The 66,760-nt window shown below is 35.5% G+C and overlaps 11 protein-coding genes and 1 non-coding gene across 24 annotated transcripts in view; 2 read left to right on the plus strand and 10 right to left on the minus strand.

The window, feature by feature from the left end:
- Positions 1–1,616: 1,616 nt before the first annotated feature.
- On the minus strand, positions 1,617–8,648 carry LOC18101402 (delta-1-pyrroline-5-carboxylate synthase). Its single transcript, XM_024606295.2, has 20 exons — positions 8,356–8,648; positions 7,907–7,978; positions 7,732–7,835; positions 7,285–7,387; positions 6,906–7,067; positions 6,566–6,843; positions 5,946–6,096; positions 5,518–5,682; positions 5,259–5,336; positions 4,874–4,963; positions 4,347–4,433; positions 4,143–4,229; positions 3,950–4,046; positions 3,752–3,855; positions 3,509–3,584; positions 2,885–3,035; positions 2,695–2,763; positions 2,426–2,492; positions 2,275–2,345; positions 1,617–1,960 (listed from the first exon to the last, which is right to left on the minus strand). Exons 1-20 carry the CDS (start codon positions 8,413–8,415, stop codon positions 1,885–1,887), a joined length of 2,148 nt encoding a protein of 715 aa, XP_024462063.2. The 5' UTR covers positions 8,416–8,648; the 3' UTR covers positions 1,617–1,884.
- A 2,416-nt stretch (positions 8,649–11,064) lies between these two features.
- Positions 11,065–14,509, minus strand: LOC7487980 (uncharacterized). Of its 2 annotated transcripts, XR_002983094.2 has the most exons (7): positions 14,269–14,509; positions 14,012–14,057; positions 13,800–13,883; positions 12,435–12,600; positions 12,050–12,323; positions 11,235–11,952; positions 11,065–11,145 (listed from the first exon to the last, which is right to left on the minus strand). XR_002983094.2 is itself a non-coding variant. In XM_024606085.2 (6 exons), the coding sequence occupies exons 1-6, from the start codon at positions 14,320–14,322 to the stop codon at positions 11,761–11,763; spliced, it is 816 nt and encodes a 271-aa protein (XP_024461853.1). In that variant the 5' UTR covers positions 14,323–14,509; the 3' UTR covers positions 11,065–11,760. The 2 variants fall into 2 exon arrangements, 1 of the variants encoding a protein (XP_024461853.1); XM_024606085.2 differs by having other exon boundaries at positions 11,065–11,952.
- A 3,240-nt stretch (positions 14,510–17,749) lies between these two features.
- LOC7487981 (PRA1 family protein A3) lies at positions 17,750–21,235 on the minus strand. 3 transcript variants are annotated; one of them, XR_002983156.2, is made up of 8 exons: positions 20,831–21,235; positions 20,523–20,563; positions 20,354–20,432; positions 18,968–19,054; positions 18,791–18,879; positions 18,612–18,683; positions 18,349–18,522; positions 17,750–18,122 (listed from the first exon to the last, which is right to left on the minus strand). XR_002983156.2 is itself a non-coding variant. In XM_024606321.2 (7 exons), the coding sequence occupies exons 1-7, from the start codon at positions 20,986–20,988 to the stop codon at positions 18,419–18,421; spliced, it is 630 nt and encodes a 209-aa protein (XP_024462089.1). In that variant the 5' UTR covers positions 20,989–21,235; the 3' UTR covers positions 18,149–18,418. The 3 variants fall into 3 exon arrangements, 1 of the variants encoding a protein (XP_024462089.1); XR_008059768.1 differs by lacking the exon at positions 20,523–20,563 and having other exon boundaries at positions 20,354–20,471; positions 20,831–20,979; XM_024606321.2 differs by lacking the exon at positions 17,750–18,122 and having other exon boundaries at positions 18,149–18,522.
- A 615-nt stretch (positions 21,236–21,850) lies between these two features.
- On the minus strand, positions 21,851–21,924 carry TRNAV-CAC (transfer RNA valine (anticodon CAC)). Its single transcript has one exon. It is a non-coding gene; the product is annotated as a tRNA-Val (tRNA).
- Positions 21,925–22,510: 586 nt separating this feature from the next.
- Positions 22,511–23,230, plus strand: LOC112328371 (probable glycosyltransferase At5g11130). The gene has a single exon (XM_024606453.2). The coding sequence runs from the start codon at positions 22,511–22,513 to the stop codon at positions 23,228–23,230; it is 720 nt and encodes a 239-aa protein (XP_024462221.2).
- A 690-nt stretch (positions 23,231–23,920) lies between these two features.
- LOC7487982 (folylpolyglutamate synthase) lies at positions 23,921–31,088 on the plus strand. Of its 2 annotated transcripts, XM_002311156.4 has the most exons (16): positions 23,931–24,297; positions 24,379–24,521; positions 24,635–24,700; positions 24,934–25,043; positions 25,419–25,479; positions 25,802–25,885; positions 26,004–26,060; positions 26,229–26,289; positions 26,609–26,655; positions 26,779–26,856; positions 27,362–27,526; positions 27,610–27,903; positions 28,607–28,685; positions 28,969–29,121; positions 29,428–29,588; positions 30,204–31,088. In XM_002311156.4, the coding sequence occupies exons 1-16, from the start codon at positions 24,288–24,290 to the stop codon at positions 30,261–30,263; spliced, it is 1,629 nt and encodes a 542-aa protein (XP_002311192.4). In that variant the 5' UTR covers positions 23,931–24,287; the 3' UTR covers positions 30,264–31,088. The 2 variants fall into 2 exon arrangements, with proteins under 2 accessions (XP_052311042.1, XP_002311192.4); XM_052455082.1 differs by lacking the exons at positions 28,607–28,685; positions 30,204–31,088 and having other exon boundaries at positions 23,921–24,297; positions 29,428–29,587.
- Positions 31,089–32,807: 1,719 nt separating this feature from the next.
- On the minus strand, positions 32,808–39,149 carry LOC7494462 (protein NEDD1). 2 transcript variants are annotated; one of them, XM_052454993.1, is made up of 11 exons: positions 38,878–39,149; positions 38,588–38,749; positions 38,153–38,265; positions 37,200–37,460; positions 36,998–37,102; positions 36,602–36,667; positions 36,210–36,431; positions 34,908–35,480; positions 33,730–34,350; positions 33,273–33,449; positions 32,808–33,188 (listed from the first exon to the last, which is right to left on the minus strand). In XM_052454993.1, the coding sequence occupies exons 1-11, from the start codon at positions 38,993–38,995 to the stop codon at positions 33,081–33,083; spliced, it is 2,526 nt and encodes an 841-aa protein (XP_052310953.1). In that variant the 5' UTR covers positions 38,996–39,149; the 3' UTR covers positions 32,808–33,080. The 2 variants fall into 2 exon arrangements, with proteins under 2 accessions (XP_052310953.1, XP_002312120.4); XM_002312084.4 differs by having other exon boundaries at positions 38,588–39,149.
- Positions 39,150–40,381: 1,232 nt separating this feature from the next.
- LOC7487983 (serine/threonine-protein phosphatase PP1 isozyme 4) lies at positions 40,382–43,734 on the minus strand. Of its 2 annotated transcripts, none has more exons than XM_024606448.2 (4): positions 43,426–43,734; positions 42,329–42,888; positions 42,007–42,231; positions 40,382–40,674 (listed from the first exon to the last, which is right to left on the minus strand). In XM_024606448.2, exons 1-3 carry the CDS (start codon positions 43,625–43,627, stop codon positions 42,043–42,045), a joined length of 951 nt encoding a protein of 316 aa, XP_024462216.1. In that variant the 5' UTR covers positions 43,628–43,734; the 3' UTR covers positions 40,382–40,674; positions 42,007–42,042. The 2 variants fall into 2 exon arrangements, with proteins under 2 accessions (XP_024462216.1, XP_002312121.1); XM_002312085.4 differs by having other exon boundaries at positions 40,382–40,691; positions 43,426–43,732.
- A 3,221-nt stretch (positions 43,735–46,955) lies between these two features.
- On the minus strand, positions 46,956–51,148 carry LOC7487984 (uncharacterized). Of its 7 annotated transcripts, none has more exons than XR_008059954.1 (8): positions 50,656–51,134; positions 50,131–50,322; positions 49,878–50,027; positions 49,006–49,107; positions 48,842–48,912; positions 48,664–48,731; positions 48,134–48,237; positions 46,956–47,615 (listed from the first exon to the last, which is right to left on the minus strand). XR_008059954.1 is itself a non-coding variant. In XM_002312086.4 (7 exons), the coding sequence occupies exons 1-7, from the start codon at positions 50,857–50,859 to the stop codon at positions 47,202–47,204; spliced, it is 1,014 nt and encodes a 337-aa protein (XP_002312122.1). In that variant the 5' UTR covers positions 50,860–51,148; the 3' UTR covers positions 46,956–47,201. The 7 variants fall into 7 exon arrangements, 4 of the variants coding, with proteins under 4 accessions (XP_002312122.1, XP_024463392.1, XP_024463393.1 ...); XR_002983454.2 differs by having other exon boundaries at positions 47,304–47,443; positions 47,920–48,237; XR_002983455.2 differs by having other exon boundaries at positions 47,306–47,443.
- A 1,676-nt stretch (positions 51,149–52,824) lies between these two features.
- Positions 52,825–56,601, minus strand: LOC7487985 (BEL1-like homeodomain protein 9). The gene is made up of 4 exons (XM_024606577.2): positions 55,895–56,601; positions 53,886–54,253; positions 53,731–53,791; positions 52,825–53,482 (listed from the first exon to the last, which is right to left on the minus strand). Exons 1-4 carry the CDS (start codon positions 56,432–56,434, stop codon positions 53,018–53,020), a joined length of 1,434 nt encoding a protein of 477 aa, XP_024462345.1. The 5' UTR covers positions 56,435–56,601; the 3' UTR covers positions 52,825–53,017.
- Positions 56,602–58,597: 1,996 nt separating this feature from the next.
- Positions 58,598–61,684, minus strand: LOC7487987 (protein NRT1/ PTR FAMILY 5.6). Its single transcript, XM_002312089.3, has 4 exons — positions 61,276–61,684; positions 60,626–60,843; positions 59,943–60,484; positions 58,598–59,711 (listed from the first exon to the last, which is right to left on the minus strand). Exons 1-4 carry the CDS (start codon positions 61,424–61,426, stop codon positions 58,826–58,828), a joined length of 1,797 nt encoding a protein of 598 aa, XP_002312125.1. The 5' UTR covers positions 61,427–61,684; the 3' UTR covers positions 58,598–58,825.
- Positions 61,685–65,014: 3,330 nt separating this feature from the next.
- Positions 65,015–66,760, minus strand: part of LOC7487989 (ras-related protein Rab2BV) — a 1,978-nt gene continuing 232 nt past the window's right edge. The window contains exons 1-2 of the mRNA XM_002312091.4: positions 66,604–66,760; positions 65,015–65,603 (exon numbers count right to left, since the gene is read on the minus strand). The exon at positions 66,604–66,760 is cut by the window's right edge and continues 232 nt beyond it. Coding sequence (XP_002312127.3) covers positions 65,118–65,603; positions 66,604–66,760 — 643 coding nt within the window. The 3' untranslated portion in view covers positions 65,015–65,117. The remainder of the gene's footprint in view (positions 65,604–66,603) is intronic.

Genomic DNA, 66,760 nt, shown 5'->3' on the forward strand with positions numbered 1-66,760 from the left:
TCATGACCTTGGATTCAACTGTTAAAACCTCTAAATCTTAGATGCACATGTATGCATGTCAAGACGGAGTGTTGGTTTTTGACTGCATAAAATTCCAAGGCTAGCAAATGACAAACTTATTCTTAAACTCCCTCGTACTTTATTGATCATTAGAGGTTTTATTTAAGCAACCTTAGCAAGAAACAAGCAGCGGCTAAATCTGCTATTCGTTACATATAGAATTAAAAAAGAACATAAGAGAAACAAAGAAGATTTATGTCAATCCTAACAGACTTTAACAATTTCAAATCAGCATGTGTTTTATTAAATCTAAAACTCTTATCAGTTCCATATCGTCAGTAGTTTCCAAGACATCAATTCAGCACGGAGTAAGAATTACTACTACTCCATTAAAATAATTTTTATGTAGTGAAGCTCCTTAGTTTGTATTTTCAAACTTTTTTTTCCTTTTCCTTTTTTTTTTAATTTTACTTTCTTTTCTTTTGATTTTACTATTCAATATTTTATTAATTTTGAATTTATAATTGTAATATATTTTAGTTTGCTTTATATGAGGTTATAGAAATCTTAAATAAATATCTCAGTATTTGACGATACTCAATTTTCTGCAAGTGCATATTTTTTTTATTATATCATTAAATAAAAATATAGAGTTTAACAAAACAAATTTTTTAAACCCAGTGAAGTCCATGATCCGAGTTGTGTGTCTTATGAGTTAAGACGTGAAGTCCGAGTTGATCCAACATGTTATTGTCTCAATTTTAAAAAAAATATGTAAACTTGAAATGTTTTTAGAATCAAACCATGCTTTTATTGGTTCCTCAAGTTCATGTAAAATCAACTTTCATATGTGTTAATTTTAAACTGGATTAGGCAAGAAGTCAAGTTGAGTAAATATAAATATAAAAATAATTATTAATTAAGAGTCAAATTAGATCACAAATTGAGTTGATTATTAATTCAAGTGAATATAAAAATTAAAGAGTTAATATTATACTTTTAAAAATCAATTTAAAAGTCGAATCGAGACCGAATAATCAAATTGCCCTTTGTTGTGTAATGGAAAAGGCAGTAATTCCTTCTTTTTTTTTAGTTTAACGTAGGTGTCCGGGTCAGTTTGCGCGCACCTCGACTAATCCCACGAGCCCTGAAGTTAATGACCATGTAAACCTCCAGTGGCCATCATATGAGCAACCACATGGCTCGAACCTGAGACCATAGAGAGAGCAAACCTCTTGATCCCGAGTTCTTATCACTGGATCACCATCTATATGGTTAAAAAAAACAGTAATTCCTTAAATTGACCTTTCCAGGAGAGAGAAGGCGAGGGCAAAGATGCTTTCAATTCGGCAATAGTAACATGTCGCAACCAGTTAATTGAAATCGACCAAGGTATCCTCGAAGGAGCTCTCACCTCTCCATAGATGCGTTCGATAATTATTATTAGGCGGGAAACTTCTGGATTCCAAATTTGCTTAGAGTGTGACTAACACTGTTTCATCTAATTTTGTTTTTTTATTTTTTAAAAAAATTAGATTATTTTGATGTTCTATTTCAAAAATAATTTTTTTTTAAAATAAAAAATATTATTTTAATATATTTTCATACAAAAAAACTTGAAAAATCAATTAATATCATTCTCAAACACCATCTTAAATCTACAAAATTATAAACGGCATCATCAATCTTGAGACCAACTGGAATTGCTAATGGTCAACAGGCCAAGAAAAAAATTGAGATTTATCTGATAACTGCCTAAAAGACACGTCTGCATAATAATAATAATAATAATAATAATAAAAGCAATTAAAATAGAAAAAATGAGACTCAAATGCACAAGGCATGCTGTCCACTATCGCCATCAACTTCTAACTTGCAGACTGATTACATTGTTATATCCTTATGGGTGTAAATCACCCCTTGATCAGCATTCACCACTTGTCCACAACCTCTGAGAATCCTGCATGAGCACAATATGAAGGTCAATATTTCTAGCATAAAATTTTGATAAAATAGTTACGAGCAACAAGTTCCTTCCAATCCTGGTTTTGTCAATTTTTCTAGTTAATACTAAATTCCTCTGGCTCAAACATCATCAGAGAGCAAGCCAGGCAGACAGTCATGGCTACCGAATACTGGCAACCATTCTAAACAGCGTAAAACAACCCCGTGATGCTTATACAAATGGCAACTAATATATCAAGAGACAAGTTCGGGTATATTTTTTTTTATAAAAACCATTTCAAGTCGAACTACACACGAGCAGATTCTTACCATCTAGTAGTTAACAATCCCTCAACCCCTACAGGGCCTCGAGCATGAATCCTGCTTGTGCTTATTCCGACCTATTCAGCCAATAAGAATCAACTACGACAAGTATGAAACCTCAAATGATGCTCAAAATAATTGTGAGATGACATTTTACCTCTGCACCTAATCCAAATCGAGCCCCATCGCAGAATCTTGTGCTTGCATTATGAAAAACAGCAGCACTGCAAATGACAATAACAAGAAACATCACTTGGCTGTCTGTTGTCATTAATGTGCTTTGCATATATGTAAGGAAAGATTGAGTCATCTATAAAAAACTATGATGATAGTCTCATGTTGAATGTTGGAGTTCAGATGATCACAAAAACCCCAAGCAAGGTTAAGGAACGGGAGAAAAAAATACATTCTGTTAATAATTCTTGCCTGTCAACTTGACGTAGAAAGACTTCAGCAACATCATGGTCTTCTGCTACTATACAATCAGTATGTGCACTGTCAACAAGAAGAAAAAAAAACAGTAAATCCACAAACTATACATGTCTGTGTGTGCATGTTTATGTAGGGTAGGAAATGCCAACATCATTATAGTAGAAAAAAAAAGAAATCGACATGCCTTCCATGTTGATGGATATGATCAATGGCGGCATGCTCATCATCAACAATTTCAACAGTGCAGGCCATAGAATTGTACTCGTGATGGAAAGTATGGGCCTCTGGAATGTTCAATTCCTTGCATGCCCTTTGTCCACCAAATAAAGTAACGCCTGGAAAAGAAGCACCAATTATCAGATCCTTGATTAGTATGTCATGCCGAATAGTCTCAGGGGAGTGGAAGTCTTAAGTTGCATACAAGTTTTTGAAACCAAACACATTGTTGAAGATCAATATTTAAGTAAAATAGATGGAATACAAAGAGTGAACAATACTGATTGGAATATAGCTTAAAATCAGCTGTAATGCCCTCATTTTTGGGAAAACATTTAAAGCCCTGGTTGTGACATCATATCAAGAAAACTTAATGAAAATTGAACTTTAAATCCATACAAATAAGATCTAAGAACTGTTATATGGAACCAGGTAGATTTCCAAATTATCCAACTCCTATCAATTTAACTACCTTCCATGAATTTTTGCAATAAATCATTAATCTGCTATTGTAAAACAATATGCTATCGAATAGCTCATTATAAAATTATAACATAACCATGATAAGTGGCTGCTATCATGGAATTCCTACCTTCAGTGCGAAGATCAGCAATAAGCTCATTGAGCCCACCACTATGCACCAAATCCTGATGCACAAGAAGTGTTTCCTGGATATAGAAAAAGAAAAACGACCAAAAAACTTGCCAAGTCATGAACAAGCAAAGTAGATGTGCAAATGTTTATCCAGACTCAATAAAATAATCATGGAAAATGTCAGAAATAAAGTTGAAATGGACACTAATAATGAATAGAAAATATAGATGAATACACATACCATTGCGTTGCAAGCTGCTGGATAATCTACTTTGGCATCCAAGACAACACGCTTTGCCATTTCAATGTTAGCAGACTTATCGACATAGACATGACAAATGCCATCTGAGTAACAAAGGGAACCGCTTTACTAAGAAATCTAGATATAGTATGAGAACAGAGTAGGCACTGAACTGTATAATCCAATTATCTGTCTCACCAGCATGACCAAGAACAGGAATTTTAGTGGATGACTTTATTTTAGAAACAAGTTTACTGCTGCCTCTTGGGATCACAAGATCGATAACATCATCAAGCTGAAGCAAAAAAATAATAAGTTCTAACTTCTGTTTTTAAGACCATCATTCTTAAACACTGTTTTGCTGGTCAGGCATCCTTTAAGATCTACACACCTTAAGCAGATCAGGAATTTCATCAATTGAAGTCACTAGCCCAATAAGTTTTCCACCAACAGTGTCTGGGATGGCTGTAGTGATTACCTACATAATTAGCAAGGGACGAGAAAAATACAGACATAATTTTATTGACAATCTTACATCTGAAATACTATCACAATCAAGTAATATTCATAAATATCTGTATTTAAAGAACCAAACCTTGTGCAAAATTGCATTTGACCTCTTGGCCTCCTTTCCTCCTTTCAAGAGGAGTCCATTCCCACTTCGGATTGCCAATGAAGCTATCTACTCCGCCATGTAAAAAAAGGATGACAACAAACACTTAAACAGGATATGGGATTTACATACTAGACCAAAAAAATAAAGAGTCTGTTTCTAATTTGAAAGAACAAGGACCTTATGAATGTTAAAATCCAAGAAACACATTGAAAATTGAAACAAATTTTCACAATTAGTCCATGTCACTCAAATAATACCAAGGCAGATTCTCAGGTCCATGACCTACTGCCTTATGGGCTCAGGAAAAAAAAAGAGAGAGAGAAGAGAAAAGAGAAAAGACTTTGAAAGACAGCCAGTAACTTAATATTTCATATCCCAGTAAACCCATTCATTCATTAAAAAAAAAAAAAAGCAGATATTTAAACTAAGAGGCAACCATAACCTAGTGCTAGACTATGTTTTTATCCTGCCTTGACAACAATACTAAAATATCAGTCTTAAATTACCTGCACTAGAGCATCTGGTCGAGACTCGAAAATAATCAGGAGAACACCTAAAGGAGATGAGGTTTTCTCCAGGACGAGTCCATCTGCCAGCTGAAGACATGAAAGTAATTAGAAACGTCACAAATCATGCATTCCAGAGCCATAAGTCCAGCAATAAGTATATTTCTAGTAAAATACTTTAATTCATGATTCTGAATTGCACATCTCATTAATTCTTATTAAATGGTTGAGGTGGTCTCATTTTTAGCTGCATGCATTACATCTTAACATGTATAGCAAAAACATCAAATTATTTTATCTATACCACCGGTGTACCAGATGAATGGAAATCCTTAAAATCAGGTAGCAGAAAGGAACAAACACATGTAAAACACACTTTCCTTACCTCATTTCTCTTCAAAATACAACCAATTGGGTCGTCCATGTTAGCAAGCACACGAATAGTGTTCGCAAGACTCTTAATCTGTCAAGGTCAGTGTATTTTTATTTAGAAACAAGAAATATAAGAGGAGACCATTCAATAAAACAAGGACATAAAAACAATCAAATCATTATGCTAGATGGCAAATTAAACTGGAAAGAAACCAGAAGGTGGAAAATGGCAACAAGAAAAATTAAATGTATAAAAAATAGAGCTGTCTTGCCTTCCCAGGCTTTAAAGCCAGCCGAGATATCAAGGATTTCTCCAATCCAGCCTCTTGTGCAGCAACAACATCAGATTCATTTTCAATATTGATCAGTTTTTCATTGGCTTCTAGCGCATCAGCTACGTCCAGCAAAATCTTGTTCCTATCTTGTGAAGACAAGGCCTGCAGAACGAGTTTCTACCAAGTTATTGTGCTGTTAAGACAAAAAGGAGGACAAAAAGAAGGCACACCTGTGTGCTACTTCCATTTGTGAATAAAAAACGTGTATAATAGCATAAACATTTTAAACTGTTGTCAATGTCATCATACCAAGTTATTGCGCTGTTAAGACAAAAAGAAGGCACACCCGTGTGCTACTTCCATTTGTGAATAAAAAACGTGTATAATAGCATAAACATTTTAAACTGTTATCAATGTCATCATACCTGGAGCCTTCTGGAACTTTCCCTTGCTGCAACTGCCATCTCACGTCCACCAACTTCTTTATCTAGGGCCCACAAATGTGCATCTTGATGAAAGAGGGTGCCAACACGCTCTCCTTGAAGGACTTTAATTATGTTTTCAGGTGCATACCCACTTCAAAAGAGAACAAGAAATAATTTCACACTACGGGAAAAGAAAACTAGTTCAAACCAGTACCACATTGTAGGAAGCTCAAACTTTGGATTCAGAAAGATAACTCTACCAACTCCCCAAGTAAAACATTCATTATCATTCAATTTTTCAAGGAAGCTAAGAAACGAGGGTTGATTTTCTCTTGCCCCATCCATTCTCCTAGGGGCACCCACCCAATGTGATGGGGAGCAAAAATAAGCAGCAGTTTTGCAACAGCATAAACTTCTTAAGATAATGTCGGGCATGAACTGTACAAATGTAATCTTTATTTTATGCTAAGACTTTGTTTTATGCTTACAGGAGGACATATTTTTAATTGCGACAAAGTGGCCATGTACTTTTAATTAGTTATTTTGTCTAAGAGAACCAATTTTTTAATGTATATTATAGTTATGATCCATGAGAAAGTAGCATTGGATTAAAAGTTTACCTGGTTATAACAACAGGGATGCCAGCATAAGCTGCATTGACAGCAGCTTTTACTTTGGCTGTCATGCCCCCTCGACCCACCCTAGACTTGTCTCCAAAAGTAATTTCACTCTGATGTATTTCCTTAATGTATGTGTGAATCAGCTTTGAACGCGGGTCACTTGGAGGGCCACTGTAAAGACCTTCTACGTCACTCAGCAGAACAAGAAGATCAGCTTTTAACTCCAGAGCCAGCAAAGCTGCTAAACTGTCATTATCCCAAAATATTCCAGAAGAATCCTGCAGTGGCAGCCCATGATCAGAGCTGTAAAATGAATGGATACAAACTCCATCTCACATACCTCATATGGAGCTTTCCTAGTACTGACTGCATCATTCTCATTAAATATAGGGATAACCCTCAGAGCTAACAGTGATTGCACTGTCTCATCCAGTTGCTTTCTAAAATCTTTATTCTTGAAATCCCTATCTGTCACAAGAAGCTGTGCTGATGTTACATCCAGCTGCACCAAAAAAAAGAGAGAGAGCACAACATTACATTTCGAAATAAACCAAGAAGTGAAATGGGGGAAAACAAATGCGCATTAGAAATGGTTATGAGTTATGAATAAGTATCCTTGAAAAAGATAGAGACATCTATAGATGCTCAGGAAGACAAGAAACTGGTCAAGATTTTAATTCAGGTGCGAAAACGATAAACACAGCTATTATCTAAAGTACCTGACTAAACATTGTATCATATAGAGCCATGAGACTGTTTTGTCCAACAGCTGCACAGGCCTTCCCATCAAGATCGACTTGTGGTTTTTGGAGATCAGAGAAACTGCATCACACATGAAATCATTAAAATATATACAAATGCCAGTTCAACTAGCTTTAAAAAAATAATAAAATAAATAAAATTAAAGGAGAAGAACAAAGCAAGAGAAAACTTTCAGTGTAAAATCAGCTTTTGCATAACAGTTGGGTAAATGACATGGCTTCTCTTTTCCCCCTAAAAATTGGCAGCAATTACATAACTGAGTCCAAAACAACAACATCACGCAATTATGAACTAATTACATGCATAAACAGTTTCTCGCATCATCACCGGGAATGATTCCAGCCATGTATAAAACCAACTATCTCCCGCATCCAAATAAAAAAAAAGTCGACAGAGTACTTAACCTGCTGTTGACGAATCTTCGATATTTAAGCCTTTGGCGACCAAGTCCAACAGCACCCGATGTCACCACGATAACTTCGTATCCGAGAGAACTCAAATCTTTAATCTGCATGCAAAACTCATTGTTATAATCCTTCATAAATTAAGCACATAAAAATATTATGATGAAATCATCACCTGCTCGCAAAGTGCCCCTAATCTTCCAAGGGCTAATCTTCCATCCGCTCGAGTTACAACAGCGGTCCCAACCTTCAGCAACCAAATCTCAAAATAAGCAAATAACGCAAACCTTTTGATAAAAAAATGGAAACAACAATCACTAATCATATCAAACGTCGAAGTCCGTTTAATTCTATTCGGTTAAGATTTTCATTTTTTAATCAAACATAATATAGTATCATTAAAAAAAAAAGAACAGATTAATTGAACATGAAATTGTCAGTCTTTCCAGCTAAAAGAAAATGATGCATGGCATCTAGTCAAATATATAAAAACAACGTGAACACCATATCTTAATCCAAAAACAAATCTACATGATAACGATACAACTTTAGTTTTGTTCACACATTTACAAAGTTAATACAGAGACTAAGAAAGCAATAAGACACAGGGGAAGAAAAAAAAACCTTGATAATGAGACGCTTAACGTCATTGAAAAAGGCACGAGAACGATCCAGGTCGCTCATTTTGTGTTGAGAACTCAAACTCGGGCCGAGTCAGCTCAAAAGGAGATATTTATGAGGCGACTCGAGACAGAGAGAGAGAGAGAGAGAGAGATTGAATTATTGAAAGATGCTTCACTGGTGGCGGTTTATGTAGGGTCGAGGGAGGGAGCGAGATGGTTAGAAGGTCACATAGAAAGACAAAAACGTAGGATTCGTGTTACAGTTGTTTGTTTCGGCTCTAATACAGAGGAGGACAGAAAGGGACGGCCCACCCCCCTGTTTTTATCCTTTCTTAACTGTGAAACGGAGATCCGTTCCGGGCGGGCGGGTTGGATCTTTTTTTTTATTTTTGTTGTTAGGCTAAATCTCTCTATTTTTGGTTTCTTCTCTCTTGATGAATTGAATTAGCCCTGCTCTTTTGGAACTGTTCTTTTTCTTGTGCCTGCAAATAATTCTATATATTAAAGTCACGCTGTTGAAATTTATTCTCGTGAATCTTTTAATCTCTACATCAACTAACTATTTTTTCAAAAAAAAAAAAAACTGGCTCAGTCTGCTTAATTAGTATATTATTAATTAAAGATTACATTCTACTATCAATTATTTAAAAAATGGGATCCCTGTAGGCAGAAAGATTGATTCAGTTCATACAAGTGTACAATGGATAAAGATTTCGAAGACCAAAACAGCATAGGATAATGACACATGGATTAAGGTTCAATGGCGGGTGAATTTCCCTTTCAATGCTGGCTCTTGCTCTGTCAAGACTCGAGAGAGCACGGCATTTGACACGAGGTATTACAACTCCAATCACAATTAAGCTTCCACCACCCACAGGAGGAGGAATAAAATTAAGAATTCTAGGAACTGCGGTGTTTCCTGCAGAATTTCCACTGCTACAAAACTAATCTTTTCCCGGCATCCTTGTTTGCCTACCTTGTTGCATTGGATGCAATGCCAGTTCCCACCAGATATCTCAATGTTCCTAACCTTCCAAACAACCAAGCATCAATGGTTTTTGCTCAGAGATGATCCTGCGATGGAATTTCCACGCTCGAGCTTTTCAATACTTAATTAATGCAATTAAAATTTACATTATCATGGCAACCAAAAAATTGATTTCATTAATATGGGCTAACAATAGCATAGGTTCATCAACAGACTAGCCAAGATCCACCGAATATCTCAATGCTCCTGACCTTCCAATTTCCATATAACCCAGCAGCCAGCTGAGGAAACGGGTCAGGTTTTGACCGCCGTGTACAAGGAATCCATGCAGGGCGGCGCAGGCATATGTAAATGGTGAACGTTCACTCACGTAAGGCCTTCACGGAACTTAAAAAACAAAGATTTAAACCACCATCTTTAGGGTTACATTATAATTACAATTAAAGAATTAACTATAAAAAAGCACTTTCATTGTTGTAGTAACTGTGCCTCCTCTCACCTCTGTACCTTGAATTACTACAGTGCATATATAGTTTAAACGTGAAATTACATTCTGATCCTTTAATTTTATTTTTTCTCATGTTTCATCTTTGTATTTTAAATATTTATATTTTAATCACGTACTTCATTTTTATTACAATTAAGTTTTTAAATATTGAGAAAAAGGAGAAAGTTATCAAAGAAAAAAAAAATAGAAGTTTTTGATAGACCACATTTCGATGATAAAAATATCAAAATTAATGTGATGGGTTGTTTTGGAGAGAGTTTTCATTAAAGATGATTTGAATTTTTAATTATATAAACCATGATCAATTTTTTGCATTGACTTAGTTTGATTTTTAGTTTTAAAATTGATTATAAAATGTTTTTAGATTGTAAATGAAGTTATTAAGTTTCATAAGGCAGTTTTAGGTACTTCTAAATGAAAATGAGTACAACTTTTATGTTTTTGAATCAAAATATCTCATAATTCAATATTCAATGGGCAAAATTTGCTGTGGTGGAAGATTTCTTTCTTGTCAATCCAAGTAAATGATATGTCATCCTTTCCACGCATGGAGTGTCTAGGTTTTGTAGACGTTAGGCGTTCAAGCCTAACAATCTAGGCATGTCATCCTTTCCACGCGCAGATGTGTCTAGGTTTCGTATACGCTAGACGTTCAAGCCTAATAATCTAGGCCTATAAGCTCATAACCTATGGCTATATTAGCCCTTCCACTCTTCTTTTAACTTTTCACACGGTTGCATAAAAATAATTAAGACATTATTTTTTATTTCCTTGTTGGAATTTGGTTCACAGATCATTATAAGTTTTTATACAAGTTTATAGATGATAATCCATGATTCTAATCAAAAAACGCTTTCCATCAAAATAAAAAATAAATAAGAGAATAATTTTTTTTTTATTTTAATAGCTTTAAATTTTTATTCAAAAAACCATGTCCTTGATTAAAAAAAAAATATTGGCTTTTTCGGATAAGAGAAGAAATGCATAAATAAAACGAGAGGACTTTGATTGATCGCATATATTTTTTACCATAGAATTTAAATAATTGAAATTTTTTCAGGCTATTTTTTTTAAATCGTCACGAAATCAAATAAAATTTGGTTTCGATGCTGGATCTCAACGTTGAAAATAAATTCTGTAAAAAAATTACACAAAAAAATGCGGGCATTGGTGAAAAGAAATATGAAAATGAGCTCAGATGCTGGATCAAGATATAAAAGGAAGCCGATGACTCTGGAGGTCACACTGAATGATAAGATAAACTACACATCAATTTCCATATGAATCTCTTTAGCCTACAAGATCAGGGGATGAGTGATTAGCGAAGACGAGCAAAAATAAAGATCAAGGTCAAATACATAGCCGTTATCAACATATCACGCACCAAATGACTCAATTTGATCTTCCTTGTGTTCAGCTTGGATCTCAGATTCCAAGGAGACCAGGTAGTGAGCCTTGTTTGCTTGAATGAGGTATGCTGGCCAAAACAATTAGTCAAATCATTGGGAGTTACTTAAACAAAACTCCAGATCAGTATGTGTTTACACAACCAGTTCATACGAGGAAATCTCGAGCTGAAAGAGAAGTTTTTCAAAACATTGCGGAAAAATTGCAGCAATGATGTTTCCCTGTCTACTTGCTCCAGTCTTCTAAAAGATGCAAACTGAATCCAGAGCCATGCCATCCCAACCACTAAGCAATAAATTATAACCACAACACCACTAGTCAAAGACAAGCCTTGGAATTCTTTACCACAGCGCACCCTGATAGGTGTTACTAAACCAAGAAATTACGTTCCACACAAATTCTCTCTAACATTTTGGACTTCCAGATTCATGCAGTGCGAGGCTTATTGGAAAACCTTAAAGCTCTCTAACATTTTGGACTTCCAGATTCATGCAGTGCGAAGCTTATTGGAAGAACCAAACCTTAAAGAAGATTGCTAGAGCCAGTTGCAAGAAGAACGCTGCAACCACTATAATTGCAAGATCATTCCCCTCAACAAGGGTCTTGAGATTTGAAGCAACAAACATGCCCGAGTCAACACCAGCAACAAGTATAATGATCCAACGAAAAGCCTCAACTGGGACAACCAACAAAAACTGAAAATATTCCACAGGGCATGCATAGGTCTTTTAAGGCCCAGGAAAAGATAAACAAACAAATGAAATATATAAAGCCACAGTTGGTGATGCTTACCGAGCTTGGAACAAAGATGAAAAGAGAATATCCCCACATGCACCAAAACTGTATCAGCTTAGGATTTGATTCCAGATAACGAAACAAGAAATAAAATGCCAACGGCACCACAATTGCATAGCCGTAGACTGAAAACACTGCCACATTCACATATCCAACATCAAAGCTCCAAGAAGATTTGTGATCAGTACGTTTCTGTATGAGGTAGGTGGCAAGGTTTCCAAGAGAAGCAAGCACAAATATCAATGTAGTTGCGACCCAGACAAGTCCGTATCTAGCATATTAAAAAATGAAATGAACAATTAGATGCCAGGTGAAAGTTGCATCAAGGAAAAACATACAAAGTGAGGAGGGAAGAGGGAGAGAGACAGAGAACCAAACTCACAGATCAGGGTTTGCATCAATCTTGCTGAAAAAATCACCACCAATAGGATAAAAAGAGCTCATCAATCTGTTGACAACAATATCTGTATCCACGTTGAAATATTGCATGTATGATGAGATACTAAATACCCCCTTCCAATTGTTTGGTGGTTGTTGCTCAAATCCCTCTGGGTGTAAAAGGGGGGGCTGTTAGATATGAACAGAAACTAATAACCTCCTTGAAAACAAATGCATCATTAGAAACTTTGGTACAACTGGACTGCTACTAATACAATAATGTAAAGAAAGATATGCATTTCCTGTTTCCTTCTTGGCAAATCAAAACACTGATCAGATTTCTCAGTGAGCAGCATCATGACCAACCAAAGCATTGATTTGTACCATACAGCCATATTTTAGTCCACTTGACAAGATTTCCTAGCTGAATTAAGAACAGCTATATTGGAAAATAATATTTGATTATGAAGAAAGTTCGCTTTGTATGAGCGTTCTAGAACTATACTAATTGAAAACATTAGTATTTACTTTTTAGAAGTTAAAAATAGGAATCCACTTCAAATTACTGACATCAACTTGAGATTACATCGTTTAAATGTAAACTCTACTCCTCCAGGCCTCATCTGTAATCACCACTGGGAAATATGAAACCCCACCAAATTATAAATTCCATTTAAACAAACCAAATGAAAAGCTACAAGGTGATTGCTCAAAATCAGATAATCTCAGTCATTAAACACAGATAAATTAAAGGGTCTGAAGTCTATATTTCACATTTTCAAGGAATGACAAATATGAAGGGTGTTCTTGAATTAAGGTCACAATTACTCTAAGCACATTAGATGTTGTAACCTAAACCAACATGATTGCAAGGAATAAACCTCTGATAGCAGCAAATTCACTAATCATATACAACAATATAGCAGATGCCAGATGTCCGCACCACAATGTCATTGAGCTATTAGTTTTCATGCTTCCATGGAAACAATGGATGCAGTCCATGTTTCATAGCTACAGAAATTCATTACAAGAAGCCATGACAAAAAACCTCAATATATGCTTGCATCAATAATTACTTTCTATTGTTTATATTTACAATGAGGCTCTCTTCTTAGAACCCAATAATAGTATTCCTCCATAAAAGATACAAAACCCCGGAGAAACACATTCAAGGAGCACTCCCCGTTACCACGAGCCAAAATGATATCTTTTGGAAGAAAAACTACCAAATATTAAAATTTTCAAAGTGGGGAAACCATATTCAAGAATTCAATGAAATATCAGCAATAATAGTAAAACTGCAAAAAAACTAATTAATCTTGAATAACATATCCATAAACATGCACAATGAATTATTCAAAACCCATACCGGGTGGACTTCCAAGAGTTTGATAACCGCGGCCACTGCCTCCATTAATGTTTGGAGGGAAGGTTTGCATACTTGCTTCAGGAACTGCACATTTAAGTTCATAAACAAATTTTCATGCTCTAGAATTTTATAATTGATAGTAACGAATTCAACTCCAACCATAAACAGCAAAACCCTAAAAATCCCAAAAAAAAAAAAAAAAACTCATTTACCTTCATAATTCACGATAGTTTTTGCTTTTTCTTCAGTGACCACGGCCTATAAAGAAATTGAAAATCAAGAAAAAATTTTATGTTAATTAATGCTTTATTACTTAGTAGTGTTTGCAGTTAAGCCACGGGACCTATTAGCAGCGAGCGGTTAATACTTTCCAGACTAATCTCAATATCCATTCTAATTAAATAAATAAAAAATTAAAATCAATAGAATTAGCTTGGCTTCTCTAAATAGAAATGAATTGGATACTTACAGGTACTGAACCGAGCAAATGGCTAGAAGGGAGATTTCCGTAAGATTCGTCCATCGGCAAATTGAGATCAGACAGAATCCGGTTTGAAGTAAAGGATTAGTTAAGTTTTCTATTATTGGGATTGGAAAGGGAAAAGGAGCCCTAAAGTTTTGTTGCTTTTCTCAGTTTGGAAGGAAGAAGGAAGAGGAGACTGGCTGGCTGGTTTACCAGCTCTCTCCTCTGTCAGTGGATGGTGGTGACACGCGCAAGTTGAACGCGTGATAACTTTCTGTTGCTGTGGGTACCACCATAGGCTTGCTTTACACTGGAGCCACGTGCGCATGAATATCATCATGGCTTGAAGTTTGGGCTTATTGTTCCGTTTTGATAATGGTTTTTTAAAAAAAAATAATTAAGAAAATGTCGTTTTTAGTACAAAAATATCAAAACAAATAATAGACTAGGACTAGGAGTTTAATAAATTAATACAGATTTTTAACTGAATTATCAGATTTTTTTTTTTTTTTTTTAATTTAGATCAGTACAAGTCAACCGATTATTATATCAACCTGCATGTTGACATCGAATACACTTGCGATGGTTGTCAAACCTGAAATCTGGGATTTTTACAGGTTTGACTAAAGTGTTTTGTGCTTGTGCTTAATACAGGGTTGGATTAAAATATTAGGGTCTAGTTTTTTTTTTTTTTTTACAAGACAAGTTTTCTATATTCTTCAATTTTTGCGTCAATAAACAGATAAAATTAAGAAAATATATAGGAGAAAAAATAAAGAGGCGAATAATGTTTGGGAGGTCATGCCTTGCTTGATGGGGGGTTAGGGTATTTATACACCTTATTCTCCACGATTATGACCATAGCGTGTTTGACCATGTGTAGAAATAATGATTATTCACCTGCTTTCTTGACAAATGAAAATGTATTCGACCAACAGATATGATTTATTTGGGACCTTGAATATTATAGGCGAGGCGTGAGCCAATCAGGAGATTTTCATGTGATAAAAAGTTTCATGCAACTTGTTACTTCTGAAATAAACAATAAACGGTGTCGCCTATTATTCTCTTAAAAAATGTACAATTATATTTGTTTCGTGTGCCGTGTACAATTTTAGAGCCGTCGATTCGTAAAAAATAGAACTCGGGGTTTTTTCCTGGCAAACCCCAGACGTGGGTGTCGTTATTTGCGCCAAAAGCTAATTTTGATCTTCATGAATCATGTGCTACATGCCCCTAAAAGCTCCAGTTTCGCACGCGCAAGCACCACCAGTTAACCCTCGTCTGCCACTCATGCAACGACAGCATGTGTTACCTTGAGGTGGTTATTTTTATTTTGGTTCGGTTTGGTTTTTATAAAAAAAAAATAACCAAAACTGATTTTTTTTTGAAAAAAAAACTGAAACCGGTTCAAACCGACCGGTTTCGGTTTGGTTTGGTTATTTTGGGGACAAAACCGGTTTGGCTCGGTTTTCCGGTTTGGATCGGTTTTTTTCCGGCCTGGCTTGGCTTTTTTCCAGTTTGACTTGGTTTTTTTCTGTTTGGCTCAGTTTTTTTCGGTTTGGGTTCAGTTCGGTTTTTTCAGTTTTAGACTTATAAAACCGAAATCAAACCGAACCGGTCGGTTTTTTTAAAATTTTAATCGGTTTTTTTGCTCACCCCTAGTTTTATCTATGTGAGGCAAACAAATAAGGTCTTGGTTTAGAGTGAAATTAAATACTGTTTTTAATATGTTTATTTGTTTTATATAAAAATAATATTTTCATGACATAACTAAACTCTCTAAACCTTTTAAAAAAATAAAAAAATAAGATTAAGAAAAGAAAATATATTTTTATTGTATATGAGTTTTTGTGTAGTAATAGATTTTATTAGACTTAAAAATCTTATAATGAAACATTATGTCTTTTAATACTATAATTGTTAATGAAACTAGATGAATGTTAATAAAACAACTATATTTTAAATTAAACCGAATAGATATTATTTAGTTTTATTCTAACAATTATAAATATCAAAATTAATTATGAAAATTACACGAAATTAATTATCATCCTTTAATATTATAAATATCCATGTAATAGCATTCAGAAGTCCATTATATAAGCTCATCCATCAAAGTTTTTATTTAATTTACTACATGATATAAACTCATATTTATAAACACTTAAAAATATATATTTTTTTAAAAAATATATATTTAAAAATATATTTATTTATTTATTTATTTACAACCTACACAAACAACTTCATCATACATCCCCAAATGCACCAAAATTCCATAAAAGGTGCAGCAGGACCACCTCCCTGACCACTCCTTAGTCCCTACACTTCGGCAGCCAAAAGCAACAGGTTAGTGCATGATGACATGATCTGTGGTGATGAATGCACTTTATGGCGGTAAAGGTGTGATATTTGCTGCTTTGATGTCCATTTAGAAAGCCCACCTCGCTCTTGGTCCATCCAACCTACGTATGGATCCACACGACAGCTTATGGGCCCACTGCAGTTCGAACTATTTGACAAACCTCCTCATCATGGGAACTCACTTCAATCTCGATCCATTCAAGCACATAAAGGGTCTTTGCGATATGGATCATTTGACGAACGTAACCAGTTCGAGAGCCAACCTCTGTCTCAGTTCATCCGAGTGCATTCAGATCCATCACGATACGAACGTAATCCTTGACGAGTAGCCTCTGCTTGTCCATAAAAGTCTCTCTTTTTGCTGAAAACTACCTGTTCAATGGCAATATGATTTTCCTTTGATATAGGCTGGTGATTGTGCGTTGTCTCGGTGGCTATGGTTACCTTTTTCAATGAATCCTCTATGGAAGTTGAGGTTTTCATCTCATGGGTTATGCAATCATGGAGCGAGTGACAGATGGCTTTGTCGATGAGTTGAAGAAGCCATTTGTGAATTGGCGAATAATAGCAATGGAAAATGGAGAATAGATAGGTTTTAGTTGCAGCTGCTTAGCGTTCGATATCTACAATAGGAAATACATGGGCAAATTCATTATATATGGACTTATGAAGTACTGTACGAAACTATTTCCACGCGGAAACCAGTGCTTCATTTCCGACGAACATATCCTTGCATTTTTTCATGACGTGACTAAATAGTTTCACATGGAAACCTACTAGAAGAAGGCTGAGCATTTTCCATGATGCTTTCGTAGAGAAAGCAGAGACATTACAGGATTTTCCTTTGAATGAGGCTTGGCATCTGTGGTCATTGCAAAGGCGTTGTGCTGTGCGGACCCGAAAATGATAAATGACGACCTGAGCTTTCATTTGATGGCGGTTTCAGTGCCATGGTGGAGGGAGACTTGTTGGGGGGCATCGACATCTCAGGTATTATCCTAATAATTAACGAACACTTTCATTTTTTTCTCACAAAAGGAAAAGGAGGAGGATACAATACTCTCAGGTATTGTACATTGTATTTTTTTTTAAAAAAAAAATTTAATACAATACATCAAGATCATAAAAAACATTAAAAAAAATGTAAATTCAATACTTTTCAAGGTACATATATTTCTAGAAAGCATAAAAAACAAAAATTATCAGAGTGTAGCAGTAACAACTACTGGGAAGCAATCACAGAGCGAGTTTTAATTCTTACAAAGGACCAATATGAACCTTTGATTTTCCCTAGCCAGACACGGTGCGTTCTTCAGTCATGATTGTTTTTCTGGTTCATTGTATTCAGGAGACCACAGGCCACAAGTCTAGAGCTTACAGGCCAAAAACCCCAACCACCGCCCAATTTGTGATCTGGTCCCAAGGAGTTACCATTGCAGTATCACCAAAATGTAACCAGTAAAGCAGCTCCATCCCCAAGCCATTCAAAGCAACTAATAAATCATGAAAAATCAAACCATTTTGTATAAGAAAACTCGACGTGAATCTCAGATAAATGATCTAACAAACAGAATTATCCTTGATTGACTGCACAACAACAATGCGGGAGTAAAAGTAAATAACAACTCAAAATTTTGCTAAACTACAGAGCAGCTCTAAATGTTGATTGACTCAATTATATTAAGATGAGAACATTTACATTTTACAAAGAACACTCACCTTAACTGAGACACAAGGTTACGGGGCAGGATTCACACCGACCCTGACATCCTTTTAACCCAACAGGGAGTTAGAGATCACTATAATTACGCCAGACTGCACGAAATTCTTCACGGAATGTGTTGAGGCGTGCTTTCAGATTAGGTGTTTTGAAGCTTGCATGGAGCACAATGACTGCCAAAGAAAATATGATTCATCAATTATACGAAAAAAATTTCTCTCAAGAAAAATTTAACCAAATACAGAGAAACTGTGAATTTTACCAAGAAGGCCACTTATGAGCGCCCATGAAATATACAAAAGACTGCCAGAAGCATACCACAAAACAAAACTGACTGCAAAGAGATGTTAAAGAGAAAGAAACATATGATCAGGCATCATTGATTCCAAGTCAAGATATTCCAGGATTGATTATGAAATTGAGCCTTGAGATATTAATTACCAGCTGAGAATAAAAGGACAAACAATAAACGAGGTTGGCCAAGAATGTACACAGACTTTTTTGCTGATGGACGACCACGGATAACAGGCCTGAATAAAATGTGCATGTGTGGTAAGTACAACCAACATCCATTTCAGAAATGGCCTATGGAGGATAAATTAGTAGTTACTAACTCACATATGCCGAGGCCTCATTTTTGCTGCCAAATGTGGAGAGAACTTCCTTACAGTTCTTGTTACTCTCTCACTGAAAGTAGCTGCAAAACTGCAAGAGAGGGGGACAACCATGCGTCATGCTTGCTGCATATATCATATCACAAGAACAATAAAAGTAAATAGAATAATTATAACACTACACAATCAATGTCCGACCCTCCCCCAACCTCCACGACTCAAAAGTATAGAGTAGCTTGCACAGAAAAAGAGAAGACAGCAGCCTACTCTTAATCAGAAATGAAATTTTCTTCAAACACAAGAAATCAGATAGCTTGTTAGTTGATTTTTTTTCTCTAACATAATTGTTGTTAACTGCGTCATTCTTCCTCTCTCTGCAGCTGCTGAAGTGGCATGATTTATGCTCGTTTGACTGGATATAAGATGACAAGTGGAAGGACTCATAAGCTGCTTTTGCCAGGAAGGATGATAGGGGGAGGATGGATAGGGTAAAGGAGAAATATGGGAGGAGAAAGGATGGTATTGTTTGGCTAAAAAAGAGTGGGGAGGATGGGAGTCAATCCATCCAAATGGAGAGAATTGAAAATTACAAAGAGGGAAAAGATTGTATCCAATCTGCATAATTTGGGAGGATTGAAAATTACAAGTGAGGAAAGTTAGAAATCCTTCCAATCCTCACTCAAGCCTCAATCCTTTTCGTTGAACAAAGCAAACAACCAATCCTTCACTTCTCACCCACACTGCCTCCTCCATCCTTCTCCCAATCCATCCTAAAAAACACATTGCTAGGAAACTAAACAAGCACCCAGCACATACATCAACTCCATGCCAAGCATGAATCTTTTATGGAATATCCTTCGAAATCTATTTATCAAGCTAACTCATCTAAATTACATATGCAACTACTTCCACATTTCCAAACCAATTTTTCTAGTTGAGCCGAGGAACGACGATAACACATCATAAATTCAAAGATGAATTGATGCTATCTTTAATTTTGACATTCATGCTCCCACATGCAAATAGAACATCATAAATTCAAAGATGAATTGATGCTATCTTTAATTTTGACATTCATGCTCCCACATGCAAATAGAAAACAATCGATTCATATCTCCCATATCTTCCATGCCAAAATCCAGTAAATTCAAGAACATCAAAATTCATAATAAACAGTATTTGTTTAAGAAGAAAAATAGTAGCATGAAGTTTTTTAAAGAACGTAAAAGCACTCAATTACTTAGTTTGTCAGCTACTTGAGAGTAGTTATTCTGAAACAGAAACATCACAATAATACAAATTGAATCATTCTAGCATTACCAAAATTTCAACCACAGAAGAAACAACAAGAAATTTGGAACATAGGACGTTCATTGATTAAGTAGCATACCTATCATTAAGGAAAGCGATGCTTAGAGCCGACAACGCAGTGGCTAGAATAGCCAGTGGCCTTAAGATACATGCAACACCTGAACCCAATATAAAGATCAGTTCTAAACACAAAAACTCTTCATAGATAACAATTAAAATATAATAATAACGGGGCTTTTTTTCCTTACCAAGAATAAGCAGTATCAAAATGAAGTAATTTGTCCGATAGCTGTTCAAACACAGAAACACGCACAAACATAATAAAAACAGATTTTAATTCAAAACTCAACAAATTTAATAGGAAATTGAAAAACCTCATACAGCTGTTAATTAATAAAAGCAATCAGTCGCATAAAATGTATGGAACCCTAAATTGTGCATTACTATTGACTAACACAAACAAAAAGACCAAATCGAACTAAAAATATGCAATTAAGGCACAAATAAACATGTAAATACAACCATCAATAGAGAGAGCGAGTGGGGGGAGAAGTACTAGTAGGAATTGCATTTGAGGCGGCTACTCCACTTCGAGTAAGAACGAGGAATGGTGAATCTGGAGAAGAATTCATTAAGAGGACGAGGCGGAGATGTCCAATCTACTTCCTTTAATGCACCGATTAGATCTTCTGCTGTTACGTTTCCCCAATCCATCTCCCTCAGATTTTGGTAATTATTAACAGCAATAACTATAACAATACGTGTGCTGATTATTGAAAAGTTCGATTTCGTGTTTTTTTTTCTTTTTAAGAAGAGAGAAAATCAAGTTTTACGATGCTGTTTATGAGATTCGAAATGGGAGTTCAGCAACGCTTTTGTAAGAATCGGTGATGTTCGTCGACCGCGAAGAAGTTTCTTCTTTCTAAAAATCTTCGTCGTGTCAAGATACCGTGCGGTGGGATTGATTTTATTCGGGATTAAACCTGTAATCTTTATTTAAAAATATATTAAAATAATATTTTTTATTTTTAAAATTTTATTTTTAATATTAACCAATTAAAATTATCTAAAAATATATATAAAAAATAAAACTATTTTTTAAAAAATAATTAGATCCCAAACGTATTTGTCATCTTAATAAGGTCCCCGTTATATTAATAAATTCTTAATTAAATCCTTACATGAGTTTTAATTAATTAAAATATTAAGTAATCACTTGAGTTTCAGATTATTTCACTTTTCCTTGAGAAACTATTAAATTTTGTAATATCTTCACTTTGAATCCGGTGATGAACTAGACTATACATAAAGAAACATAAAATTTTTAACTTTTTTAATATGTCCTTGGCATGATATGATGGAGAAAATTTAGTGAATTCTTGATTTTTTAATGAAAGAAAAAGAGATTATTACTTAATAATTTTATCAGCTAAAATTAACAAAAATATTTTATTGTTGCTATAGATCGGGAACTTTTTCGAAACTTAAGTGCCCAATCTAGATTGCTACTATAGATGGGAAACTTTTTCGATATTTGTCCTAGGAGAAAAGTAAAAAACATATATAATAAAAGTAGTGTCTGAGCCCGGGTTCGAACCGGGGACCTCTAGTGTGTGAGACTAGCGTGATAACCGACTACACCACCCAGACAGAAGCTGCAAGTTTTTGCCTTGCTATTTAACTAAAAGTAACGTGATGACCCATCCACCCCACCGCTCGTCTTTTTATATCACAGGCAGTGACTCTAGCAGTTGCTTGTTTTGGAGAGCAAGGAACCGCTGCGTAGAATTTGCTCTGCTGTTTTCTTGTGCAAGAACTGCAATAACTTTGGGTAGCTCATCAAGTCTCTGCTTTGCTACCTACCTTCATCTCCAGCCTCAAAACTTCCAAAACAGTTTTAGGAATTCCAAGGTTTAGAATGTCAACTATTATTTACTTTCTCTGTCTTTCTCTCTTAACTTCAGTTTCCAAATCCATCAATGATTCCACCTCACTGTATCTCTCACCCACCATATTCTTCCCCAATTACCAAAACATGCTAAACTCTTTCAAAATTTACATTTACACCCCTTCGAAGCCCTTTTCCTTCTCTTCTCCCACTGAGTCTCTTTTCTTCACTTCTCTCCAAGCCAGTCCCTTTGTAACCCAAAACCCAGAAGAAGCTCACCTATTCTTTGTTCCGTTCGCCTCCAATCTCTCCACGCGCTCAATCGCGCGTTTTATTAGAGACCTCAGAATGGAGTTCCCGTACTGGAACCGCACTCTCGGCGCCGATCATTTTTATGTATCCTGTGCTGGTCTGGGTTACGAGTCTGACCGAAATCTCGTGGAACTGAAGAAAAACTCGGTACAGATCTCTTGCTTCCCGGTACCAGAGGGTAAGTTTGTGCCTCACAAGGATATTTCCTTGCCTCCACTCGCGAGGATCACACGCGCATCACACGCTCCGGGGAACAGGACAGTGAGGTATCTAGTAAGACACGGTGGGGTCAAAGATTCAAAATTGGCCAACGAATTGAGAAATGATTCTGATTTTCTGATGGAATCCGAACCGTCCAATGAAATGACTTTAGTCGAGAGACTAGGGAGCAGCATGTTTTGTTTGTTCGAGGATGGGGCTGATATTTCTGGAATAGGTGAAGCATTGCGTTTTGGGTGTGTGCCTGTAATGGTAACTGACCGTCCGATGCAGGACTTGCCGTTGATGGATGTGCTCAGTTGGCAGAAGATTGCTGTTTTTGTGGGGTCCGGTGGTGGGATTAAGGAAATGAAACGAGTGTTGGATCGGACGTGTAAAGATGATGAGTGCGAGGGAACGAGGAGATTGGGTGTGGCGGCTAGCCAGCATTTTGGGTGGAATGAAATCCCGCAGCCGTACGATTCGTTTTATATGGTGGTTTACCAGCTTTGGCTTAGGCGGCACACAATTAGATACCCCCGGAGAGAATTTGTGTAGGGCCTTTATTTATTGACCAGGCAAAATGATTTTTTACTTTTCTGGTGAAATGGAGTTGTGGCGTATTTTATGACTAGGTGGTCAAAAATCAAGATGTATAATGTAGGAGATTGCCCATAAATTTCTCCTCCTTTGTCTTTGAGGTGTGATTTTTAAATGAAACTTTCTTATTGCTTATCGATTACAAGATGATGATTCCATTTTGTTTTTTTTTTGTGACATACCTCATCACGTTATTGATTAGGTGTTATCTGGGCATGTCATTAGTTGTTAGAATGGGATTCTCCAAGGGCTTTTGTAGTCGCTGTCTTGCTGTGGTAGGTCAGATTTCAGGCTAACATTTTCCTCGTACTCGCTTTTAAGGTATGTATAGTCTCAAATTCTTTTGATTGGTTCTCAAGTAGCTTTTCTACATTTCTTAGAATACCCACTATATAATGGTTTGTTTTTGTATTTAAAAAAAATAAAAAAAAATTTATTTTTTTATTTTAAGTTAATTTGTGTTTTTATGATATTTTGATATGTTAATATTAAAAATAATTTTTTAAAAATAAAAAATATTATTTTAATATATTTTTAAATAAAAAATATTTTAAAAAATAATCATAATAATATCATATATTATAAACTAGAGTAAAAGTAAAAAAAATAAATTAAAAAGAAATATGATATCAGCACATGGAGATAGATAAATAATGATACGACTGCGTCCAAAGATCCCGCGCGCATCCAGTACAGTCTTGCCAAAAATGTTCCCCCCTGTCGTTGGACACGAGTCCGATCTGAAATTCCCTGTCGTATTTAGCGTTCAACTTCAACCTTCCAATCTCAATCCCATCATCTTCGCCCCCAACCAAGACTTAAAGAGAAAAGAAAACACCACCCACTCACTAACTCCATTCTCACCCAATCCCAAAACCACACCAACAAACCAACTCCTCCTCTCTCACTCACTTCCTCTCCACGCCTCCAAGGTCCCCTATCCTCTCCCTATATATATATATTCGAACACTCTTTGTTGTTGAACTCAGGTTTTTTCATTCAGAGGCAAAGCGAGATGGCAGAAGGTAATATCGAGTGTGTGTGCATTGACTTGCGTGTGCAGTTATTAGTACGAATCTTCAGCTATTGCTAATTTTTGCTAACAGGTGACAACAATGGATCGTCTAAACCAACGGTGACTCCGTACGAGGAAGCCCTGGATGCTTTATCCTCTTTGATAACGAAACGCAGTCGTGCTGATAAGAGCAACAACGGAGATCGATTTGATGTGCTTTTCGATTATTTAAAAGTAAATACGCTTGGTTAATCATTCTAATTTTAACTTTCTTCTATTTTAATTATATATTTATCTCGATCTAATTTTGGTTGTTGTTGTTGTTGTCATCCCAATCATTAATTAAGATTCTGGAGTTAGAGGAGGCAATATCAGAAATGAAGATCATACACGTGGCAGGCACTAAAGGAAAGGTAGCACTGCTAAATTTCTGTCAGCAGCCTTCAATTTTTCCTAAATTCATCAAACATGATTTTAAATGTTAATGCAATTTAAAATCATATTTGATCACTGATTCGTAAACTTAATTATGGCAGGGCATTACTTCTGTAAATCCCTGCATATTGTTGAAAGTAGATGCAATACAGGGTCAGGATTGTTCGTATCTGTGTTTTGAAACTAAATGAATTTTTTTTTTAAAATAAAGGGATCTACGTGCACCTTTACGGAATCTATCCTACGTAATTGCGGCTTTCGTACTGGACTTTTCACATCACCTCATCTCATTGATGTCCGAGAAAGATTTCGTCTGGATGGGTAAGTTATGCAAGCTTTAGAATAGTAGTAACATTTTTTCAATTGGCTGATAAGATTTTTTGTTTCCATGAAGAAATTGACTGCTTAAAAACTATTCTTTTTTTCTCTGCTCACGTTTTATATTTATCAACAATTGTCTAAATTCTGATTCTTTCATAGGCTGTCTGTTTTAATTTTATGCCATTTCCACTTCATTGAAGTTTGCCGAAATCTTACTTTACTGTCTCTCTTGTTAATAAAATCAATGTCTTTCCCATCCTTAACCACACTCCTTTTGAGAACTCGGTATAATCCTTTTATTTGTGTTTATTGCATTCTTTTGAAATCCACCCGGTATAAGTTTATATATTCTGGTTTTCCTGTTTTGTATTGCAGTAAGGACATTTGTGAAGAGAAATTCTTGGCATATTTCTGGTGGTGTTATGATAGACTAAAGGTAATCCTGTCCCTGTGTTTTTTTCTTCATCGTAATTCAAGCATTAATTTGGTGGTTATAATGAGAGTGATAGAACGTCGGATGATATTTGATTCAAAAATCAAGCAGGAAGCTTTCTGTAGCTAGTTGCTGGCGAGGGCATGTCAAAATTCTTGCTGTGCTGTCCTAGTGGCTGGCTAACGAAAAGGACTTTTGAGTGGTTTCTAAGTGATGTGGAACCTCAAGTGTCAAAAATACAACTAATGGACTTCCTTTTCTTTGTAAGTTTTGGGCAGTAAATTTGCTTCATTTGTTAGTTTTGACATCTTCTGCTGTTGTGCAGGAAAAATCTACAGAAGATGTACCAATGCCTACCTATTTTCGCTTTCTTGCTTTACTTGCCTTCAAGATATTTTCAGCGGAACAGGTTCGTGTGAACATTTCATGTCGGTGATGATATCCTTTCCATCTGAGCAAACACACTAATGCTCAATTTAATCTCTCATGTTGGATTCGAAGCTCATTTGTTGAGTACTCCTATGCAGGTAGATGTAGCTATTTTGGAGGTTGGGTTAGGTGGAAAGTTTGATGCAACAAATGTGGTATGTATAATTTATATTTGATTAAGAGATTTTTTTCAGCCTTTTTAAATTTGACTTCTGTGTTGATTGTAAAAAAGATATGACTTTGTTTTACATGTCAAGCTCTTCATGCTAGGATTCTCTTTGGTGATATGCTTCTAAAACGGCTAACTTTGCATCATGTTTCAGGTTCAGAAACCTATTGTCTGTGGTATAGCTTCCCTCGGGTATGATCACATGGAGATTCTTGGTTAGTGTTATATTTCAACGAGTTAGTAATAGCTCATGGTAAAATGGTGTAAAACTGTTGCTTATTTGATTATTGACACATTTGAGACTGTTGGACTGCAATTTCCATATAGAACATAGCCAGTTGCAAGATTTTTCACTATTGCATTATAGTCCATATCTGCATAACAAGTAACTGAATTTTTTGAGACCAGACCTCATACTGGCATCTGTTATTGCCTGCACAAAGGAAAACATGTGATGTTTTAAGTCTTGGAAGTGTTCCACCATATTTTCATTCGCTAAGTTCATCTATTCTCTTTGCTGGATGCTTTGATTAGGAAATACTCTAGCACAAATTGCTGGGGAGAAGGCTGGTATCTTTAAGGTGTCCTTCTGAACTATTCCCATCAGCCTCTTGCTTGTGCATTTGCTTCTGAACTTTAACCCAATACGAGTCTCAATTTTATTTTTTATTTTTTCATGATCAAGTTTTCCTTTTCCAATACAGGATGGAATTCCAGCCTTCACTGTGCCTCAACCTGATGAAGCAATGAATGTTCTTGAAGAGAAGGCTTCTGAGTTAAATGTAAGTTGCATATAGTTCATGAACTAGGGAATTCTTTTTTCCACGTACTGGAAAATGCTTGCATCGGATGCTGGCTCCAAATTATAGGATACTGAGTGTTGATGTGGAAGTCAACTCGATGCTCTACCCATCCTAAATCGAGTGTTATGTGAAGCAGGTGCATGCTATATAAGATGATATTGGTGCTTAGATGTGGTTCCCATACTTTTTAAGCAATCCTATTGAAGTGCTAAACCTATACCGGCCAGACTGCTTCCCAGCTCAAACCATAGATTTAATAATTGCGCAACCATAAGTTCTTTGGCTTAGTTACTTAGAGTTGCTAAATTTACAATTCATGGATGAGAATTTGAGGCTAGGTTTGCAACAGCAGATTTCCCTTTCATTTGATTTGACAAGCACTTGTTCTGGGATATAGCATATTGAGGAAATCCATCGTATCATATCAAATCTTGTTGTTCCCTAATTGAAGAACTAATGGCTGATATAAGTATTCTAATTGCAGGTACACCTTCAAGTGGCGGAGCCATTGGATGCCAAATTGCTGAATGGTTTAAAACTTAGGCTTGAAGGTGAGCACCAGTATTTAAATGCTGGTCTTGCCATTGCATTGTCTTTTACTTGGCTTCAAAGGACTGGGCATCACGAATTTACCCACATGGAGCAGGCTGTAAGTTTGATACATGAGAGTTTTCCTGTGCAAGCTCTTTTAGGTCTTCACAGCTATTTTCTGAATTTATTTACATGGAACAGAGCTCACTTCCCGAGCAGTTTATTAAGGGGCTAACAACAGCCAGTTTGCAAGGGAGGGCTCAAATTGTCACTGATCAATACATTAATGCCGAGAGTTATGGAGATCTTGTGTTTTATTTGGATGGAGCCCATAGTCCTGAAAGCATGGAGATGTGTGCAAGATGGTTTTCTCTTGCCATAAAAGAAGACAGCCAGAAAAGAACCTTTAATTATCCCCCACAGAACAATTCTGAATCCACTATTGAATTGGTACAGGAGCATCATGATGAGAGATATGGAAAGAGTTCCATGCAGGTAAGAATAGAGCTTAAAAACCTGTCATTATTTTTGAGATTTACAAAAAATTAAGATGCAAAGCTGGAAGTTACAATTAGATAGGTTCATAAGAAGCCAACTTAGAAAGGGTTTTGTTTGAGGTCAAGTCTGCTTCCTAGAATTGGTGTTGCCAAATGGGTAAAGTAACTGCAAAATATACGCTGTTAGTACAATCTGGAAAGTAAGAAGTTTCAGCAATTGCTGAAGTGGTATGCAAAGCACAAATCATGGTCATTCTTGCAACAAATTCCAGTTGCACACCGAGGCAAAGTGCCTCCAAAAGGAACAATCAATATAAGAGCTATATAAGTGAGTTGTTTCGCTGCAATGATGTGCTTGGTTTTCCAAAGGACCACAGGGTGGCTGCTCACATGGAAAAGATGTGGCTAATAATATTCTGGATGAGATGAAGCTCGCTCCTTTCCATTATAATACATCTGTTGTCCGGTGCAAGTTTGCTTCTATCATTTTTATTTTTATGTCCAACTTTTGAAAAAGGGGTTCAGAAGTCCATTACAATTAGAGTCTCATGATAACCCAATTCATTGAAGAAGAAGTGTTAAACAAAACTGTCATGAGCTTACATGTGTGCCTATGGATAAAATTTTGGTATCAGTACTTGAGAGACACGTGAGTTGCAATAGGGCAATGTTGAGCTAAAAGTTTTGTGTGCATCTTACAGATATTGCTGTTCAATTGCATGTCAGTGCGAGATCCTCAGCTGCTTCTTCCTCCTCTCATGAAAGCATGTGCAAGTCATGGTAAATGATTTAGCAGGAACATATTTAGATAGAATCTCACGACCTTTTCTAAAACATAGCTACCACTTAATAAAGTATACGAGAGAGTTGAATGACATTAAACTCAAACTGTTTGTCAATTTTCCTTGATTATATTAAATTCATTACGCAACAATCTCAACCATCCATATTTTTTAGAAATGAAAGACTAAAAATCAGGAGTTACGAGGGAATATATTGTTTATTTGATGTTAATGGTCTTGTCAAGAAACTTTTGCTTACCAACATTAGTTCGGTATTTTAGGTGTCTACTTCAAGAAGGCGCTCTTTGTTGCAAACACATCCGTGTATTACAAGGTTGGATCTCATGCATTACCACCAACTGATTCTCAAGTTAATTTATCATGGCAGTTTGCTCTTCAAAGAGTATGGGAGAATCTCATACAGAGCGATAAAGGTACCAGTTACATGCATATATATATATTTCTTATATCAGAGAAATATTGGGTTGATTGTTGTATTTGCTTTAGCTTTTGTATTTAGAAAAATAAATGTAAATTTCATTGGACTAACTTATTTTCACAGTTCCCTTCTTTTTTTTTCTTTGGTTAGTACTCTTTCTAAATTTTCCGTTGTTGTACCATTAATTAAATGTTTAAAAATAACTTTTGTCTTTGTTATACATACTAGAAACTGCGAGTTCATCTAACACAGCTCTTCTGTTGACGTTGGGTTTTATGTGAATGGCCTTTTAACTTATCAGGAGGGGAGGTTAAGCATGCGGTTGCTGTTTGTGAAGAAGGTAAAGAGGATGCCAAAATGAGTGGTAGGACTTGTGAAAATAGTGCGGTCTTTCCTTCTCTCCCATTGGCTATTAAATGGCTTAGGGAAAGCGTCCAACGGAATCGATCTGTTCACTACCAGGTAATACTGATTTGAAAAATATATTTTGTTCAATATTTTACAAACTGCATGTGTGTTTATTCTACTTAATACTATGGCCCAGGCAGGATGCTCACATTGCAAAATGAAATCATGAAATTTATCATTTCATTTCTGTTGTGGGTTGCGGTTCCATAGCTTTCTGTTACTTTAAAAATTATTCAGATGCAATAAGAATAAATGTATCTTATAAGAATTTTGTTCCATTGACTATGTATTTTTTGCCACAAAATTCTGATGGATAATCAATACTCCACTATTTCTTTTGCCTCGGAAAGTTTGTTTTGTACAAGTTTTTCCAACTAGCATAGGAGAACAATAGAGATATACACATTTCTTATTGCAAAAAGCTCAGATTCACAGCATGACTTGCTGGAAAACCATAATCAGACATTACAAGTAATACCTTTATGTAAATGACGTTGCAACTTGTCAACAGGAAAGCATCAACTCAAACTTTCCTGAAATTTTAGACAGCGACAGTGTTTCATTTGTAGCCATGCAATTCTAATAAAAGAAGATTCATATGTACGATGCATATATTTGCTCATATAGCATTTGAACTGTTATTTAAACTTTTCTTCCACAATGCATCAGGTCCTTGTAACCGGTTCATTGCATCTTGTGGGTGATGTGTTGAGATTAGTCAAAAAGTGAGGCACAGGACGAAGCTGAAGGTCCCTAGTTGCAAGAATTTACGTTTAAAAAGTGCTGGTACTGATGCTGGATGAACGAGTTAGATACTTCCATCCCATCAACTTCTCTAGGATTCATTTGAACTGCTCCGTTGAAGATGTTGGCAATTCATTGCAGCTTGCTTGGAATTTGGGGATACATCAGGCGTTGTTATTGAAAGTTTGCAAATGAATCATCAGGAATTCGTTGTTATTGCAATCATAGAAACTTCAGATATTGCTAGAAATGATTACCAGCTACTCTCTAGAAAAATCAGTGTACTTTCATGAGACTCTGAAAATCAGACTAGAATTATGGGGGGGAAATTGAAAAGCTAAAAATGTTTTTCCAGAGATAATTTACACGTGCTGCTGCTTCTCACTCGCAGCTGAAGAGGAATGGCTGAGGCTGTTGCTTTTGATGTTGCCCGCATGTTCGTTCATCAAGTTGCGAATGTTGACTTGTCAAAAGATTACCTCCGTGACACTAAGTCTCCTCATCTGCATGAAATTGGGAACCAGATCGAACTCGTTCGAACTCAGATCTGTCGACAGGTTTACCTCCATGATCACCCTGCTAGTTTGCAGGCATGTGGTTGAGAAGGTTATATCCACATGATTAAGAAGAGCATATTATCAGCTTGGAGAGTTTTACAAGAGATCTGATAGCTCAGTTGGTATTTAGCTACTACGCCCCCCTGCCAAGAAAGTGTATAATCATATTGCAATTCAAGAAATTTGAATTGTTCCGATAAAAAAATGTCATGCATGTGTTTTAACCCTGTATTAGTGGTAAGTATATTATTTATTTATTTTAGTTTTAGGATAGAAATTCTCTAAACTCAATTTCAATCAATAGAAAGAAATTTAAAAATTATACAAAATTTAGGTTAAACTTTTTTATAGGTACAATTAATATTTATATTCAAATACACATAATTATAGTGACAAATGATAATATAGTCAAATTACTAAATAATTAATTTATACAAATAATTGAATATCCAAAATGCATTTCGGCAACGCAAAGCATACAGGTAGTTATAATAAATCTAATGACTCGTGTATTTTTATTTTTTTTAATATTTAGCTTAACTGGTTTTGAAGTCTCCTATTTTTGGATTAGGCCGTCTACATTCCTTGAAGATGCATGCGCACAGATAAATTCATTTCCAAATTTGGAAAAAACCACTTTCTCGCTGGCATTTCCTAACCAAAATAGAGATTTCTAGTTATTTAAACCTTATTTTGCCATGGTCGGATAATTTTATTAATAAAAAAATAAAAATCATTTTTTTTTATTTCTAATTATAAACCAAAAAGCCTACACATACATTTTATTAAATCACCAAGAATTATTTGTGTCAATAAATACAAAAAATAAGGTACTAACGCGTTTATTCAACTTATCTTGCTGCAGGTCCACTAATTTTTTTCTAACACAAAAGAATTAATATGTAAGTGTTATTAACTTATTTTTTATTTCGAGTAAAAAAATTAACCGTGAATTAAAAAGTTAATAATTATATATAATAAACTATAGTAAAGATCATATATGTTAATAAAAATATGTAAGATCTCAAGTTATTTTTTAACATAGCAGAAAAATAGAATAAAATTGCAATTGCTACAATAAAACACTATTTTCCTAGTCTTTGTGTAGTAATTTTTCAAAACAATAAGTGTAAAGAAAGAAATTAAAAAAATACAAAAAAATAATGATAAAAACAAAAGGATTAGTATAAATACATCAAGTATAGAGTGATAAATATTCAAAATGTAAAATGTAAAAAATAATATATTTTTTTAAAAAAAAAGTGTAAAGAAAAAACTAAAAAATTATTAAAAAAACAAAGATAAGAAAAAAAAATGATAAATAGACTAAGTATAAAAAGAAAAAACAATATAAGAAAAACTTGTTTTTCTTAAGAAAAAACTTAAAAATTACAATTTTATTACCCCTACAGTAAAAACAATTAGTAAAATTTATAATTATATCATTTATTTCTATATGAAAACACTATTTCCTTTTAATATATGTATAATAATTATACAGAGATAGCAGAAGATATGCATTCATGCAACGGATTTGAAATGGTATGCACTGCCCATGGGTTTAGTCAACTTGAAGTCGCCACCTTGAATGGCCATGGCAGGTGGAATTACAGCGAGCAGAGAATGGTGCAATGCCTTGTATCACGACTTAAAACATGTGGTTTGTGGAAATTGAAGATGATTCCGAAGGGCTGAAATCTATCGCAGCTCTCCAAGAACTAAAACTCGTGTTTTTACACGAACTTAGCAACAGAATTTGAGTTATAGACGGAGTGTAGGTGCAAGATTTTTGGCACTTTCCCTCCATTTCATTTCATCAACCATGAAGCTGAAGCAATAATGAAATGGTGGGGGATCCTTCTCTTTTATCAGATTAATAGACATTTGGCGGTGCTCTTAGGCATAAGAGTAATTAAGAGATTCGTTTTCTTTCCGCGGTAACAGTAAGACTCGAAGCCGGGTAAACAAGACAGCGGAAATCCACTAAAAAGCTTCACTTCATTAGCTGAAAGAATATTTTATGTACATGTTTTGGAGGCAAGAACCCTACCTGTAATGACGCGCTCGCATTTTTCTCTGTTTCTTTACTCCTTTTCCCTTCTTTTAATCTCCGCTATTGCTGAGGGAAGCAATCGTAGTTCCGTATAAAACAAGCCACAAATGAAGTGCAAAGTGTGGAAATACAAACAGGTCCCAGAACCCTTCAACAAACAGTCATGAATCGCAATCTCAACTTCACCAGAGTTCAAAGCAATTGGCGGAGTTCTTGGTTTTCTTTCCTAAGGGTCTTGATTTCTTTCATCAGCTCAGCTTGGTTTTCCAGGATTGAGCTCATCACACTAGAAAATTCCACCTGTTCAATGATTACACAAAATTAATTCCACAAATAAATAACAACGAAAGGGGAAAAGAAACAATATAAATACTACAAATTTACCTCCTGCATATGAAATTGTCTAAGAATTTCTATATGAAGGTTCCTCATATCTTCATGTATGGATTTCTGAAATGAATCAAGAGTTTCTTCAAGAGTGCGCTGGAAGAGTTGAAGAGTGAAGGAACTCCCCTGCTGTGTATCTGGCTGAAGAGCTTTGTGCGGCTGTGCGGCTCCTCCCTGCCATAATATTGCCAAATTAATGAGCCTTGATAATCAGATAAAAGAAAACAAAGCTATTAAATGTCAATGATGTTCCGGCATCACCAGTGCCTTCACTGTTTTGCATTCAAGTATAAAAATTTGCATCAGACATAACATGTGGCCCATTCTTGTAATTCAAAAGACAATATTCAAGGCATCTATGCTGATAAGCTACCTAGGGATTCCAAAAGTAAACAGCTAGATACTTGGAAGCAAACACGGGCAAACATTTATTAAAGCCATCTAGTGTTCTTACATTCATTGCTGGAACAATTCCTGGTTCAGTGACAGCCAATGCATCAGACCTCAACAACAGGCTATTCAACAGTTCTTCCCTAGTTTCAACTCCGGTTTTCTTTGTTTTTGGTGAACCCACAGAGAGGGATGTTCCATCACTAAAGGAAGAAGTAGTGCTTATTCTCTCAGCATATGTTGAAAACCTGCGAGGTAAGTTTAATGATGCTGGTCCTGATGTTTCAAGGTTAGCTGGTCCTGTGATGCCTTTTGCACCTAAAGACAGAAACATGGAACTAGAGGAAATGTGTTCTGGAAATCCCACTGACGTCTCCTGAGTCAAAGATACATCTCTGGCGCGCAGATTTGAAAAGCCACGGCTGGAACTAGTCAATGAGCTCATACTTGACTGACTCGTTGAAGAGGGCAGATCTTGCAAACTAGAGAACATTGATCCTGATGTTGAACTCCCAGAAGTCATCCCAAAACGTGGTGGCAAATTGAGTGGCTGGCGTAGGTGAGCAATTTTATCAGATAACCTCTCACCACCCCAAGCTTCTGGAGGAGTGATGGAGGAATCTTCACTCTTGGAAGATGGAGTAGGAGTAGAACCCCCTAGTGATGTGAAAGACTGGGTGTCATCCTGCGCAAAAAATGACAAGAAACATCATGGCACATCTATGAAGATATTGAATACCTAAAATCAAGTTCACTAGGAAACCACAACTATGTTCAACCATATACAGGAAATGCAGAAAATGACTTGACAAAACAACTGACGATCATGTTACAACAATTTTGACTGAGAGAGAACACGGAAAGCCAAGTTCAACAGTCAAAAAGACTTTAACACAAAAAATCTCTATTAAGTACTGGGACTTGTGGAGTTACTTTAGCATCATTGAGTGGGGAAAATATAGTTGAGCAGTTGATTTTGGTGAAATAATTCATTGATGCTCCAACATACAGCATAATGGAAGGAACAAATGATGAAATTTTCCAGTATATGTGAAATAATGGAAGTATAGGCTGACTAGTCTAATCGTATCAGATTAAAAGGTCATCAAAATTAGGTAAAATACAAACAATGCCCAAAATAATAACTTTTTTATGCATTGCATACATCTTCTCTTTCCCATTTTTATGTGTGAATTAGATATGCATATTGCGAATATCATCTGGGATAAACAACTATCAGACCTGTCTTGAAGTTGAACTAGATTTCCAATCAAATATTGGATGATCATTGGTCCCATCCTCTGCAAAAGGAAATCTCCTACTAGATGAAGGAAACAACAATGATGAAGGCTTCTTATCAACAGGCAGATTATCCTTTTTCAATCCCTCGTGATCAGTCCAAAACTTATCAAGTGAGGGCGTGATAGGCTGAACATCCACTAGTGGGGAGAACACCTCCATTTCATCCTTAAAATTGTAACTAGAACGAGGTGGATTTAATCTGGTCAATGTTCCAGGCCAAAGATGGCTTCGATGTGGCGTTTCCTCTGCTAAAGACAGATTGGGTATACTTGATGCAGGTCCACCAACAGTTGCTGTAAGAGATGACGATTCTAATGCAGGACCTGAACGACCAGAATTACCAGAGCCAGACACTGAGGATAGAGCAACACTAGATGATGTTACAGAAGGAAGTGGATCTGGCATAAGAATGGAATCATCAACAGCACCTCCCAAAAGAGCTATCTCAGCAGTGCAGTTGCTCTCATTTACAATAACTGGTTTTGATCTTTGCCAGCATAAACCAGTAACAGCCTGATGAAAAATATAATTTAATTAACATCAAGTAAGACTACAGAAATAAGGTATTTATACTTCTGAATTTGTGAGCTCACATTAGTGATGAGATTGCAAATACCTGGACCGCTATTTAGGCAAAGCTCTCAGATGGCATACCAAAGGCAGACATCTACGACAGTCCATATTGAAGAGAAACTATTTTTTATTGTCGATTCACATTTTTAGCCTAACTGTTTTATCCAACAGACAAATTAAATCTCGCACACACTGTTGTAATGCTATTCTAGTTGATTTCTCTCAAAAACATCATCCATTAAGTGGCACATTAATTAAGTCATCCTAACATGAAAGAGGAGATAGGCACACAAAGAACAACAGATTCACAGATTATCAAGACCAATGTAAAGGTCCAATCTTAATAAGTTCAGTTACTAAAGTCAAGAATGTGTGCAGTCATGGGTGAACTTCTGATATATGTAACTCTAATAATGTTATAGGATCCCGTTTACATCTCTTTCTGCCTAATATTCATTACTCTGTTAACTTCCTATATAATGTTGTGCTATGGGGTATGAGGTTCTACATTTTAGATGGTAAGGAAGTTTTCAAGTTCAAACAGGGGATCCCAAATAAAATGTGTCACTATATCTATTGTGTTCACACAAAACAGTTTATAGACTAATAAGAAACTGCAGAGAGACTGTAGTAAGTATTTAAACATGGGTATCAGGAACAAAAATCCACCTCTGAACTGCCATAAGCACGAAGTACAGTGAAAGGCTGTGGTTTTCCTCGAACATCATAGAACACTACCCTACCACTGCTGGTTCCAGCAGCCAGAACCCAACCATCATCTCTAAAAGACAGTGAAGAAAAAGGTGCCTCGTAAGAAATGAGAGATGTGTGCCTTCTAGACCCCGAGTCATAAGTGTATAGCTTTTTATCCAGTCCAACACTAGCTATTATCTGCAATAGGAAAAAGGTAGTTGAGACTGAAGAATACTTAGCTAATTTTACCAAAACTTCAGACCTTAAATAACTTTCAAAAGCATATAAAATATTTAGTCTTCTTTCTTTTATGTAGGGAAAAAGGGAAAGGAGATGAGCAATCCAACAAAATAAAATAAATATAAGACCTTGTCATTTGATGGCGAGAAGCTAATACCAGCAGTTGGTGCAGAATGTTGCTTCGACCACGAAACCTGTAAAGAAAGAAATGCAATCAGTTACATGTGAAAAACATCATTCAAAATGTTGAAAAAGTAGAGCATAGTACTGCAGGAAACAAGCATGTGGGCAACAATTAATAGAAAATTAGAAAAAAAGGTGAAAAAAAAAATTGGTTATACAAAAACCTTTCACAATGTGCTAAGATCATCAAAGAAAAGCAATTAGTTAGAACTTGGTAAATGAGAAAAGGAGCATAAACATGCTGTGACTTCATTAGATATGAAAATTTCACTGCAGCGTAAACTTATTCAACCACAAGGGTATTTATAAAACCTAAACTACCAATATTCATACATACGAACCTTTGGGCTGCGACCAGTTGTATCCCACAAATGCACAGAACCATCATCGCCAGCGGTCACCAAAAGGTGTCGGCTAACTCGTGAATAATCAAGCACCCTTAGTACCTGGTCTTAAGTTCCGCCAGACGAACAATTAGCAGGGAAGAAGATTAAACATAACAAACACCAGAAGGAGAGCATCGAGAGCGAAAGAGCAAACAACCTGTTTATTTGGGTCCTTGAGTTCTGTCGCCCTTGCACCAGATGCAAGGTTGTGCAGAATAAGGTCCCCGCTCAAACTTATGGAAGCCAGGTGCTCATCTTTGCAATTGTACATAGCACCTGTTATTGGACTGGTATGACCCCTCAACCATTTAATGCAGCGCTTCCTCTGCAGATCCCATATTCTTACAACTTGACCACTTCCTCCAGAGCATATATATCTAGATCCCTTATTACTAAAGCTAATAGCCAATATAGATTCCTACAAAAAAGATTTTAAAAAAAAAACCAACAATGACTTCTTGCAGTGGATCAAACCTTGTAAACAAGTAAACTAGATACAATGGATGCATGGTGTTTCAAAATGTAATGATAATTTTTCCACTAGAGGAATTCTATAAAAAGAGGCTTTACCACAAAAGAGCACGCATATATGATATGATGCAGGGAGCCTGTGGAGGATTGTATTTTACAGCATCCAACAGATCAAGGAATTTAAGGAAACCCTGCCCCTCTGGTTGATCTGAGCATGCCTTTTCTCCATTTAAGTCCTAAACAGGTTGACACCTTTGTTGCTTGAAGCACACAACAGTTATCTTATGAAATGAACAGCTTTTTTGTATCTTCATTACTTTTTAAGAGAAAGAAACACATTAAGGTACTTTCTCAGGTTTTTGTTCCATCAATTCAAGAGTTTACTTCCTTCAAAGTATCTAATGCATGATTTGGGGGAGGAACGCACTAAACATTGTGTAGCATGGAGTGGCAACTCACGTTTAGCTAGAGCACAAATGCATATTGATACCACACCTCACCTCTGGTAACTCACACATTCAAATTCAACCAACAACTTTCGTATCCCAAGAAATGGTTTTTAAGCACCATCCCTCCAATCTACCACAAACAATTTTTTCTTTCTAAACTAATGAAGCAGTGGACTTCGACAAGAATTACCTCAATGCTGTCCCCACTATCTGTCCCAGAAACTGGAATTGTGCCCATGCTCTGCCCATTTTTCCTCCACAATGAAATCTTCTTATCTTCTCCAGCACTAGCCACCACTAAATCTGCAAAAACAGAACCCACAAATTCAGATCAATCCCTGCTTCCTAAAAACTGCAGTGCTAAACCATGAATATTATTTAATTACGCAATAATTCAACAACCTCCCTCGACTAGAGTTAATTTGTTAATTTAATAAATAAGAAAAGGTGAAATGTAAGAAGAAGAAAATCAAACTTCTGTTCTCTCTTTTCTCGAACAGCCAAAAAAACCCTAATTAATCCAAAAACCAGGAAATGAAGATTCAACCGTGGAGGAAAAAAAAAGCTCTTGCAAATTAAGAGGTAAACAAAAATAAAGAGAATAGAGAGTGAGTGAAAGACTCACTAGTGTGATTCCACTTGACTGCGTTAACAAGGCAACCCGGAGTTGGTGTGTAACTCAAAGTACATGGATCTCCTGGTTCCACTGATACATCGAAAAGCTTCACGGTGTCGCCACCACTCGCCGCCAGTAACGCCATTGATGGATCCGCCAAGTTCATCATCCCTATTTAAATAAGAGAGAGAGATGAGAGAGACCTGAGAAACAGAGGAGTTTTCTTTTATTATTATTATTATTATTTTGAAATGGGTGTTTGAAAATAAGGGAAATGAGAACCCTCCTCCGACTCTTACTTGCTATAAGTTTAGAAAGGAGGGGAAGGAGAGAGAGAGAGAGAGAGAGAGAGAGGAGGGTTATTAAAAAAATAAATTTGAATGTAAGTGTAGAAGAGGTATTATTATTGCGTTGCATTTGTATTTGTTTGTAAGTGGGCGCCTTTTGTTTCTGCTTTAATCATGACTGCTTGGGACTGCGACTGGGACGGGGACAAGCCCCCTCTGCTCCTCCTCCTCTCACACACCAGATCGTTCCATAGTTTGCAAGTCATGCTCTTAGTTTTTTTTTGCTTGCTCAAGCAATCTGATTACCTTTATCTTTATTTTCTTTTGCAAGTTATTATCGAGTGAGTTAAATGCGCTATTTAAAAAAAACAAAATTGGTAGTAATTATGGGGTGAGTTATACATGCTCTACTAATATCTGTGAGATATTGGGCTCAAAATCTTCATCTCAAATTCCAATCCAAGAGAGACACACTTAGAATTTGTTTGTTTTTATTCCGTGTTTTAAAAACAAATTTATTTCATTTTTAAATTTTTTATTGTAATGATATTAAAAATATATATATATTTTTTAATATATTTATTATCACATTATCAAACACTAACACTTCTACAAAGAAAACTCGCAGCAGAATCAATTAAGGAAAAAAATTTAATCTTACATGAACATTAACCAAAACAAAAATGCAAGGAAAGCCAATTCCTAGACATTATTCAAGACGTCTGACATGTATGCCCATTTACACTCCACTATTTTTAAGATTTTGTCATGTCAGGCACAGTTACTCACGAAAGCAAAACAATAGGTGAAGCAAACAACACTGCTCTGAAGCTTTAAGCAATTGCTACACCAATCACCCGCCAGCGTACCTGGGTGTTTTTGTTTTTCAGAATTTTAATATTGATCCATTTCAACAGGAGAGAGCATTGGACTTACAATTCAACAGTAGAGGAGGTCTGGTCAAAGTTTTTCTTAAAAAAAAATCTGTGCAGGCCTGCAAATGCATGCTTGGCATTTGGGAAGCCACGAAATGATCTTGATAGGCCCAATCAGCTCATTCGTAGTGTAATATATATAATAATATTGGTGCGAAACAATAGAATAGCATCCGACATAATCTACCTGTAGAAGAAAAATAATCAGGGAAACAATCTTGAACGAGGGAGGACATTTGTAACGACTCCTCCTCCGGAATCATCTGGCCAAAAATGCTATTCCAGTTAAGTTGGTGGGTTCTGTCGTCAAAAAAACACCTAATAGCCTACGCTGAGCAAGAATACAATGACACCATCTCCATTCTATATCCAATCTCCACCTTCCCCAAACTAAGGTAGAATCCATTGGACGATGACGTCAAAACCATCTCTTCTACAAAGACTTTCTCGATGGTTCAACGGCAGGAGGTGAAACCAGCAGCTAAATATAAAGCATGTCCTGGATCTATATCCAGGCAATGAAAATGGATGGCCAGTTAAAAGATCCAAATGTCAATGCAAAGAACTCAAATCAGTAAACAGAGCAGGAAAACTTAAAACTACTTTTATAGAGCTAAATGTGGCCAATTTTGATGCCTAAACATAATTTTAATTATCAGGCCAAATATATGCACATATGCTGGAGTAAGAACTACAAAGAAAAGTTAAGAGACTACGATCGATGAAAGAAAAAAAGAAAAGAGAACAGTTCCTTCTGACTTTTGGCACACCCCACAGCATGCGCCTTCAGAACTGATTTGTTAAACTTCTCCCCCACCGACCAGTAAATAATGCATGAGGAGTCGTGCCTGCATCTCCTAGAGTACCTGGAAATCTTCAATGCCAGTTCCCCTGCCAAAACAGGGAGGGAAAAAATCAGTGTAAAAATGGAAGATAGGGTAGGATGGTTTAGTTAAATGCCGAACAATTTAGATGCTGGCACAGAGGTTAAAAAAAATTGGAAAGTTTTTACCAGCGGAATATACAAGGATATGTTGGGTTTTTTATTGTATGAAATCATGAATATATCATAAATAATTTTGCACAAGAGCATTTCCTACAGCTTTGCCTGTTTCTATGAAATATAAAATAGATAGTGTGTGTTTCTTGAACAGCAACCCATTCCATGACCTGATATACAAAACAACTTTGACATTGGATAAACAAGATCCTATTTTTGCTATCATTATCCTGCAAACGACAAGTGGTGCACAAAAGGTAATGCATGTTGCTTAAGTTTTTCACCCAAATAATAGCATTTACATCCCCTGCTCATCAGACTGTAAAAATTGTCTGAAAATTCTGACAGAACACCTACAAATCAACCGCATTGAAACTGATGCCACATATTTACTGGCATTGCTAAGGCCAAAAAATTCACATCAATTTTCTTCATAATAAAAACACAAAGGTGATTTCAAAACATGGCTAGATTGTGATCATGCTGTAGTTTAAACTCATAGCACAGACCAATCCACTCACATAGATTCCATCTTCTTAACAGTTGAAGCATCCTCATTTTAAGGCATTGAGAAGCAAAAAAAGATGATGTTACAACAGATGACCAGAAAAGATGATGCAATTGCGCAATATATAACTGAATACAATCCAATGTAGACACAAATTCTTAAACAAACACCAAGGGTCCATAAGTGCATGTACATATAAACGCTTTTCTCATATCAAAGTACTAGACAAACCGAAAGCTTATTAGTCATTCCTATTGTGATATCCTTCTTTCCCACAACAGTGGTCCAACGAAATTTTTTCTAGAAATTACCTTGTCTTTTTCAAATTATTTTTACTTGAAACAAAGAACAACTGCTATCTGGGTCTCAATCTGAAGACAATCAAATACATGGAAATTGATTTTAAAAAACAGGCACAGGGGAGGAATAAAGGAATTTACTAAGTTGATTGGCCCTCATGTAAAATCTCTAATATGACACATCTGTAAAAAATTACCACAAATTTTGTATCTTGAATCCTGTTTCTGCATTTGTGCAGAAGATTACTTGTATCAAATAAATGGAACTCATTAAAATCAGGTAGGAAATAAACAAAACTATGAACCCCAACAGAGCAACTGGGTTTGCAACAAGCCAGAAACATGCTTAAACACAATAATCTCCATATCAACATCAAGATGCAATGGTATTAAGCTGACCTTGGGTAAGACCAAGGACCAAAAATATTGCAGCCATCACATTTTGTTTGGCATCATGAACTTGGCCTTTTTCTCTGCGGGCTTTAAAATTTGAAAGGAGCACAGCAGATTTTCATCAACGCTCATCATAGCACCAGCATTGTCAAATTCCCCACAATAATTGGGAGCTGAAAATATGGTAACAAGTTGCCTGTCGGCAAAGAATTCATACCCATCCTCCACAACCTAGACCAAAACAAAAAAAGATACATGTCACTTCAGTGTCCAAAAAGAGCATGAGATATGAACAGCTGAATAGGGTAGCTAGGTAAAAGTTGACAACCTGATGAGCACGACAGACAAGGTCTAAATCATGCTTTGTCAGAAATTCTTGCACCTTATCAGGACCAAAGGTGTATGAAACTCCTCTATCATTCATCCCCCATCCCTTAACATCTCTACAAGGATCTGACCAGAGTAAATCACAAAGCAAGCCAGTGTCCGGAACAGCAATTGGGCGAGGCAAGTTTCTAATTTGATCCAAATTGGTCAAATCAGGGGAAAGACCACCATGCATGCACAATATCTTGTCGTCTATCAAAGCAGCAACAGGGAGGCAGTTGAAACTGTCAGTGAAGGATTTCCATAGCCTCACATTAAACCGCCGCTTACATTCATCGTAAAATCCATATATCCGATTTATAGAAGCACATTCATGGTTTCCTCGTAGAAGAAAGAAGTTCTCTGGATATTTAATCTTATAGGCAAGCAAAAGGCATATAGTTTCCAAACTTTGCTTTCCTCGATCAACGTAGTCCCCTAAAAATAGATAATTGGCTTCAGGAGGAAAACCTCCATACTCAAAAAGTCTCAATAAATCACTATACTGCCCGTGAATGTCACCTGAAACACGGAGAAAAATCTCGACAAAGTCAGATAGAACAGATCCAGGCAACAACAGAACAGCACAGAAAGCAAACATCCAACAATGTCAACAGTTTACCCTCCGAGCTATTCGATAAGCTACATATTCCAAAGTGAATAAACGCCTATGATTATTTCAGATGCCAATTATTTCTCATATTGCATTGGCAGAAATAGAAATAGTGAAGACAGCAGAAATAGAAATAGTAAAGACAGCAGAATTTTCAACTAAACTTTGTTTACTTATCAAACATCACCAGTTCACAAGAGACTAAACACAGTGCCCAGGATTTTAGGCTTTTATATGCATTCCAGTTTTTCATTCAAAGAGAAAAGTTTACTCTTGGCTCCACGGAAGAAACAGAAAAAATGGCAGGAAACAAAGAAAGCAAAAAAAAAACCTGTCCCCTTTTTTCCTAACAAAGTCTTTCACACTTCAAATCTTATATAAAAAGAAAAATAAACCATCAGGAAACCCACGCAAAACCTAGAAAATTTTGGGTAAATTCAGCGTACCGCATATCTTGATGGGGGCTTCAAGCTCGAGCAGATTAGGTTGTTTAAGGAAAATATCACGAGAAGCAACACAGAGTTGCTTGATCTCAGCCTCCGATAGCTGAACTTGCTTGCCTGGTCTGGCTGATCGGACTTCTGTTAACCGTCTGATTATATCATCTAGTACGGCGGGGTCCATCGCCGCCTGCCCTTGTGTAGCCATCCGATCTCCCCTCCTCTTTCAACGGCTCTTGCTTTCTTTTTGCAAACAAACCCTAGATGTCCCCTTTTTTGTAACAGTCTTCTTTCTTTTTTCTAGTGTTGTGTGGGTTTTTAATTAAAAAAAAAAAAAAGGAGTGGTTAATAAAAGAGAAATAAAAAGAGTGGAGATTTATTCGTATTATTAATTTTTTTTATACATGTTAAGGGGAGCTGTCACGAAAAACAAAAAAAAAACAAAACAAACCAAACCAAAACTAAAAAATACAAGTGTAGATTGTCCACCGCGGTAAAATTACTATTTTATTTTTTATGTGCACGCTTAAATTTAGAGGTATATAACTATATAAGTCTTTTTTATAAAAGTTATAGTAATTACATTAAAAAAAATATGTTAATTAATAATTTTATGTTTTTTTCTACAATATAATTATCAAATGACCCTTGTAAAAAACATTGATTGAGGTGCTTTAAAAGTTTTTCATGTTTTTTGTGCATATCAATTACTTAAATATCCTTCAAAAATAAACTCTCTTTGTTGTAGATGCAAGGTCATTTTAGTTTTTTTACTATAGTTTTTTTTGTAATTTTTTTGCAGGTTTATAGATGGTTTGGTATTTTAAAATGTTTAGATTTATATTAAAATTTGAAAGTGGTTAGCATGCGCAAAACAAACGCTTATATAACATTGAATGTCATCTTCTAGGACGGCATTTGATGGGGCTCGTCACCTCTATCATGATGGCGAGGTGCATGTTTTTTGACAACACACAGAAGCTCCAGCAATGAGCTTTTTCTTTCCTCTCTATTTTCTCTCTCTCCTCCTAAAAAACTGTGCTAGCCATTATTAAAAAAAAATAAAGAAGTCTAGCTATTTATTTGTTAAGTTAAATTAGACCCTCGTTCTCTTGACTACAGTGTATTTGGTCTTAAATTATTTATTGAAATAATTTTTTTTTCAATTTCTTCCCTTAATATTTTATTTTTATACCAGGTTTGGTACTCGTTTTTTTAATTGCAATGTGTTCGATCTTGGATCATTTATTAAGTTAATTGTTTTTTTTCAATTTCATCTATTTACACTTTGTTTTTTGTATTAAATTTGATCTTCATTATTTTAATTGTAGTGTTTTTTTGTCTTAAATCCTTTATTAAATTAATTTGTCTTTAGATTTCATCAATTGACATTTTATTTTTATATCAAATATGGTCCTCGTTTTTTTTATTGTGATTTTTAGTTGTTCTTATCATTTTCTTATTGAAATTGTTTTTTAATTTCATCCATTATGATTTTGTTTTGTTTTTTTGTATCAATTTTGGTTCCTTTTCTTTTAAAATCTACATTTTTTTATAAGTTTATCCCAGTTATTTTGGTTAGTGTAGAATTTTACATTGTTTTTTTTTCGGGTTTGCCTTTTACATTGTGATTTGCCCTCGTGACCCGTGTCACAAATTTTAAAAGTTGGATCAGGTTAGCCTCGGTTATTTTTAATTGTTTTTAAAAATTTCATCAATTATCATTGAGTTCATTGAAAATTAGGTTTTTTTTATTTGGATTTCTTTGTGGATTTGAATTTTGTATTCTATCCTGCCCTTCAATTCAATGTATTTTTATATTTAAGGTTTGACCCTTGATATTTTAATTTTTAATCTTGATTTTTTGCCTTTTTATCAAATTTTATTTTGTTTTTAATCTCACCATTATATCCATGATCTTGATTTTTTATTTTTAAAAGTCTTGGTTCTTGTTCTTTTGGTTTTTATTTTTAATTCATTTGTTAAATTGATTTTTTTTTCAATTTTTCTCTTCAATTCAAAAATTTATTCTATCCTTACAATTTTTCTTCAAATGAGGCTCTTATTCCTTTAATTGTTATTTTTCTATCCTTTAAATTTTTTTTTTTGTCATTTGACATTTTATATATTAGGATCTAGTCTCCTTGGTTTTTCTCATTGTTTCTAAGTTCTGTCCAATAGTCAATTTAGGACAATTATCGGGTCACGGGTCGAGTGAGTTGGATTAAGTTAACCCAAGTCAATCAGATCTTTTTGTTTTATAAAAAAAGTCAAAATGATATCATCTTTCTTTAAAAAAATAGAGAGAAAAATAGTAAACGAGTTTTGATTGGATTTTTCTTGGGTTAGCCGAAATATTGGTCATCCAAAGTTTTTTACCGTATTACACTGGATCAATTCTCATCTATTTTTTTAAACTTGTGTCAATCTAAGGCAAGGGTCACCCAGGACAAGAGTCAACCCGTCAGGTCAAGCAAGGTTGTTAAATAAATATTTTCTAGATGTAGTGCTTCCAATTTAGTTATTACCTAAGATCATGAGTTTGAAAAGTTAACACCGATCAACATCATTTTCTTTCCCAACTACATCGTTCGAAGTTGTTCGTTTTAAAAAATAAACTTCATTATTTTTTTCAGTTTTATTGTCAACCAAGTTATCTTTATCTCATAGAACTATTAGATTTTGAAATTGTTTTAGTCAATTTTTAAAGTATTTTTAGAAATATATTATTTTTTTAATATTTTTTTACATTAGCATATAAAAACTATCTAAAATTTTAAAAAAATTAAAAAATTTCAAAAGTATTTTTTGAATGAAAAACAAATACATTCACTGAGTGCATATTTAATGTCGTGTTTTAATATATATATATATTTTTAATATATTAAAATATTTTTTTTATATTTTATCTCAACAAGCTATTAATAATGAAAGCTTTAAGCACAAACAAACTCATTCATAAGTAAAATAATTATGTTATAATATTTTAACGACATATTTGCAATACAAAAAAAGAACAATAAATATATATTTATTAGTAAAATAATGTGTTATCATATTTTATCAATATGTTTTAAAACAATTTTAACATATAATCACTATCAACCACATGTTAACCAAGCATTTTCAATCAGAAGCTACAACCATCCTTCAAGCGAACAACAGGGCATCGCATGGGTTAAAACGCTTGAAAATGACAGAATTATGATGGCTGTTTCGTTCAATGCAATACAAGAAAACTAGTTACAGTTACAATGACAAAGATGCCTGAACTCGACACCGGGAAGATATAAATAGCAACTATCTGCTAAAATGTGACTGACTTGACATTCTTGAAGCAAAATACAACCTGTAGTTAAGACAAGCAGAGAGAGCAGCTGCATCAAAGAAGGCGACAGCAGCTGTGATAATCGCCATAAAATCCCTCAAACTAATAAGATGAAAACTGCAAATGTCCCAAGCCTGATCCGTTAAAAATAGCAGCGAATGAAAGCATAGCAGAAGATAAAGGGAATGACGAGCTAGACTACTGAAAATAAAAAATGTGATCACCGTTAGTATTGCTTTCTTTTAGAACTGTGAGAACTATGATGAGTACACTTGAAATCTGATTTAGGTTTCGGCATATCTACATGGAAAAATGCATTCTAATGATAGCATAACAAAATTATGCACCATGACAAAATCCAAGAAATAAGATGGGACGATTCTGCTACGTGATAATTCAACCACCCATCCCTTCTTACGCCCAGCAAACTTCAGGAGACGATGTTCACAGACATTTATATCGTGGGAGTAACATCTGCCAAAAGCAATTTTAGAGTCTCATACGTCGTAAAACAGATACTGACACCAGGCACAACCTTGTAGTATTCAGGCATAATGCCTCTGTATAGACCCCGAAATCCCTCGGTCTGAATTATGTGCTTGAATATACCAAGAAGACCTGTGGTATAAACACGGGCCCGTCCACCTGCTCCTTCCAATTGCTTCCTTCGTCTCACAAGATCAAGCGGAAATGTTGCTGCATATTCCAAGAACGATTGGAAAAAAAAAACATTATCCTTAACACAATAAGACATGCTTTTTACTAGTATCAGATTTTATCAAACATCATGAGAACCTCTTGAGTCTCGTATGTTCATTTTTTTTCTTCATTCATAATTGGAAAAATCAATCATGCAGGAAAAGAAACCCTAAAAGAAAATAGAAGCATTAGAAAGGACAACAATGTGTTGCAAGGTATTTAATACGAGAAAAAAAATTCAAACAGTTGCACTATCAATTTAAACTTTGAGCACACATGATGCACGTGCATGACCACTACTTTTAAAAAACTTTCTCTAGTCTTTGTTGATAAATCAAAGGGGAAAAGAAAATATGCAACATGCATATCTGATAGAAACCAATAGACAGCGTCCTGACAACTGAATCACGAGGCTTAAGGATTCCAATACCCATTGTTACAGTCGGCAAAGGAAGCCTAGGTGAGAAGCATACCTCAACGAGGATACCTCTCACAACTGGTAACTGAGAGAACAGCACTAGCTCACCTGGGAGAAGTGCCATTCTATTATGGAATCAACCGCAATGCTTGGGGAGACAAATTATCAAAGAAATGTTGGAGAGATAAGGTTAATGCAGGAAAGATTCTCACAGAGAAAATAATCTTAGATGAATGGCAAGAAAAAAGTATTTTTATTGAGTTCCTTACTAAAATTTCAAATGCAAGATATAAAACAATGCTGCCTGGTCTCTGGCTCTAGGGGTCAGTCTGGTTAGATACTTAATTCAAAGCCTGCAACACACCCTGCTTCGCTGCATGCAAACAGCTACACATATTAACTTCTTTGATTAGATATTGCTATATTCTAATAAAAAAAGTTAAGCAGTTCAACCAGAAGCTTTATTCAACACTGCTTATCTACTAACAAAAATTTGGCAGTCAGGAAAATTCTGGGAGAAGTGAAAATGATACGGCGACCTTAACATCTCCTGTTCCTGTGTTTTATTGGAAGATAGGTAACATAGATCATACCAAATGGCCAACCATGGAAGATGTATGGATGACAAAAAGGACGCCTACACCATGAATATGTGCAATAACAGCACAGGAGAGAATACTAGAACCATGCATCAGAGTTAAAAATAAACCTGGGCTTCAACAGAAGCCATGCTTCACTTGTGTAACAAAACAAATCTAAATTTTGAAAAGAGCATTCATTTAACTGGTTTCAGCACTACCTGTTGAAGATGCAATGCCTGAAAGGCTACCACAAGCCAAACTCACAGCAACAGTAGAATCATGGGGCCTGGTTTGATTTAGGAAAAAAAAATTGACTTAATTGGACATACAAACTGCACATAACATGGCTTGTAGAAACAAGTGAGACCATACTACTGAATCAACAGGTGAGCTTACCTGCGGGAATGCCAAAAAGATCGTAAACTCTCATAGACTGAAAAACTGATAGCTATACTGGGTCCAACACCCTACATTAATGTTCAATCACAGTTAACCACAAATCAAAATGTTGGAACCATCAAGCATAAATTCTGATCTGATCATAACCAATAGAAACACACCAAAAGGGTGGCTCCAAGTCCCTTGTAGAGGCCAAAAACACCCTCTTCTCTGCTAATTGTTTGCAAGGCATGCCAAATACCTCTGTAATAGATCACATTTGTCTACAAAATAGGAAACTACAAGAATTAATGAAGAAGCAGCTTTCACATGCAATGACAAGATACCAGTCACACAACAAGTTCAAAAGCAGAAAATACAAAATTGGAAAATGACATTGCACTCTAGATATAAACTAAATAAGAACATAAATCATTAACACAAGTCATAACTACGATCATCTGCTTAAGGGAAGAAATCCATGGGCAACAACTACAATCCTAGTCAAGAGATGAATTACCATAAATCACAGACTAAGTAACATAGAACTGAATAAAACAAACCAATAGAAACGATCCTTTTCTATTATTCAGAAACAAAGAGTCAACATTGATTGAATTTTGACCATGAAAAGCAACAAAGGTAGAGCTCCACATCATGTGGCACGCGCTAAATTTATACTTTGTAGTGCCCATTACATTTTACTGTGCAACCAGTATAACAGGAGCAAACAACTAATCTTCAGACAACTACTTGTTTTGGTTACTCAAGTTAATGACAAGCAAAAATAACAATGGTCTAAAAGTTACCATGACTACAAACAGAGGGTACGCCCCATCAGCCAAGGGTTTAAAGCTGAAACTTATGAATCTGATTAGATGCAAATCTAGTGTTTGATTACAAAAGTAAAATATGACTGCATAGAAGGCACAAAAAATGTTTGGCATTCTACTCATTAAACCTCACATTGACGTGCTCAAAGACAGGAGCAAATGAGGAGAACATACTTCGAATGGAAGATAGTCGTAGCAAAATTATCTTTGCAAGGCTATACCTGAGCTGCAAGGCGTGTCCTCACAAGATCCAATGGATATGTAGCAGATGCTGCTGTTATTCCTGCCAAACCACCACCAACAAAATGGACGAACAGGTTGACACCTGCACTTTCTCTATGGATTTCCAGGCCAGGAATCATATGTAGAAACTACATTGCAACTACACAAAATCAAAATCAAGCTACGAGGACATAGAGGCACAAAAACTAAATTGGAGGTGGTTTAGAACTACAGAACAAAAATGATCCATACAGTGTTTTTGCAAACCTGTTTGTAGCGCTCGTAGGCATAGAAATTGACTGACGAGTAAGGTAGCCGATGAGCAATTGTAACAAGATTCCCTTTCCAAAGAGCTCTAACTCCTTCCTCTCTGATAACTCGGGAAGCCTCATGCCATATGCTAGCTTTCCTCAATGTCGCAACATCTGAGTGCATGCCTTGCACCTACAAAGATAATGCCACATAACAATGATGCCCAACACAATGTACAGCGTCACCAACAATTTTCATCATTCCATAGATGCTAATCCAAAATTTCCAGATCCTTAATTGATATTAGTCCAATAAAATCCATAATAGTATGCTTTACCGATTCAATTAAAGTAGATGCAACCGCTGATGGACAAAAACCGCATCCTTATTCCAAAAAACCAACATTCCTCAGCACAAATACAATCAAACCCATCACACAATAACACAGAAACTCAACTAACATCAAACAGCTTAACAACCAACACAAAGAAAACAAAGAAAAATACTAAAATGGGAAAAACTAACCTGAAAGAGTATGGTGAGGCGTGCAAGAGGTGCAGTGCAAGTCTTGCTTAGTGCACCCGCAACTCCACCAGCTACAAGCTGCGAAACTGTCCCGATCTGTGATTGCTGATACTGTTGCTGCAATGGCTTGTGCTGTTTCGGCTGTGAATTAAGAGCCCTTGGTCCTCCTTCTACTACCACTCCCACTCTTGCCTCTGTCTGCATCCCTCAATAACTCCTTTTCTCCCTTCAAAATTGGATCTTTATCTCAAACATCAAAAACCCAACTTCTTTTTCCCTCAAAAAGAACCCAACTTTACTTCACTAATCAGTACAAAAATTGAAACCCATAATTATTTCTGAAAAGAAACAAGAAAATCTTTCCCGTGACCCTCGAGATAGCTTCTTCTTGTTGTTGTAATTGTTCTTTTTTGAGCTAAAGCTCAAGGGCCCTTCTTTACCTTTGCTGTAGAAAACGAGTGGTAAACACCTTTAAGAAGAGACTCCAAAATTACACACTCGTTTTAAATTTATCAAACAGTCACCACGACATCAAAGCTACGTCGTTTTAGTTTTGCTTTCGTTTCCGCCTGCACTCAGTTTTATCATAGCACGACAGTTTTAGCCGCTGATATATAATAGCACCATAGTGAATGTCTGATTGTTGACTTTTTATTTTGATGATGCAATCTGATTGGCTGACCTGAACTGATTTTATGATGATAGGGTAGAATGGAAGTATTCAAGTTTTTCGATATTGATGGAATACAAAGAATTTAATTTATTGGGTGATAGAATATTCTTGCAGGTTTAGCCGTAAATCCAGCCATTTGACAGATGTGAAGGCTTAGCGTAGTCGGTTAATCATTGTTCCATTGAAAGACTGACGCGTGGCTTTCCCTCCTGTAACTATTTAATTGTTTTTCTTGCTTTCAAAATTCAAAGTATTTCACCGACCAAATTCCACGTATGGATTTATCGGTGCCCTTGTAAGTCACGCTACAATTTCCTGGTTGCTGCTTTGTCAGTTTGTTCCCCAAATTTTTACAATTCAATAAATCAGTCACCAATCTTTTTTTAGTTCTTGCTCAGGGCATGATTAGAAGTGTGATATATATTGTATTTAAAAGTGTTTTTTAAAATATATTAAAATAATATATATATATATATATTTTTAAAAAAATTTATTTTGACCTAACCCATTAAAACAATTCTAAAATAATAATAAAATTTAATTTGAAACAAAAAAAATTCAAAAATTTGTAAAATAGTAGTTTGAATGAACTTTTAAATACATTTTTAAAGTGTTTTAGAGACTTTTAAAAACTATTAAGTGAACAATGATAAATGTTGTTTTTCATAATATTATTTTACTTGAAAATATATTAAAATAATAAATATTTTATTTTTTAAAATTTATTTTTCACATCAATACATCAAAATAATTTAAAATTAATTAAAAAATTAATATAAAAAAAATATATTTAAGAACACCGAACCGCACTTTCAAATATCTCCTCGTTGTGTACCGATACTCAGAGAAGAACGCATTCATAAAAGATTTCTTCATAATTTTATGTCAGAACTCAGCAGCGAAATTGAATATAATGATAATAAAACTATTTTCCTTCGACCAATGCATTCATGATTTATTAATCTTATTCTTGGGATTAATTACCTTTAAACAATTTCAGAGCTTGTAGGATTAGTCGAGGTACACGCAAGCTGACCCGGACACCCATATTAAACTAAAAAAAAAAAAAACAGTTAAACAACTTTACATAAGTTAACTAGTTAAAAATCACCCTGAACTTTCATCTATCAGGAAACGGTTCTTAATCTTTTTTCATTCCTTCTAACAAATTTGACCGCAAGTGCGGTCACGTGACCGTGTAGAAATGTAGAAGGTTGAGGCCATCATTTTGTATTTGCAATTGGAGGAAAAGAAGGCTAGCATTCTGCCATGAAAATGACCTGAAGTTCATTTTCTTTTTCCGTGCGCTATCCCTATCCAAATTAACCATCCCCTCATTTCTTTTATTCGAATACATCAGCTAGACAAATAATGTGCTGGTTTTGGGCAATGATGGATACTTGTCACCTTAATCATCTTCATCCACCAATGGACATGGCACCGAGCTACTTGAAAAATTTCTGCATGAATGCTCCACCAGGAACTGTGAAAATGACTGAAAGTTCAAAGAAATCTAATGCAAATATCAAAAAGCAACAGTTGATCTTGTGTACAGAACATTTCCTACTCTACTGATCACTTGATAAAAAGAGGTTTGCCTGATTCATATTATTACATCACAGACAGTCCATTATATTCAGGCACAATGAAGCAAACTTCAGCTTGCGGCCGATGCAGCATCTGAGTCCTCTAGTCTTTCCCAAAATGCTGCTTTTGTAGTTCAAAACCTGTTCCTGGAGCTGAATCCATCATGCTAATCATTTCCAGGTTGACATGGTGAGGTATGCTCATAGGGAGAGGCCACGATTGATCAGTGCGATTATTCTGTGGAAGACCCAATGCCAATGAAACACCTTTGCTTCCACTAACACCAGCAGAGTGGTAATTACCTGACAAATTGTTGACACAAATATTTCTTGGCTCCTGTCTCTGCTTAGATACATCAGGAAGTTCATTTCGGAGGCGTTTAGTTTGGTATGCGTTCTGGTGTTGAGTTGATCGGGGCTGTTTCTCAAGAGGCAAATCAGATGCAATGTTGGCACTCTGACTGACCGTGTCAAATGGTGCTTGAGTTTGCTGTGATTCAAGCATGTGTACTTCTTCCACCATTGGCTTCCAAAGTCTAACTCTTGCGTTTATAAACCAATTAGAAACCTGCATGGACAGAGATTGAAGCTATATTAACTAACATTGTTGTCTTTTAGGTTGATTCTTGTTACCACAGAACAGCCCATGACAAGAAATAGGCGGTCATATGAACACCCATCCAGCTTAAAATAAACATTTATGCATAAACATAGACATCCTTTAAGGCACGTCCGTAGACAATAATTCTCAGGGTGTAAAAATCCAGTCATTAGAACAATGTTAAAAAAACAAGATATGAAGTGGAAAAGGCACACCTGAGTCCTTGATAGACCTGTCTGCTGAGCCAAGGCTTGCTTTTCCGAGTCTGTAGGGTAGCTGGAAAGTTTAAAAACCAGTTAAATAAACATCAGTATTTAGAAGTCAAGATTCTTGCATAGTAAAGAGCTCCTGGAGTTCTTCAAACACTTACGGGTGTAGAAAGTGTTCAAACAACCATGTCTTAAGCACAGCTACAGCATGATCAGGAAGTCCTCTTTGAGATCGCCAAACAGGATGTTGAATGAAGTTCAAGTTCAGAGTTGGATTTTGGTTTCTAAGGCCTCGTTCAGTTGTTCCATGTCTAGGATTTTTTTCCTTAGTGACACTGCTATCATCAAAGTTTTTTCCTGTGAACTGAATTTTATCCAAAAGGGCATTCTTCAAGCTATTAAAATGCTTCAAAACAATTTTGGTCGCATAACAAACATAAGGAGCTGCATTTCCAAGACCAGCAACAGTTTCAAATGATGCAACAACTGACTGCATGTGTTGGCAATATAGTTTGTATCTCCTGTATACCTAATGGAGATTGAAAAGGAGCCAAATTAAGTCCAAATCTGAAATTCATAAAGATTGTTAGGTGGTAGTTACATTCAAAGGAAAAATAAAGCAGAGCCATTAGCTAATGGATAACATCTGAGAACTTCACAGTAAGAAGTACACGTGATTATGCAGCATAACCATCCCGTCCCAGAAGCTGTTACTATCATTTAAGTTTTGATCAACTGGGGCCGAGATGGCAGCATCATTCGTTTAATTTTATCTGTGATCACATCTATGCCACTCTCAAAGATTCATCTTAAAATTCTCCAGGCGCTACTGTGGTGATTCAAAATGCAGTATTAAAACCTTCTGCTTTTAACTTCAAAGAAAAAAAAAACAAAAAGCAGTTTCAAATCACTAAACAAATTGGTTCAAATATATATATATATATATTCACTAAGCAAACCATCAATTCTATTAATTGTCCCTCAATTAGTATTTTTATGGTTCAAAAACAAAACAAAACTCTCTCTCGAATTTATTTGCAAGAGGATCGAGTCGGGGAAAACCAACAGCAGTAATTATATTGTATGAAAAAATCGATTGCCATGCCCCCTAAATAAGAAATGGACGATTTGAAACCATTTTCTCCATACTAGCATATGGTGAAAGACCAGATTCTTCCTATAAAGAACACTTTTCCCATTATCAAAGCCATGACAATGTGGTGGTCTTTTGTAGTTTCAGCTTAATTGTCCAATATGCCTCATTTTGGTCCATGTGCAGTAATTCCAGTTAAAGAAGAAAAGATAGCAGAACAGAAATCTGAAAGGAAATAAAGCATGCAAAACAGAACAAGAAAGAAACAGTAACTTGATTCAATGTGACAAGACAAGACATCTTTTTTCCATGACCACTTCAAATATCTTTTCCCGAGATACTGATTCCTTGACAGCAACAATCAAATCATTCACTCAGTCAATTAGAGATGACAGTAACACCAATGCAATATTCCCAAGCATCCTCCATTTCATTATCTTGATCCAGATTAGATTAATAGCTGGATTTAGACTCTATTCTCCAAAAATTAATAATTATTTAACCTCATAAATGTCCTCGATATAAAGAGGATTCAAAATATAAAATCAAAAAATGCACAGCCTATTTACCTGACTAGTGACTAACTACTATCTTACCATGAAATGAATAGTGTACTACTATAGACAATTCACGGGCAACTTTTTGTTATTTATTTATAATAATTCTCACATGGGTCATGCACATAAAATTGATATTTTCTGGCATCTACTATTGTTAAATCTTTCTAGGTCTGTAATCTCCAGTTTATTAAAACTTTTAATTCTTTTAGAAAATGTTAAATCAATAATTAAACTTCACCACGAGAACGTAGTGAGCCGAGCTAATATGGGAGTCTAGATGATTTTCAAACAGAAATACACATAATTAAAGAGGATTCTCCAAAACATATTTCCTGAATAAACAGATAGTATAGAAAGCAGAGAAAGTTTTGGCTAATCTTTGATTAATTGTTATATGAATTTGAATCTGAGATTTTTTTTAATTTCTGTTCATTAAGCTAAGCTCTGCAGCGAAACCTGCCAAAGAAAAGATAAATAAAGAAACGATACAGAGTACTAAAGGGTGAAACAAATTTACCTCATCCAGCATCAATATTAGCTTTGAATTCTTGCATTGATGCTCTACCCGATCACTTAAAAAAGCATTTTTTTCTCTCGTAATTTCACTTTCGTTCAAACCATCCAAAGGAAAGTTTGCATTCGCACAATTAATCATACCACAAATATCGTCCAAAATCTGCTGCGCAGGTTTCAAGAACCTGGAGGTCTTCAAGATTGAAGCGTAGCCAGTAAAAGGACCGAAAGGGACTACAGAGCTTTTCATTTCACCATTCTGCTTCAAGGAATCGCCTGAAACTGAAACGGCATTGTGTCTTTGGTTATCGAGTTGAAACGAAAGAGACAAAGATAAACCCTGGCTAGATAAGGGCTGGTAGTTCATGTCTTTGAGGGTTTGAAGTGAAAAGAACGAAGAAGATTGTGAAGGGCTAGTGAAAGTTTGTCTAGAGAATAATGGGGTTGGTGGGTTTTGCTGTTCTTGGTTGGTTTGAGTGGTGACACGAAGCTTGTTTTTTCTGTTTTGTTGTGGGACATGGAAGGGTTCAAAGTTTTGTGCCATGAATATATACTCTATGAAATGCTTTTGAGCGAGAGAGAGTTTAACGAAAGTGAAAGTGAAGTGGTGATGATGATGATTGATGAAGAGAAGGACGGGTTATGATATAATGATCAAATTTTTCTGCGGCATGCAGAATGGTGGCAGTGGGGTAGCAGAGAGACCAGACTCTTGACGACTTGACCTGAAAAATGGAGGGGGGGCTCGATTTCGAAGCGTTTGATGCAGGAAAATAAGATAAAAAAAGAGAAAAAAAAACCCTATTAAAATCACTCCATCTATTTATTTTAGATTTTCATGGAGATAGTGATATGAGATGCTAATTTTTTTGAAAAAATTTAAGAGTTATTCTTATATATTTTTTGAGAGAAACTACAAAATTAAAGAGAAATTTTAATAGTATTTTATAAGAAAAAAATATTTTTTTATTCTATGTAAAATACAATTTTTTTTTCTTTGGAGTACCAATAAAAAATAAATAAATCTATATACATCATTCGCTCTTTCTTTCAAATAGTATTTGTCATGTTCCAAGGAGCATTCAACTCTTTAAAAAAGAAATGGTTATTTACTACGTGAATATTTATAGAGCTTTTGTTCAATGGGTTATTTTTTTTCTTTATTTAATTTTTTTATTTTAGTAGTTGATGATAATAATAGTATCGTGTTATCTTCGATAATCATAAATACATTTAAAATGATGAAACTTTTAAAATAATTAAAATGATAGGTGAAAATGTATTTAATTAAAATTCATGAAAAAACAATATTATACATGTGATTTATATATCAAATCATTTCTGTATTTAATAAGTATTTTCAACTATTAAAGTTGTAGGGTATTTTTTAGCATGGAAGAAAGTTCTTACCATTAGACATTTGATTGGGTAAAAAGGGGCATGACCTATTGCTTAAACTTTTGGTCACCAAACACCCACCTTTATGTGCTGGAGCTCTAAAAAGGTGTAGCTAGTGAGTGGGCGTGACGTTTGAACAGGCTAAATATATTTTCACAAAAATACATTTTAAAATTTTTATTTTTAGATGAATTTTTATTATTTTAATATTAACATATTAAAATTATCTAAAATAACTTTAAAAAGGGTATCAAATTAATATTTTTATAATTTAAAGTCACTTTGAAAATGTATTTTCAAACCCAGCTAAAACTGAATTACAAAGACAACATTTAAATTGTAATGATGTAATTATGATTTTAAATATGATTTGGATATAGAGATAATAACAAGTCGCATATAAAGTGGGTATAATTAAGTACAATTTAAATGATAAATATTCATTTAGTATGCTCATGATTATTGTAGTATGGATAAAAAAAATGCATACCACTTGTTTGACTTATCCAATTAGGTATCCACTTTATACCATGTGAAGACAATCTATTTTTTTTAATTAATAGAAAAAAGAAAATCAATAGAAAACAAAACGGTGGATAAAGCTCTAAAAACTTATTTTTAAAGTTAAAATTCAGTCTTTTGATATTTTTTAGTTTATTTAATATAAAAAAAATTCAACACCACATATTATCAAATACATTTTATACTCAGGTTTACAATTCCACAAACCTCAATCAAAAAAAAAAATCAACAAAAAACCTCAAAACCTGTTTAGTAATGTGGTTGCAGTTATTACTTTTCATGTCGAAATACATCAAAATAATATTTTTTTATTTTTTAAAAATTATTTTTAATATCAGCATATCAAAATGATTTGAAAACACTAAAAACCTATTAATTTAAAGTAAATAAAAAATATTTAATTTTTTTTTTAAATACTTTTAAAACACTTAAAAAAAATAAAATTCCGTCCAACTATACCAACAAACCCCCTGATCTCTTTGAGTTTCACTTTTGATGTCTGGTACCTCAAATTATTCTTTTAGAATAAGGAAAGAATGATGATGGTGAGAATCTCGTATGAGTTTCTAGCAGTTTATGTACATGCATAGCACGTTTGATTTTGTAATAATAATAATTTTTTAAAATATTTTTTGTTTAAAAGTATATTAAATAAATATTTTTTATTTTTTTAAATTTATTTTTAACATATCACATCAAATTATTTGAAAATATAAAGAAAAATAATTTAAAATAAAAAAATAAACTTAAACAACTCGTACTCTACAGGTTAAATAACATCCTTGACTTTGTCAAAATTAATTAACCTACCTATAAAACCTTTTTATTTTCCAACAGTAAATCTTACACTCATGCCTTATAGGGAATGGATCTTTTCGTCATTTTCTTACCGGTTACAAGTTCACAAATCTCTCGGGAATATTCAACACGCCAAGAACAAATGGATAACGAAAAAAAAGCAACAATTTTTAAACGTCTTTTTGGCACACTCCACACAATTTACATTCCGAGAAATTCAGGGCATCAACTCCATCCCATCATCCTTGTTCAAATGAGTCGCAGTCAACCTTCTCTGCACAGTTTTGTAAGTATACCTCCTCGCAAAGAGCACATAAACAAATATATTCACGGAATTGATGGCTGCCAAAAGCCAGTAAAATTTGTCCAAGCGACTGGAGTTCAGGTCCTTGCCAATCCAACCTTTGCCATCTTTCTCTGTAATACGATCCACGGCGGTTATTAGAAAGCTACTTAAAAAGTTCCCAGCTCCAAGCACACTAAGAAAAAAAGCCATGCCCAAACTTCTCATTGAATCAGGAACTTGGTCATAAAAAAACTCTTGCAGGCCAACCAAAGTGAACCCATCTCCCAGGCCGAGAATCAAGAATTGGGGTGCCAGCCAGAACACGCTCATTGGCAATTCCACATTTTTCTCTCCGTCTAGCACATCAATATCCTCTTCGGCAATCTTTTGTCTCTTCCTTTCAACCAAGGCTGCAACCGACATGGCTACTACGGAAAAAATCAAGCCACTACCAATTCTTTTGAGGACACTAATGCCTCTTTCATTGCCGGTAGCTCTCCTTAAAAATGGAACAAGAATTTTGTCATAGATGACCACAGAGATAATCATCCCGACGGCCGAGAGAGAAAAAATGGAGGCTGGTGGGATCTCAAAATTGTGACCTATCTTTCTGTTGAGCGTAGCCCCTTGTTTAACAAAGAATGTTGCTGTTTGTACCACACATAATCCAAATGGTAATGAAGTTAACCATATAGGAATTATGTTCAGAACAAGCTTCATCTCCTCTACTTTTGTCACTGTTGCTAGTCTCCAAGGGTTATGTTTCACCTCATTTGAAATTTCCTCCTCTTCAAGCACTGCAGCTTTATCTAGAAACCTGTGAACCAAAAGCAAAAAACAATAAACTTCGTTTGATTACTTGGCGCTTAACGAGGATAATAACACGTCTGTTCTGTGCGAGGACTTTTTTCTTTTGCTAGAAGTCTACATTTAAAAGAGCATGATCCTCAACTGGGAAGGTTGGAGCTCATTGTAATTAGATAATTAACTAAAGAATTTAACGTGCTATCCTGGAAGAAAATCTTGGATCGCAGAAAATTTTTCTTACGTGAGCCTGTCTGTGTGTCCTAAAAGTCTGCCTTGGATTTTATAATTGGGGACTTCATATAGAAGAGCAGGATTAGAAGGAGAAGGTAATTTTCTCTTCCTTATAGCTGCAACCAAAACCTGCAACATGGATGTCGAACCACTCCCTTCTGGTAACCTATATCGGTAATAAGGCTTTCCCATATAGAATGTTGCTACAGTAACAGCCATTGTAATAGTGAGAATAAGGATTGCAACACCCCAGCTCATGTTGTCTTCGATGTAAACTATGACTGTTACTCCAAGGAAGAGGCCGCAACAAACTGCAATGTTCCACCAATTGAAGTAAGACAGCTTCTTCTTCCTTTCTTCAGCGTGATCATCATCGAACTGATCAGCTCCGAAGCTCTGGAGGCATGGCTTGTGACCTCCTGTTCCAAGGGAGATGGAATACATAGCAAGGAAAAAAGCCACTTCATGGATCTTTCTTGCCTTTTCACACCCCCCTACATCGCATGGTTTTAGACTTGGAATGAACTGGGACATTGTCAAGAGGCTCAGACCCTAGTTTGGACATTACAGTAACCTTGTCAAACATTATAAAGGGCCTTGAGGCATTAATCGAAAGTCGAAGTATATTTTTCTTGTTCGGAAAGCCAAGAAGAAGAAAAAAAGGAAATGAAATGAAATGACATATATGTATACCAAAAGATATACGAGGGATGATAGCAGGACCATTGAAAACCGGCCTGTGTAGGCATCAGCTAGGAACCCTCCAAACAAGGGCATCATTGTTGTTACTCCTGCCCAATAGTTCACACTCTTTGCTGCTGTTTTGAGGTCTTGATGGATCACTTTGGTGAGGTATGAGATGAGATTGGCAGTTATTCCGAAGTTGCTAAGCCTCTCACTAAACTCATTTGCTGCATCAAAATTTACTCAATTTCACATAATCAATACACACACATTCGCGTACATATAAACATACATACAACAGTTAAAACAAGACGGCCACTGATAATCCTTGATTAAAAAAAAAGAAAAAGAGATAAAACTTTTTTTCTTTCATTCTTAGGGGAGTATATTCTTGACATTTTAGTTCTTGTCTCTACAGAAAAATTCATAGCCATCCAAAGATTTCTATTTAGTCACGTGGAGATGAATCCACGTGGAATGAGTTGTAATACTACTTTAGTTGACCATTGACTTCAGTCTTCACGAAAAAAGGTAACAGTGTTTAGAATTAAGCAGAGATGAAATATGATGCAAAGAATTCAGATCTGTTGAGCACTTGAGCAAAAACCGAAGAACAAGTTTCTTAATAGCACTGACATTAACAAATAAATTACACTTACTGATGATAAAAAGAGAGGCTGTCCAGACTCCAGTTGAACTTCGAAGAGGAACTCTTCCCTTATAATCGACGGAAGAATCACGAACCCATTTCTCTTCCTCGTCTGATTCTTTAGCTTCACGTCCTACTTTCCTGTTCTCCGGTTGCTCCATCTAGCCAACCAGGTGTAAGGAAGAACTAAAACAGTTGGAAAGTTGACAGAGACGAATATTTTTTGGGAAGGGAGTCGGAGTGTTTTGTGACAAGCTGATGGCTAGCTTTACTCGATTTTTATACTTGAGTAACCGAGGCTGGGCATCGGGATGGGTTCTAATCATTCATGAAAGTTTTCATGTTGTTAGTTCATAGATTTAATTTAATGGAGTGGTTTAAAATTAAACATCGGCACACTTGACTTCAGTCCCTATCTTTTGGTTTAAAATTAAAGTTGAATATATAAGCAAAAATCACCCTCTTGTGCCCTTTACACGTGGGAAAGGAGTGTTCAAGTTGATTAACCTATTTTTGTTGTGCTTAAAAAACTCTTATTACCCTTTTTGGTTATGTTCAAGGGAATGAGTATGCCGTGAGTGGAAGCTTAATAGTGTGCCAAGCTTTGGACACAATGGGTGTGACACCATCCAGATCCAGACATGATTGGGCTTGGTAGTGCTCAAAACCCCGGGAATGCTTGGTAGTGCTTTAAACCCAGTCATGATTAGGCTTGGCGGTGTGCCAAACCCTGGCATGTTGGTTTTAACTCTAGCCAAACTCATGCGCGATTGGGCTTGGCATTGTGCCAAGCACTGGGAACGCTAGGTCTAGCGTTAGCCAGACCCAGACGCTTGACAATGTGCCAAGACTCAGGCTTGCTAGGCTTGACAGTACGCCAAACCCCTGACATGCCCATGAGAATGTGTATCCTCCCTTGGAACACCCAAGGGAATGACCATTCCTTGGCATGCCCAAGGAAAATGACTATCCTTCCTTGGCATGCCCAAGAAAATAAGGTAATGTGGGTCTGACAAACATACCAAACTTAAGGCACTTGAACTTGACAATCATCCAAGTCCACGATAACGTGGGTCTGACAAACATGCTAGACCAAGGTACTTGGACTTGGTCATCTATCATGTTCGAGGTAACGTGGATTTGATGAACATGTTAGACTCAAGATACTTGAACTTGGCATTTAGCCAAGTCCAATGTAACGTGGATCTAGCGAACATGCCAAATCCAAGGCATTAGGATTTGGCAGCCAGCCAAGTCTAAGATAACATGGGTCTAAAAAATCACAGATCTAAGGTAACGTGTGTCTAGCAAACATGTCAAATCCAAGGTAATTGGACTTGATAGTTAGCCAAGTTCAAGGTAACGTGAATCTAATAAACATGCTAGAGTCCAAGGTAACGCGTGTCTAGAAAAAATGCCAAATCCAAGGTACTTGGACTTGATAGTTAGCCAAGTCCAAGGTAACGCATGTCTGAAAAACATGCTAGATCTAAGGTACTTGAACTTGACAGTTAGACAAATACAAGGTAACGACCATTTTCCTTTAGGCATGCCCTAGAGAATAACCATTCTCCCTTGGCTCGCCCAAGGGAATGACCAACCTCTTTGGATCTAAACTCAGGGAAGAACTTCGTCTTCATTAGCTTAGCTACATTTGACGTCTTGAACCTTAATCTACCTATACCTTTTTATATGTATAAAAGTCCTCCAAGAACCCACCATATTCTCATCAAACATTAATACATATGTAAGAGATATTTACCTCTTATTAAATGCTATTAGGGCAAGATTACACATTAGATTTTTCTCCTCACATAAGGACAAAACTCATGGGTTATAGGTATTCCATTAGACCTTCAGAACAAATGTTCACAATCTTTATTTTTTACTACACATATATTTTCAGAGCATCTCTCTCTAAAGAAATACTTATTTAAGCATTAAAGAGCTCTCTTCTCTATCAAAGAAAACTTTTTGCAAGGTATTAGTCACAATCCGTCTTGGTCTACCAAATACAAAGTATATACTAAAAAATATTTTAACTAGAAAGAATGAATTAAATTATTAGGAACAAATAATTACCTAATTATACAACTTAAGAATCGTATTCAAAGTGTAGTTAGGAACTTCTTCGCATGTTATGCCGAGTGCTGCCTATAAAGTTTTATAATTTTTAAGCACTACATTAATTAATTTAATACTGGACGTCGTTCTTGGTCCAATAGGTATAATGGGGTTTTAACAATAAAAAGAATAGCAATAAGTCTCCCTCGGGGGAATCAACGACTAAAAGGAACCTTGCATTTAACTTTTTATGCTGTGCATGGTGCTAGTAGATTTTTTTCCCACTTCAGAGAGAGTTTGGGCATCCGGGAAAGCCAGGTTTCCCATTGGAATGGAGAAGGACCTTAAACGAGGCTTGTGGGTCACTGTGATAACAATGTTATAAATAGGTGTTGAAATTCACATGCCAGCATCTAATTCGACTGCAGACGTTACTATTAAATAATGTGAACGCGGTTAACTCTTTTTCTTAAAGTAAAAAGTGAGGAGAGGGACATGTAGCTGTGGAGGAGCAGATTAAGGAGCTACGGACCGTATAATTCCATAAATATAAATTAAGAAGATATTGTTGTCCACCTGTCCTATTGGATATGTATTCAAGCAAGATATCCCTTTCTTCAGCGTCATTGAGTTCGAATCATATCGGTGATTTGATTGATTTGGGATGGCATTAAAAATCAAAACTACAAAGACTCGGTCAAAATGATCGAACCTTATCAGAGATAATTACTATAGTCTATAGGTGGCATGCGATCAATATAATCAGAGTTTATAAATATCTTCACTTTCCTCTGGGGGGGAAAAGATTAATCAAAGCAGGGTTGTGCCCAAACAGAAAAAAGCTAGACTCAATGACGCCATGCTAGAAAAGTGGTGGTCTGGGGCTTGGCTCCTCTGGGTTGTGCTCCCACTCTCAAAGGCGACGGGGGATCCATTTTTGACGTGCATACTGTGGAACCCATCCTTGTCTAACGTGAATGCGTTATGTTGGGTCGGAATTTGTGAAAAAGTAAGGGTTCCACACAACCTCTGAACTTTATTTTGTTTTTGATCAATGATCAATGGTAGGACCTCTGCTAACTGCACTCAACCACAAATCAATCTCAGTGCGCATACCGGTGCAGCCCCACCAAAACGCCCGGATATATCCCCTTGTCTGTCCACCAGAAACGCAGAAACAGCTATTTATCGCGGCTCTAAAACGCTCATAGTTGTCGGATATATAATTATATCAACGCTAATCACCTTTCAAGTCTAACTTCTTCTTGGATGCCCTCGGGAAAAATGGAAAGGTACTGTATTTTTTCCGTGCGGATCGTTTCGGAGCATGAACAAATCTAAGTCATGATCTAATCAACTGCTTATGGAGCCCAATAAAGGCCTAAAATCATTTTTGTGTGCATAGGGGAAGGTTTGGCAGCAGCCATATTAGATCTCTTGAGCAAGTCAATGGCATATTTTGATTGTGTGAGAGTTAAACCAGAGAATCTTGATGGGCCTCCATACCAAGAAAAAAAAAGAAGATCCCCGAGGTCTTTGATATCAAACTTGGATCGTAACTGATGGATAATATTGGAAATGACAAGTGAACTTGAACCAGTTCAAATTATATCATCTACATAGATAAGTAGAAGTGCCATGCCATGTGAGCTCTGATAAATGAACATAGAGGAGTGCTCACATCCTGCGAAAATGTGAAAAACAAAATGAATGTTCGTTCATGTCTGTCACATAAATGAAATATATTCTGCTATCCTTGTTTTACGAATCCGTAAGGTACAAACTTTGTTAGTTAGAACAACAAGCTTTCTTGTTGATATTCGTCGACAAATTTCCAATATTAATAGTAGTCCCCTGGGGAAGTCCTGTCGAGTTAGCTGCCTCTTGTGCTGCCAGTGCCTTTTTGCTAATAATTTGGTAGATATCCAACAAAATGGTCTGGAATGCCTTTTCAACATTGGAAGCTTCCAAAGCTGAAGTCTCAAGACATGAAAGGCATTCCTTCTCGGCCAGCATTTGAGCATCTTCTGCTGAGACTGATCTGAGATGGTTCAGATCAGTTTTGTTTCCAGCCAGCATGATGACAATGTTAGAGTCTGCATGATCCCTTAGCTCACGAAGCCACCTCTGTACATTATCAAATGTTTGCCTCTTGGTTATATCATAAACCAAAAGGGCACCAACTGCACCTCTGTAGTATGCACTGGTGATAGCTCTGTACCTTTCTTGGCCAGCTGTGTCCCATATTTGTGCCTTCACTGTCTTCCCTTCTACCTGCATAATAGTAAATCTTAGCTTTATTTAAAAAAAAATAAAAATTAATTGGTAAAAAATTAAGAACTAGAAAGCAAAAAAAAAAAAACAAAAGAACTAACAAATTCAAATTCTGGAAACAGGTAACCTTAATTGCTACGAGGGACTCTTGCAGGGGAAGCGACAGGTCACTTAAGTACTCATGTTCTCCATCTAATCTAAAATGTTCTCCTGTTCTCCATCTAATCTTAGCTCTGTGTTTTAATACTCTACTTGATTGTTGAAAATATTTCGTGATTTAATAAAAAAATAAAATAAAATTGCTGACAAAACTTAAGAAGCCTGTAAATTTCCGTTTGTAGCGCAACGGGTTGGCACGTAACATCATAGGAATCGGCAACGAGATTCTTAGGTCCCTCCCACATATGGAGGGAGGCGTTCAGAAGCCATTCAATGTTTTCGAGAACTGTGTTCCGGTTTTTTTTTTTAATATGGCAGGTTTATTTTTATATTTCTAAAATATTTAAAAAAGATTAATTTTTTATTTTTTTATTTTTAATTAATATTTTTTTATATTTTTATATCATTTTATTATGCTATATAAAAAATATTTTAAAAAATAATTATTATTATACTTTTAAACACCCCGCAATATGCATTCCACTTTCATATATATATATATATATATATATATATATATATATATATATATATATATAGATCACGACTGCAACAATACCTAAAAATGCAAGCGCTAGCACGCTCAAGCACAATTCCACACAAGAGATGGATAAAGTAACAGATTCAAAACCTAAAAATTGGATGGTGGCATCGATACCATAATTTGGAAATCAAGATTTGTTTCACAGCAACTGATAATAAGAAAAAAAAACATCAAATCTTAAGACTCTGCATAGCATAAGCCAAAAAAAAAAAAAGAATTTAAAAGCAAATAAAAAAAGAAATATAGATCTCGATGTCTATATGTGCTTGATGATACGTAGAATTGAAACATACAAACCTGAAGAGTCCTCGTAGCAAACTCAACACCAATAGTAGACTTGGACTCCAAGCAGAATTCATTACGAGTAAATCTGGAAAGAATGTTGGATTTTCCAACACCTGAATCTCCAATCAACACAATCTTGAACAAATAATCGTATTCATGATCCACCTTG

This window comes from Populus trichocarpa, chromosome 8 (assembly GCF_000002775.5).
Source record: "Populus trichocarpa isolate Nisqually-1 chromosome 8, P.trichocarpa_v4.1, whole genome shotgun sequence".
NCBI classification, from domain to species: domain Eukaryota; kingdom Viridiplantae; phylum Streptophyta; class Magnoliopsida; order Malpighiales; family Salicaceae; genus Populus; species Populus trichocarpa.

Bases quoted from the DNA above. Each gene is read 5' to 3' on its own strand.
- LOC7487987 (XM_002312089.3), bottom strand. From the start codon at position 61,426: ATGGAGCAACCGGAGAACAGGAAAGTAGGACGTGAAGCTAAAGAATCA. The intron at 60,844-61,275 runs GTAAGTGTAATT...ATTTTGATGCAG, and splicing joins AGCCTCTCTTTTTATCATCA to CAAATGAGTTTAGTGAGAGG. The intron at 59,712-59,942 runs GTAAGAAAAATT...TTTGGTTCACAG, and splicing joins GGACACACAGACAGGCTCAC to GTTTCTAGATAAAGCTGCAG.
- LOC7487982 (XM_002311156.4), top strand. The intron at 25,886-26,003 runs GTTCGTGTGAAC...ACTCCTATGCAG, and splicing joins AGATATTTTCAGCGGAACAG to GTAGATGTAGCTATTTTGGA. The intron at 26,061-26,228 runs GTATGTATAATT...ATCATGTTTCAG, and splicing joins AGTTTGATGCAACAAATGTG to GTTCAGAAACCTATTGTCTG.
- LOC7487980 (XM_024606085.2), bottom strand. From the start codon at position 14,322: ATGGACGAATCTTACGGAAATCTCCCTTCTAGCCATTTGCTCGGTTCA. The intron at 14,058-14,268 runs GTAAGTATCCAA...ATTTCTTTATAG, and splicing joins ATTTGCTCGGTTCAGTACCT to GCCGTGGTCACTGAAGAAAA. The intron at 11,953-12,049 runs GTAAGCATCACC...GAATATTTTCAG, and splicing joins TCATCTTTGTTCCAAGCTCG to TTTTTGTTGGTTGTCCCAGT.
- LOC7487985 (XM_024606577.2), bottom strand. From the start codon at position 56,434: ATGGCACAAAACTTTGAACCCTTCCATGTCCCACAACAAAACAGAAAA. The intron at 53,792-53,885 runs GTAAGTGTTTGA...TAAACTTTCCAG, and splicing joins TTTGAACACTTTCTACACCC to CTACCCTACAGACTCGGAAA. The intron at 53,483-53,730 runs GTGTGCCTTTTC...CTGTCCATGCAG, and splicing joins CAGGTCTATCAAGGACTCAG to GTTTCTAATTGGTTTATAAA.
- LOC112328371 (XM_024606453.2), top strand. From the start codon at position 22,511: ATGGAGTTCCCGTACTGGAACCGCACTCTCGGCGCCGATCATTTTTAT.
- LOC7487984 (XM_024607623.2), bottom strand. From the start codon at position 50,859: ATGCAGACAGAGGCAAGAGTGGGAGTGGTAGTAGAAGGAGGACCAAGG. The intron at 48,913-49,005 runs GTGTGTTTCTAT...ACATTAATGTAG, and splicing joins GACTTGGAGCCACCCTTTTG to GGTGTTGGACCCAGTATAGC. The intron at 47,444-48,663 runs GTAGTGCTGAAA...TGGAATATGCAG, and splicing joins AGGCATTGCATCTTCAACAG to CAACATTTCCGCTTGATCTT.
- LOC7494462 (XM_052454993.1), bottom strand. From the start codon at position 38,995: ATGCAACGCAATAATAATACCTCTTCTACACTTACATTCAAATTTATT. The intron at 37,461-38,152 runs GTAATTCTTGTC...TCTTTTTTGTAG, and splicing joins ATAGTGGGGACAGCATTGAG to GAATCTATATTGGCTATTAG. The intron at 34,351-34,907 runs GTCTGATAGTTG...TTTTTTGCGCAG, and splicing joins CTAGTTCAACTTCAAGACAG to GATGACACCCAGTCTTTCAC.
- LOC7487983 (XM_024606448.2), bottom strand. From the start codon at position 43,627: ATGGCTACACAAGGGCAGGCGGCGATGGACCCCGCCGTACTAGATGAT. The intron at 42,889-43,425 runs GTACGCTGAATT...TCCGTGTTTCAG, and splicing joins AGCCCCCATCAAGATATGCG to GTGACATTCACGGGCAGTAT. The intron at 42,232-42,328 runs GTTGTCAACTTT...GTTTTGGTCTAG, and splicing joins TTGTCTGTCGTGCTCATCAG to GTTGTGGAGGATGGGTATGA.
- LOC7487981 (XM_024606321.2), bottom strand. From the start codon at position 20,988: ATGGATTGGGGAAACGTAACAGCAGAAGATCTAATCGGTGCATTAAAG. The intron at 20,564-20,830 runs GTACTTCTCCCC...GTGTTTGAACAG, and splicing joins CTCAAATGCAATTCCTACTA to CTATCGGACAAATTACTTCA. The intron at 19,055-20,353 runs GTATGCTACTTA...CCTCTCTTGCAG, and splicing joins ATCGCTTTCCTTAATGATAG to TTTTGCAGCTACTTTCAGTG.
- LOC18101402 (XM_024606295.2), bottom strand. From the start codon at position 8,415: ATGAGCGACCTGGATCGTTCTCGTGCCTTTTTCAATGACGTTAAGCGT. The intron at 5,683-5,945 runs GTATGATGACAT...CTCGTTCTGCAG, and splicing joins AAAGTTCCAGAAGGCTCCAG to GCCTTGTCTTCACAAGATAG. The intron at 2,493-2,694 runs GCAAGAATTATT...TGTCATTTGCAG, and splicing joins TTTCTACGTCAAGTTGACAG to TGCTGCTGTTTTTCATAATG.